General features: G+C 36.5%; 2 protein-coding genes across 5 annotated transcripts in view; both read left to right on the top strand.

The window, feature by feature from the left end:
* The first annotated feature begins 8437 nt into the window (after positions 1-8437).
* Positions 8438-41122, top strand: LOC141558749 (cytochrome P450 2C23-like). Of its 3 annotated transcripts, none has more exons than XM_074296424.1 (9): positions 8438-8650; positions 20526-20688; positions 21001-21150; positions 21495-21655; positions 23824-24000; positions 27612-27753; positions 29231-29418; positions 30226-30367; positions 30852-31478. In XM_074296424.1, exons 1-9 carry the CDS (start codon positions 8471-8473, stop codon positions 31031-31033), a joined length of 1485 nt encoding a protein of 494 aa, XP_074152525.1. In that variant the 5' UTR covers positions 8438-8470; the 3' UTR covers positions 31034-31478. The 3 variants fall into 3 exon arrangements, with proteins under 3 accessions (XP_074152525.1, XP_074152527.1, XP_074152528.1); XM_074296426.1 differs by lacking the exon at positions 30852-31478 and adding an exon at positions 40909-41122 and having other exon boundaries at positions 8449-8650; XM_074296427.1 differs by lacking the exon at positions 23824-24000 and having other exon boundaries at positions 8449-8650.
* Positions 41123-53333: 12211 nt separating this feature from the next.
* Positions 53334-65662, top strand: part of LOC141558748 (cytochrome P450 2C23-like) — a 24114-nt gene continuing 11785 nt past the window's right edge. For both annotated transcript variants that reach the window (XM_074296423.1, XM_074296422.1), the window contains exons 1-2: positions 53334-53572; positions 65363-65525. In XM_074296423.1, the coding sequence (XP_074152524.1) occupies positions 53393-53572; positions 65363-65525 (343 nt within the window). In that variant the 5' untranslated portion in view covers positions 53334-53392. The remainder of the gene's footprint in view (positions 53573-65362; positions 65526-65662) is intronic.

Genomic DNA, 65662 nt, shown 5'->3' with positions numbered 1-65662 from the left:
TACATAGTTGCAATTTATCCCCACAACTGCTTCATAATATGCCCTATGCATGTTTACATGTGTATACCTATGTATTGATAAGAGAATATGTAGGAAATGAATTCTAAATATAAAAAGCATAAGCTGTTGGACAACAAAGTACTAGTTTCATTCCTTTTAGGTTTCTCTTTGGGAATCCCTATTATTTTAAAACACAGTATTTTTCTCAAGGAGATCATGCCTCATACCTACCTATCTTGTGTAAAAAGATCTAGCTCAGTTGTATCTCCTCCTTGTAACTTGTTTGGAATCCAATAATTACAAGTGCTTTCTCTATCCTTTAGTTACTTTCCACTTGAGTGCCTATGATTGTAACCTATGGTAGAACATAAGCTCCTGTAGGACAGGAAATATTAACTCTCAAGGAAAAATTGTTTTAATCCCCATAGGTTTCTTTCGTGCCTGGAATAATACCTGGAACATAGTAGGTACTAAAGAAGGTTTCATTAATTGAATGATATATTTTTGTTTTTATATCCCCAGAGCTGAGTATGATGCATTACACATAGCTCATATTTGGTCATATTGTTGAATTTCTTCTGCTGCTACCAGTTTTGACAAAACAATCAATGTATTCCTGACATCATTGCTAAAGGAGATGTCACTGATACTGCCCTTAAATCTCATCCATGACTTAGTGCTCCAAATCACTTTGAGTTGTGATTGAGTTTGAAACCCTTGTGTGTCTCCTTACAACCCCACAGCTAGGATCCAAATGCCAAGTACAGCCCTTTTACTTGTGAGCAGGATGCAGTCATGTTCTTCAAATCCAATTGCAAAATGTTGCCAAGAAAGGGAATAGCAACAGGACCTGGTGGGAGCTTCTTGCTTTTGAATGAATACTTGGTTCCACAAAGACAAGAATATCAGGAAAAGCAGTTCACTACCATCTTCTTATCCCCTAATCTACATGGTTTAATTAATTTCTTAAACTATCCTTGTTCTGTTTCCACCTTGAAGAGCATTCTTGAGATAGAATGGGGCAATAAAATAGACACTGACATGCCCTGTGTTCTTTCTGTCTTGTTAAGTAGAAGTCTACTCCTTTTAGGTGCCCTACTCACTATCTATCCTTTTGTAATTCTTCTGGTTCAGACCTTTGGTGTTCCCATCATTTTTATATTCGTGAATATTTTTTGAGCATCTTCCTAACCCTGAACTTTCGTATTAGTGCCTTTTGTAGGCTAGTATCAATATTTGATTATACTCAATTTCTGACCATCCTTGATGCCCTCATGACACTGCAAGCAGAGCAGGAATAATCCAACTCTCTTATAGAGCTCCATGGATTACCTGCCCCATTCTAGCTTACAGAATAATCAGAGACCTTAGATCAAGGCTGTGACCATAGCTATTGTTGTTCCTTCTGGTCTTCATACTTGCACTGATATGGAACCCATTTTTTGTTTATACTTGCTTTCATGTCAGGTGCATCTCATTAGAATTTAGGCCTTGCCCTATCTTTGTCGTGCCTATAGATCTCTAAGATTCCAAATTAACACAATGTGTCCTCAATGGTCAGTGCACAGAAATCAATTTAAGAATGATTCTATGCAACTAATTAGAATTCATTTATCACTATTTATTCTTTTTACAAAAAGTGTGTCTAAAGGTGCTATTCTACAATAATTGCTTGCTCTGTTGGGTCAAAAGAGATTTTGAGAACTTTAGAAAGAAAATAAAGAAATGAGATTCCTGCCCAAAAGTATGCTAGAGCCAACTCAATCCATCTCAAGAGGCACGGTCCTTACATTCTAAATGTGACCGTTTATACCCTGGACTTCTGACAAATACCACAACTCATAGTTTGATTTGTTTTAAATGTGATGAAGAAAATATGCAGGTTCCACTTATAAATGTGAGTGATATATGTTTTATGGGAAATTGTCTCTTAAACATTTACCAGTTCACCCCTGATTTCTGCCCGAACTATGGACTCATATCAAACAATGAACTTTTTTTTTTCTTTTTTTTTTTTCTGTGTTTATAGGAGGCATGGATCTGGTGAAATCTCTTGGATTCTGTTGAACTTGACATGGACTTTTGAGCAGATTCAAATTTAAAAAAAATTTCTCTATGTATTAATTCAGCACTGTTATTTAATTCTTGGTAACTAGTTTCTCACACACATGGATGAAAGATGGAAGGTGCTTGGTGTATGGACAAGAAAGTCACATGAATTCTGGAGAGAGAGAACTCACTTTCAATGAACCTTTTGATCATTATTATCAGGGAGACACATGCTCATGAACAGCCAGAAGAATGCCATTTCATTGATGAGGTATTCCAGGGGTTAACCTAGTTTAGGGATAAGATAGTACTGGATGCATTACACTATCAACCTTTACAGAGTGTATTGTAGAAGATAAAATTCCACTTCAATTTCTATGCTGAGGGCCAGTTTGGAGAAAATAATGAGAAGAGCTACATCAGTATGAGATCTTTATATGGATTTTCAACTCATATAAGTTATAATTATCATACTTCATAGTGTAAAATGTGATTTGGATTCTGCATCTCCTTTGACCATTACAAGGCTCCAATGAAAGCAATAGTGAACATAATAAGGAGGGTTGGCATCCTGGGAAGGTACTTAGATTTGGAATCAGGGGGTCTGGTTTCAAATCCCACCTTTGCTAATTATTGCTTAGATAACCTTGGTCAAGTCACTTGCCCCAACTAGGGCTTCATATGCTCATAGTTCAAATGAAGCCAGTAGACTCAATGACTTTCATGCTTCCATCCAGCTCTAGATCTATGATCCTCTGACTGTCTTTAACAATTTATGGTTTATGAAGCTCTTTACAGACTGCATTTTCCTTTTCCTTTTGAACATAAATTAGGTGAGCTACATAAGTGCTACTCATCTTGTTTAAATGCAAAAACCCAGATAATGAGTGCTTCAGTGACTTAAACAAATATATACATATATACATATATGTATATATGTATACACACATATATATACATATATATGTACATATATACATATATGTATATATATATTTATTTATATCTATCTTTTTAAACTCCATATAAAGCTTCTCTACCACCATGATTGGCCTATGACCCACATGAAGATCCAGAAAAGGAAACTTCAGAGGGGTCAGACAGATAAGAGTAGCACCTCAGGAAGCAGCACAATATAGTGAAGTCAGAAAAAAAAACTTAGTTTCAAGTTTTATGCATTCTTTTAATGCATATTTTCTATGTGACCCTGACAAATCAATTAGTCTTTTTATGTCCCAAGAAACTTGAGAGAAAACTATAAGATGCAGGCCAGATATCAAAATTTAAATATTTTTGAATGCTATTTTATTTTTTCCAATTATTTTTAATTATATTTATTTCAAATTAATTTAAAAACTGAATTGCAGCTTCCCTTCCAACCCAACCCAGTGATACAAAACAATTTGATAAATGTTATACATATGCAATTATATAAAGCACATTTTCATATTAGCCTTGTGATGACTGAAAAAAACCCAAACAAGAAAAATAAAGAAAATTTTAAAAATATGCTTTGCTCTGCATTTATAGTCAATCACTTCTTTCTCTGGAAGTGGATAATATTTTTCATCATGAGTTTTTTAAAATTGTGTTGGATCATTATATTGCTGAGAAAAGTTAAGTCAATTACAATTAATCATTGTATAAACTGGGAAAACATTTTTATAGTCAAAGGTTCTGATAAAGGCCTTATTTCCAAAATATGTAGAGAATTGACTCAAATTTATAAGAAATCAAGCCATTCTCTGACTGATAAATGGTCAAAGTTTATGAACAGACAATTCTCAGATGAAGAAATTGAAACTATTTCTAGCCATATGAAAAGATGCTCCAAGTCATTATTAATCAGAGAAATGCAAATTAAGTCAACTCTGAGATACCACTACACACTTGTCAGATTGGCTAGAATGACAGCGAAAGGTAATAGAGAATGTTGGAGGGGATGTGGAAAAACAGGGATACTGATACATTGTTGATGGAATTGTGAATGCATCCAGACTTTCTGGAGAATGATTTGGAACTATGCTCAAAACATTATCAAACTGTGCATACCCTTTGATCTAGCAGTGCTACTACTGGGCTTATATCCCAAAGAGATGTTAAAGAAGGGAAAGTGACCTGTATGTGGAGGAATGTTTGTGGCAGCCCTCTCTGTAGTGGCTAGAAACTAGAAACAGAGTGGATGCCCATCAATTGGAGAATGAATGAATAAATTGTGGTATATGAATATTATGGAATATTATTGTTCTGTAAGAAACAATCAGCAGGATGATTTCAGAGAGGCCTGGAGAGACTTACATGAACTGATGCTGAATGAAATGAGCAGGACCAGGAGATCATTATATACTTCAACAACAATACTATATGATGATCGATTCTGATGGACATGGCCCTTTTCAATGATGAGATGAACCAAATCAGTTCCCAAAGAACAGTATTGAACTGAACCAGTTATGCCCAGCAAAAGAACTCTGGGAGATGACTATGAACCATTACATAGAATTCCCAATCCCTCTATTTTGTCCTCCTGCATTTCTGATTTCCTTCACAGGCTACTTGTACACTATTTCAAAATCCAATTCTTTTTATACAGAGAAATAACTGTTTGGGCATGTATACATATATTGTATTTAATTTATACTTTAACAAATTTAACATATATTGGTCAACCTGCCATCTGGAGCAGGGGGTGGGAGGAAGTAGGGGAAAAATTGGAACAAAAGGCTTGGCAATTATCAATGCTGAAAAATTACCTATGCACATATCTTGTAAATAAAAAAGCTATTTAAAAAAAGAGAAAAACAATTGATCATTGTAGAATATTGCCATTAGTGTGTCATATATTTCACTTGTTCTTGTCATTTCATTTCAAATCAGTTCATGTAAATTATTCTAGTGAGACATTGAGGGATGAAAAAAATAAAATTTATAATAATAGTTGTATAATGCTTTGATGTGCTATACAAATATCATCTCACCTCCACAACAACAGATGCTATTGTTAGCATTTTATAAATGTGGAAACTGACACAGGCAAAGGGAAGAATTCTGAGATGGCAGTGCTACAAAATATTTATTAATATGTGTCCCTCCGACAACAAAGATGACGTCAGAAGGTTTATTCAAAGCTCCCTCCAGAATCCACGTTATGCTTTTTCTGTCCTTGAATCATGCATCTTCCATCTGTGTGAGACCAATTAGCAGAAATGAAATAATAACACTGTTGGGTTAGATACACAGATAAGTTGGAAAGAAATTCAAACTTGTGGAGAAATTCATGCCAACTTCAAAAGAGATGTCACCAGGGTCTGTGTGTTCTATAAACAAAGAAAGAAGTTCATTTCAGTCTGAGTGAGTCCATAGTTCAGGCAGGATCTCAGCTCTGCCTGCTATTCATTGGGGTGTGACCTTATATAAATATCTTCAGATCTCTGCTCAAATGTCCAAATCTTTGAAATGGGTGGAGATGATTTATTAAGGGGTGGAGGAAATCACAGGACACAGGGTTCACTATTTGAGAACAAGATTTTTTAGTTCAACACTTTCAGTAATCAGGGAAGGAAAATGAGATCTAGGAATAATGGAACCTCACCAAGATCACAAATGTAACAGTGGGGGAACCAGGATGACATTTCTGCTTTTATTCTCAAATTATTTAACCACCATTTGGTTCAGTTTCTATAATTGCTGAATTGAGCTAATAATAGTTCTTACTTAAGTGGGTGGTAGTGAGCATTAATGAGACAAAGTTCTTGAAGTTTTTTTTTTTTTTTTTTTTTTTTAAGCAAAAAACCTGGACATAGAAAGTGTCAAACTTTATTATTATTAATATTAGTATTGCACACACAACAGTTCTGTGATTATATCAGTGAAGGAACTGACTCTAACAATGGGAAAGGCAAGCCAGTCACACTTTTGAAGGATAGACAGCTTTTGTTTAAGTATTCATCCACAGAGGCAGCATGCAGGACAGCAATTGGTTAATAGCCAGCTGCTTAGGGAAAAAAATCTTTTACACTGTTAAGTTGAATCTGCACTTGTAAGATTTTCTTGGTCATCTTTTAAGATGTGGCAATGAAAGAAAAATCAGACCATGATTTGTGATACTTGTCAGATGGCCAAAATGTGCATTGTCACATCTAGAATTTAATAGCAAGTTCCCTGTAGTGGGGCTTTGTTAGCTTTAGCAAACTTTTGTGTAAGTATCTTATTTCTTTATGTTTTTATTTTCTTTCTGAACATGTCAATCTCCTTTGTTCCAAAAAAGCAAAAAGCTTTTATAAAATAGCACATTTACACACACTTTCCAGGCAATAGTTTTTCTGTGAATAGAAGACAGGGGCCAATAACTTAATAGTGATTAGCTGAGATCCTGCCTCTCTGTATATTGACCATTGATGACACACTAAGCTATCTTTGAAAAGTTAAAGATATGCGAGTAATTCAAACATAGGGCAAGACATACATTCTGATGTGATGCTCAGAGTCCTGCACATGAGATGAAAGCAGAGGTCATTATGAATAGAGAAATAGGCTCCATTTCATTTCAAGTGAGAGGACTAGAAAGAATAAAAGTATCTACAGTCATAACAAGCTGAAGTCTGTGTTTTTCTCCAAGCTAGGATAGGGAGGTCTGAAAGAGATGGGCTCATGCTCTGCATGAAGTATCATTAGTAGATGAGAGCATATATCACGGATGGACAAAGGGAGAGTCTCATCAAGGACTGATACCAGAAAAGACATTAATCTGAAACATCAGAGTCAGGAAGACTAAAAGCTCAGACGGCATTGAGGGATGAAAAAATGTTGGGGACACCAAAGGTTTGATCAAGAAGAATAAGAAAGGAATAAATATTGACCAGGACCACTAAGGCTACGGGGTCACAGCTTAAACAGATAGAAAGGAGATAGGGCATGTGAATACTTATTTGGTTGCCCCTTTCTTTCTCAAGAAGAATGTATTTCAAGGTGGAGAAAAAACAAGCATGTCAATTAAGCCCAGTGCAGTTTAGAAGATAAGAAGATATCACCTGACCTCTACTATGGAATCACATTTGCAGAATTTAGAATCTGGATTCTTGACCCACCTCCTCTAAGACTGAATTTGGATATTTGCTCTTTTCTTAGCTCAACAAAGCCCCATAGACTGACAGAAAGTTCATTGTTGATAGTTGATAAACCTCCAAAAGATGAGAAGAAATCCTTCCTTACCCCAACTGTCCCTTTATGATTTAGGATCAGGTTTGGATTAGGAACTGATTCCAAAGGAACAATTATTTAGATATATCCTTAATCTTCTGGTTCTGCTCATTTCACTCAGCATCAGCTGATGTAAGTCTCTCCAAGCCTCTCTGTATTCCTCCTGCTGGTCATTTCTTACAGAACAATAATATTCCATAACATTCATATACCATAATTTATCCAACCATTCTCCAATTGATGGACATCCATTCATCTTCCAGCTTCTAGCCACTATGAAAAGGGCTGCGGCAAACATTTTGGCACATACAGGTCCCTTTCCCTTCTCTAGTATTTCCTTGGGATATAAGCCCAGTAGTAGTATGGCTGGGTCAATGGGTATGCACATTTTGATATCAAGGATTGATACCAGAAAAGACATTAATCTGAAACATCAGAGTCAGGAAGACTATGATACTGTACGAGGATGTATGCTGATGGAAGTGGATATCTTCAACATAGAGAAGAGCTAATCCAATTCCAATTATTGATCAATGATGGACAGAATCAGCTACATACTGGAAAATGAGTGTAAACTGTTAATTTTACCTTCTGAATCCAATTTTTCTTGTGCAACAAGAGAACTGTACGGATCTGCACACATATATTGTATCTAAGAAATACTTTAACATGTTTAACATGTATATGACTACCTGCCATCTAGGGGAAGGGGTGGAGGGAGGGATGGGAAAAGTTGTAACAGAAGTGAGTGCAAGGAACAATGGTGTAAAAATAACCCATGATTTTGTTCTGTCAATAAAAAGCTATAATTACAATAAAAAAAAAGAAAAAAGAGAAAAAGTTTAAGAATGCTTTTAATAATTGTATAATAGTAGAATGATCTACTTGGTTCATGGGACCTCCATCTTATATTTGAAGAAAAACATTTTGAATGGGTAAAATAATATAAAAATTGTTATTCTTTATATTCTCTGTCATCACTGTAATAGTGGGATTAATCCACACAAGAATTAAAGGTCAATTTGTTAAAAAAAAAAAAAAAAAAAAAAAAGATATATCCTTAATCACTGTTGGTTGCTTGGTTAATGGAAAGCTAATTTAATGCCTACAAACCTACCCAATTATTGGCTGGGCATTGCCACACCTTGTTTCTGTCAATGATTATAAAAACCTAATACTTGAGCTGATACCTCTTAGAGCTGTCGGACCATCTCTCAGGGCAATGGACCCTTGGGGACTCACCACTTCTGTCCTCCTGGCTTGTGTTCTTTTGCTGATCTTCTTATCTCAATGGAGTCAGGGACTCAAAAGGGGAAAGCTCCCACCAGGTCCTACTCCTCTTCCATTTTTTGGCAACCTCCTGCAATTGGATTTGAAGAACATGATTGCAACATTCTCACAGGTAAACGGGTTGGATTTGGGGTTTGAATACCAGCTGATTGGGTTGTGTAGGGAGACACAAAAATTCAGATGTATCTTTAAATCAGGACTCATGGAGATTTAGAGTCCTAGCTCATGAATGGTGAATTAAGGGCTCTGAGTGATCTCTCCATCCACAATGATGGTAATCATTAGTTGATTGTTTTGTCAAAACTTTGGTAGCAGCAGCAGAAATTCAATATTTACTTTGTGTTTCACATCACACTATAGGTGTATATACATTTATAAATATATATATATATATATATATATATATATATATATATATATATATATATATATACACATAAAGATAAAAATCACTCAATTAATGAGAACTTCTTTGGCACCTACTATATGCCAGGCACTATGACAGAAGAGAAACTTACGGAGAATAAAAAAATCTCTCCATAAAAGAAAATAATTCCTGTCTTTCAGAAGCTTATGTTCTCCATAAGGGATACAACAAATTCATAGACAAGCAAGTGAAAGGAAATTAGAGGACAGAGAAATCACTCATAATCTGGGACCCCAAAAAGTTTCAGGTAGGAGAGAATACGTGAACTGGACCTTGAAGGAAGTAACAAATTCTTATTGGAAGAGAGGGTGGGAATGAATACCAGGTATGGTAGACAGCCTGCATAAAGACAAGGAGTTGGGAGATAATATAGCTAGCAGGGTAGGTTAGTAAAATTAGAGATGAGGAATAATATAAAATAAATCTGCACACTTAAGTTGGAGCCAGCTGTGGAGGCATTTAAGTGCCAAGTTAGTGCAAACTTTTTGAGTTGAAGTAGTCAGAACTGAACCATGGCAATATTGAGTTGTTAGTTGTCTGGATTATTCATTGCAGATGTGAAATACTTGAAGGAAGAGATTGATCTTGGAGGTTAATGAAAGAAAGGATAAAATATCATTTATCAAGTGCTTATTATGTGCTCAGTATTGTGAAAATAACAAGGTAAGAGATTTCAGATGGAAAGACCTTGTGCTCTTTAGGGAACATTAACAAAACTCATGGTAATTCAGAGCACTTAATGACAATTCTACTTATAATGTATCTTTTCTGATATTGAATCATTCCACAGTGAGCCTCTTTTTCTTTTCTAGGATTCAATTACTGAGGTTTCAGCACTTACAGAAGAAGTTGTCAGTGTTGTCCTTGTAGGAATAATGTGTGAAAGGCTGTGATCAAAATAGAAAAAGTTATCTGAAGTGTAGGGCTGCCACTATCAGGGAATTTTGCTTCCTGCTAGAGTCAGCTGTTTAGTAACTGGTAGTGGTGGTGGTGAGAAAGGTGGGTCCCTTCTCCCTAATCTTAGCTCCTCATTTTAAGGAAGGCTGTTTGGCCTGTGCTGAAAACAAAGTCAGTGGTCTTGGGGCAGGAGTCATTGACATGAAGATGGATTCCAAAGGCTCTTGAGTAAGAGTTGTGGACTATATTCATTTCCAAGGGAAGTTGATGGTGCTTTTACTTTCCTGTCATATTACATCTTCTCTTTCTCTTGGAGTGACTTATTTGTTTAACGTGTTTAGTTGCCTGTCTCACCAATCTGTTACAGCAGTTTAAGCAAGGTGGGGGTCAGCAAACATGTCATGAAGCAAGATGGAATAGATGTGGGGACCTGAAGATAGAATCTATCAGATTTGACCATTGATTATTGTAAGTATATTTAGATATAAATAAGAATTAAGTCAAATATAAATCCATTATGGCAATTCAGGGTTAATGGAATTATCTTCAAGGATAGTCTACCTCTTGGGTGTTCTCAAGGGAAATGGGTAATTTTGGGGAAAGAAGTAGTTTTATGAGAAAGATATTTAGTTGAATTATGTATATATTATTTGCAATGCCAATAGGACATCCATTTTGAGTACTTCTAAGCCACTGGTTATGTGGAGTATAAAAATGATAAATTCTAGTTCTATAAATTTGGGAGTCTTCAGTTTGGAAATAATCACTGAGGCCATAGGTGCTGAGATAATCTAGTTAGAAAGTGTTTGGCAGTTCATGAGATCTTCAAGGGAGTAGAGAGAAAAGAGAGCCCATAAAATGAATCTTTGTAGTCAGGAGAAGTATAATGATGCAGCAATGAGAATTGACAATAAGCAGCCAGACATGTAGCAGAAGAAACAGAAGAGACAAGTGTCATAGAAACCATGAAGAAAAAGGACTCCTACTATTTCTTGATTATCCAAGCTCCTACTTCATCCTCCCTCCATTGTTTTGGGGAGATTTTGCCTTTTTTCATTACTTCTTGATGTCTTATAGAGCCATTAGTTTCAAGTCATTCCAAACTAAATGTTAAAAAAGGGGAAAAATACTTTGTAAAATAAAGGGAAAAGAAATTTACATCAAAAGATGTTTGTCAAACATTAAGGAAGGGACACAGTGATGACAGTGAGTCATCCTATCTTCATCAAGCATAGAAAATTCCAGGTTAACCTCATGTCCTTTGACAAAGTTAGAAAAGTGACACCTCTTCCATTGCCACAATTACATAGAATATGCAATAATGGGATATCTTTTACATAGGAAAAAGAGGAGACTCAGTTACTTGCTGGGACCATAGTTTGAGCTTCAAATATATCTCCATTGCAAATGTATATGGGAATGTAGATCTCCTCCCCCTCTTCATCCTCCTCCTGGTCCTCTTCCTCCTCATCCTTGTCTTCCTCATTCTTGTCCTCCTCTGTCCTACTTCTACGCCTCCTACTTCTCTCTCTTGTTCTTGTTCTTCTTTTTCTTCTTGTTCTACTTCTTATCCTTGTTCTTCTTTTTTCCTCCTTCTCTCCTCCTCTTTCTTCTTCTTCTTCTTCTTCTTCTTCTTCTTCTTCTTCTTCTTCTTCTTCTTCTTCTTCTTCTTCTTCTTCTTCTTCTAATTCTTCTTTTTCTAATTCTTCTTCTAATTCTTCTAATTCTTCTTCTTCTTCTAATTCTTCTTCTACTTCTTCTAATTCTTCTTCTTCTTCTACTTCTACTTCTTCTTCTTCTAATTCTTCTTCTTCTTCTTCTTTTTCTTCTTCTTCTAATTCTTCTAATTCTTTACTTCTAGAATACTTATAGAAAGTTCCAATATTTTTCATTTTTTTAGAAGTTCAAGAGGTCATCTTCAAACCCAGGAAGTTAGGGAAGGAAGATATAAACAAGGCTTACCAAAGACCCTCCTAACTCCAAGGAAATATTTCACAAGGGCTTGGTTGAAAGTTAAATTGATGTTAAAATTAAACAAATGTTCAAATCAGATCATCAAGTTCTTAATTGGGTTCAGATTTTGCGGAAAACTTATGGGGTTTTATAGTAAATGATCAAAAGAAGTGGAAGCATTGCATGTTCATAGTTTTTTTTTTTTTTGTCTAACATATGTAAAAACTGAGGAAGATTATATGCTATAGTGGATGGAACACTAAGTCTAGTGTCAGAATTCCTCTGTACTTTGCTACTTTTGGAACTTTGGCCCCATCCTTTTATATCAATGGGCTCTAGCTCATTCTTCTGTGAAATAAGAGGATTTCCAAGACTTCTCTCTTTAGATCTATTCCTATAGTTCAAGTTATCCATGCCTCTCACCATTTCCTCCCATATTTTTGGGTAATAGTTGCCTCTACTCTAATTTCCCTATATAAAAGGAATATAATTTTGACTCTTCAATTCTGCTTTCAGTAATTTGTCCAACTGTTAGTGCCTTCACATAGGAAAAGGCAACACTGATACATCTATGATTTCACTGTTTTTGCCTTGGTGAGTCACTATTACATAACCATCACCTTACGTTATCTGGTCTCCTGGGTCTTTCCTGCAAGGTCCACAAGTCACATTTTTAGGACTAGGTGTTAGGTTAGGCTTTTTTTTTTAGATAAAGGTATTTGTTTTCTAAATGGTATAGCTTACTTAGCCCTTTTCACTCTATTTCCCTTATACTTAATTTCAGTTTAGTATCAGATAGTCATATGGAAGATTCCTTCTTTCTATTATCTTTCTCTGAAATCATCCAAATTTATGACAACATGGGATTCTACACTTGTGGGAAAAAGTTTTGATCATGGATTTTAGGAAAGCTTTTAGTGATATTTAGACCTGTGAACAAACAAATTTATTCACCTTGTTGTCCCCCCAATTTATCCCCTGGTGTTAGAGAGGATCAAATGTGCACCCAACCTGAAGTGGAGGAGTAGTCTGGCTTAGCAATGGGATAATGTGAAAGTATAATGATCGAGGGAAACTTCCTAAGAGCAACTCAACTTATCAATAGATGCATCTTCTAACTTGTGATTTGTGAACCTTTGTGAGGGTAAATTCCAAATGCTTCCAAAGTTATAAGTTGCCCTAACTACATATTTCCCTGCATATATATCTCACTGCAATGGTACAGTAATTTTGTATTCAATCCCTTCTTATAGAACGTAGAGAGAGATTTGGCACACACCCCTTAGAGGACCCAAACTTCTATTTTGGATACAGAATGGGGAAGTGAGACAATAGGTCAATGAAACAATTTGGAAATTAAGCTTATAAGAATGTGTTGAAAATAAATGTAAGGTAATTTCTGTGGAGGGGAAGGCACTAGCAATTAGGGGAAAGCCTATGAAAAACGTGCAAAGAAAGTGTCATTTGAGCTAAGCTTTGTGAAGAGTAGGAATTCTAAGAGCTAAGGAAGAAATGGATCCTAGGCATAGGAACTACATAAGCCTTGTAGCATAGAGTGATGTGTGAGAAACATCAAGAGTATCAGCTAGCCTGAACCATAAAACAGATGAAGAAGGATAAGGATACTTGACAGGTCAGTTCTGGCTGGTTTGTAAAGGACTTTAAATGTTTAAAAAAAAAGTTATATTTGATCACACGGGTAAAAGGGAACCATTGAAGTTTGCTAATTATGAAGTTAAATCTATTCTTATATATTGATATCTTAGCCATAGATAAGGAAATTTGGAAGATTTTGGTGTAAGGATAAAAAATTTTATTTTATACTTTTTTGGTTTTTTTATTATTATTATAATATCTTTTTATTTACAAGATATGTGCATGGGTAATTTTTCAGCATTAACAATTGCAAAATCTTTTGTTCCAATTGTTCCCCTCCTTCCCTCTACCCACTCCCCAAGATGGCAGGTAGACCAATACATGTTAAATATGTTAAAGTATATGTTAAATACAAAATATGTATACATATCCATACAATTATTTTATTGGCTATGGTGTTAAGTGTGGGTCAATGCCTAGTTTCTGCCACACTGATTTCCAATTTTCCCAGCAATTTTTGTCGAACAGTGAATTTTTATCCCAAAAGCTGAGGTCTTTGTGTTTGTCAGAAACTAGATTATTAAAGCTATTGACTATTTTGTCCTTTGAACCTAACCTATTCCACTGATCAACTAGTCTATTTCTTAGCCAATACCAAATGGTTTTGGTAACCGCTGTTTTATAACATAGTTTTAGATTGGATACAGCTAGGCTACCTTCATGTGATTTTTTTTTTACCCATTGGTTCCCTTGAAAGTCTTGAAATTTTGTTCTTTCAGATGAATTTTGTTGTGATTTTTTTCTAGGTGATTAAAATACTTTTTTTGGGAGTCTGATTGGTATAGCACTAAATAAATGGATTAGATTAGGTAGTATTGTCATCTTTGTTATATATGCTCGACCTATCCAAAAGCACTTAATATTTTCCCAGTTGGTTAGATCTGACTTTATTTATATGGAAAGTGTTTTGTCATTGTGCTCATATAGTTCCTGATTTTCCCTTGGCAGATAGATTCCCAAATATTTTATACTTTCTGAGGTTACTTTAAATTGTACCTCTAACTGTTGGATTTTGTTAGTGATATATAAGAATGCTGACGACTTATGTGGGTTTATTTTATATTTACAATTTTGCTAAAGGTGTGGATTATTTTTAATAGCTTTTTAGTAGAACCTCTGGGGTTCTCTAAGTATATCATCATGTCATCTGCAAAAAGTGATCATTTGGTTTCCTCATTACTTACTCTAATTCCTTTAATTTTTTTCTTAACTCTTATTGCCAAAGCTAGCATTTCTAAAAAAATATTGGTGATAGTGGGCCACCTTGTTTCACCCCTGATCTCACTGGGAATGGTTCCAATTTATCCCCATTACATATGATGCCTACTGATGATTTTAAGTAGATTCTACTGATTATTTTAAGGAAAAGTCCATTTATTCCTATATTCTCAAGTGTTTTTAATAGGAATGGATGTTGGATTTTATCAAATGCTTTTTCTGCATCTATTGAGATGGTCATATGGTTTTTGTCAATTTGGTTATTGATAGAGTCAATTATGCTAATAGTTTTTCCTAATATTGAAGCAGCCCTGAATTGCTGGTATAAATCATATTTGGTCATGGTGTACTGTTCTGGGCATGATTTTCTATAGACTTTTTGCTAATATTTTATTTAGGATTTTAGCATCAATATTCATTAGGGAGAATGGTCTATAATTTTCTTTCTCTCTTTTCAACCTGCCTGGTTTAGGTATCAGTACCATATCTGTGTCATAAAGGAATTTGGTAGGAATCCTTCATTCCTTATTTTTTCAAATAGTTTATATAACATTGGAGTTATTTGTTCTTTAAATGTTTGGTAGAATTCATATATAAATGCATCTGGTCCTGGGAATTTTTCTTAGGGAGTTTGATTAATAGCTTGTTCTACTTCTTTTTCAAAAATGGGACTAATTAGGCATTTACTTCCTCCTCTGTTAAGCTCAGAAGTGTATATTTATGAAGGTTGTGATCCATTTCACTTAGGTTATCAAATTTATTTGTATAAAGTTGAGCAAAGTACTTTTTAATTGTTACTCTAATTTCCTCTTCATTAGTGGAAATTTCTCCCTTTTCATTTTTAAGACTAACAATTTGATTTCTTCTAGTCAGATTTACCCAAATGTTTATCTATTTTATTCCTTGTTCATAAAACCAACTCTTAGTTTTATTTATTAATTTAATAGGTTTTTTTTACTTTCAATTTTATTAATTTCTCTTATTAATTTTAGAATTTCAAGTTTAGTATTTGATTGGGGTTTTTTAAATTTGTTCTTTTTCTAGTTTTTAAGTTGTAAGCCCAATTAATTCATTGATCTTTTCTTTCTAAATTTTATTTAAGTAAGCCTTTAAAGATATAGAATTTCCCCTTATTACTGCTTTGGTTGCATCACACAAATTTTGTTATGTTGTCTCATTGTTGTCACTCTCGTGGGTGAAATTATTAATTGTGTCATTGATCTGCTGTTTCACCCATTCATTCTTTAGAATGATATTATTTATGGTCCACTTACTTTTTGGTCTATTTACCCCTAGCTTTTTGTTGAATGTTATTTTGATTGCATTGTGACCTGAAAAGAATGCATTTACTATTTCTGTCTTTCTGCATTTAATTTTGAGGCCTCTATGTCCTAATATATGATCAATTTTTGTATAGGTTCCATGAACTGCTGAGAAGAAAGTGTATTCCTTTCTGTCTCTATTCAGTTTTCATCAAAAATCTATCATATTTAACTTTTCTAACATTCTATTTACCTCTTAATTTCTTTCTTATTTGTTTTGTGGCTTGATTTATCTAATTCTGAGAGTGTAAGCTTGAGATCTCCCACTATTATAGTTTTGCTGTCTATTTCTTCTTGCAACTCTCTTAACTTCTCCTTTAGGAAGTTAGATGCTATACCACTTGGTGCATATACGTTTAGTATTGATATTGCTTCATTGTCTATACTACCCTTTAGCAAGATATAGTTTCCTTCCTTATCTCTTTTAAATAGGTCAATTTTTGCTTTTGCTTGATCTGAGATAAGGATGCTTTTTTGACTTCACCTCAAGCATAATAGATTCTGGTCTTACCTTTTACCTTTACTCCATATGTATGTCCCTGCTTTAAATGTGTTTCCTGTGTACAATATATTGTAGGGTTCTGGCTTTTGATCCAGTTTGCTATCTGCCTCCACTTTATGGGAGAATTGATCCCCTTCACAGTTATGGTTAAAATTACTAATTCTGTATTTCCTCTCATCTTATTATTCCCAGATTATGCTTTTCTTTTTCTTTCCTCTCATAGCCCCCTCCCAGTATTAAACTTATAGGTACCACTTGCCTCACTTAGCTTTTCCTATTTAGAATCCCTCCTATTCCCTTTCAATCCTTTCCTCTTGTTATACCTTTCCCTTATTACTCTTTTCCTTTTGCCTTTCCCTCTCCCACTTTTTAATGAGGTGAGAGAATTTTTCTGTAAACCAAATATGTCTTTTATGTTCTCTTTGAACCAAATCTGATGAGAGTAAAATTCACACAATGTCCCTCCCCCTGCCTAAATTCCCTCAGATATGATAGGCTTCTTTTGCCTCTTCATGGGATATAATTTCCCTCTTTTTTATCTCCCCTTTTCCCTTTTTCTGTTACTATTCCCTTTCCATTCCTACTTCCCTTTTTATATTATATTAGTAAAATCCAATTATACATGCATTCTTTATGTATGTCCATAACATAAATACAGTTTTCAAGTGTTCTTTTTACCTTTTTCTGCTTCTCTTGAGTCCTATAGTTGGAGGTCAAATTTTTGTTTAACTCTGTTTTTTTCTTTCCTTTTTTTCTTTTTTTAATAATTATAACATTTTTATTGACAATACATATGCAAGGATACTTTTTTTTACAACATTATCCCTTGCACTCACTTCTGTACTGATTTTTCCCTTCTCTCCCTCTACCCCCTCCCCTAGATTGCAGGCAGTTTTATACATGTTAAATATGTTATAGTATATCCTAGATACAATATATGTGTGCAGAACTGAACAGTTCTCTTGTTGCACAGGAAGAAGTGGATTCAGAAAGTAAAAGTAACCTGGGAAGAAAAACAAAAATGCAGTTTATAATCATTTCCCAGTTCCTTCTCTGAGTGTAGCTGAATCTGTCCATCATTGATGAATTGGAATTGAATTAGATCTTCTCTTTGTTGAAGATATTCACTTCTATCTGAATACATCTTCATACAGTATTGTTGTTGAACTGTTTAATGATCTTCTGGTTCTGCTCATTTCACTCAGCATCAGTTCATGTAAGCCTCTCCAAGACTCTTTGCATTCATCTTGTTGGTCATTTCTTACAGAACAATAATATTCCATAACATTCATATATCACAATTTACCCAGCCATTCTCCAATTGATGGTCATCCATTCATTTTTCAGTTTCTAACACTACAAAAAGGGCTGCCACAAACATTTTGGCACATACAGATCCATTTCCCTTCTTTTGTATTTATTTGGAATATAAACCCAGTTGTTAGCTCTGATTTTTTCATTAGAAACAAATGAAATTCACCTGTTGCACTTTTAAATGTCCATCTTCTTCCCTGGAAGAAAATACTCAGCTTAGCAGGGTAGTTTATTCTTGGTTGCATTCCAAGTTCTTTTGCCTTTTGGAATAACAGATTCCAGGCCCTTTGATCCTTTTATGTGGAAACAGATAGATCCTGAGTGATCCTTATGTTGCTCCTCGGTATTTGAATTGTTTTTTTCTTGCTGCTTGTAATATTTTTTCCTTAGTCTGATAGTTCTGAAATTTAGCCACAATATTCCTTGGAGATTTTATGTTAGGGTCTTTTTCAGAAGGTGTTCAATGAATTTTTTTCAATGCCTATTTTACCTTCTGATTCTATTATATTTGGGCAGTTTTCTTTGATGATTTCCTATAAAAATAGTAATATTTTTATATTTATATAAATATTTTTATAAAAATATAAAAATGTGTTCATCATAATTTTCCAATTGGAAAAAGAAAATAACTCAGTAAAAATACTTTCCTGGGAGTACTTTATCTTTTCCAATTCACAAATTCTGTTTCCCTGGGAATTCTTTCCCTTTTCCAATTCACCTTTTAGAAAGTTATTTTCTTTTTCCACTTTATCAAATTTTTCTTTATGTGAATTATATGTCTTTTCTGTACTCTCTTGCAGAGCTTCTCTTTTCTTTCCCCATTTTTCTTCTAGCTCTCTTTTAAGATTTTTTTGTAATTTCTTCTAAGAGAGCCTTGTGTGATGGGGATGAGGTTACATCCCCCTTTGGGATTTTTGTCTGGAGATTCTCTGCTATTAGTCTCCTTGGGGTTGAAAACCTGCTCTCTTTCTGTATAGAATCTATCAATGGTTAGAGTTTGCATGGCTTTTTTACTCATTTTTTAAAAGGCCTTAGTTTCTGTCTTCAGGGCAAGGAAGTTACCAGCTTCCTCTGCAGAATAGGTATAGATAGATATACAGAAGCTGTCCTGCAAATGGGCTGCAAAGAGAGGCTGAGCTGCAGAAGTGCTCTGGAAAGAGCCCTGCAATAGAAGTATCTCTGCCCTGGGAAGCAAGGCTGCACTGAGGAAGTTCCACTGTGTCTGATAGAGTGGCCTCCACCCTGCAGATTTGTTGCTGCCCCAGGGATAGCCCCTCTGCTGAACAGATTAGTGGCTGCCACAAGCAAAAGCCCAGAGCTGCAGAATACAGCTGTAGAGCTGTGCTGTAGTCCATGCTGAGTCACTTCAGGTGCTGGTTGGATGTAGCCAGATCCGGTTAGATTCTGGCAATTTTTGAGTACATTCTATTTTTGGTTGTCTAGTAATTTCTCTGCTGATCTACTGCTTTGCAACCAAAGCAGAGCAGCCAATTGTGATGGAGTCTTCTCTGTAAAATTTCCACCTAATCCCTTTCATTCAGTGTGCTAGACTCTGTGTTCTACCTCCCTGCCTGCACTGGCCTGCTCTTGCCAATCAGGACAAACCTATTCTGTCAATCTTCCAGATTATTTTCAGCTGGTAATTTGTTGTACTCCCAGTATTCGTGGATTTTGCCAGTCAAGCACTATTTCTGAGGCTGAATTTGGTAATTAGTAGTGAGGGTAGAAGGGGACCTTAAAATGATACTTATGTCTTCTCCACCATCTTGGCTCAGCCCTATCTTGTACGTTTTTTAGTGTAGAATTCCTATGTATACTCAAGGATGATATTAGTCCAAGATGTACAGATCTGTGAGCTATGGACATAACAATTATGAGATGACCAAGCATAAGAGTAAAGAAAGAGAAGAGAAGATGGCCCAGGACAATACTATGGGGAAAACTAACAGATGTTTGGTTAAATATAGACTATAATCCAGCAAAGGAGATTGATGAGTGGAAATGAGAAAGGGAAAGGGAATAGGAAAAGATACAGACAGAGACAGAGAAAGAGGAAAAGGGAGGTAAAGAGAGAAGGATTATAGAAACCCAGATAGAAAAGACTAAAGAGAAAAGAAGGTAGTCAAAAGAGTAAAATGTTGTAAAGAGGTGTAGAAGAATGTGAATTAAGGTAAGGCCATAAATTTGGGTAAACTTAAACTATTAGTAATTGGTGAGAGTAGTTGGAAGTAAGTGTTGATGACTGCAAAATTACTACAAATATTTCAAAAGGAGAGGAGAGGCAACAATAATAGCATTTTAGATAGCTTTTTTAGATAGCTTTTGTTAGGAGGTGGCAATGCCCTCTCCATTTTGGATGGCATTTTGCCATGTCTTACTATAAATCTTCCATAGGTAAACTACCCAAAATCAAATGCAGGCCTTTTTACAAAATTTTTACTCAAGATAGGTACCAATGGAGCAAAATCTACCCAAAAAAATCTGTGCCATGTAATAAAAAGGATTTCTAAAAAGTAAACTAAAAAGAATGTTATCCCACAGCTTATGTCCTTTTATATTTGGGATTCATTTACAACATATTGTCCCATGCATGTATAGGTATGCATATGGAACATCATAAGGTAATTGTGGGGGATATTTTCAAATCTCTAAAGATTTACACTGAATGTTTCTTCTTTCTTGGCATTCTTTTTCATAGCTGGCTGAAAAATATGGCTCTATCTATACTGTTTATTTTGGAAGTCAGCGAATTGTGGTGCTATATGGATATAAAATTATGAAAGAAGCTCTAATTGATCAAGGAGATGGTTTTTTAGACAGAGGAAGTAATCCAATATTTGATGATGTATACAAAAAAACAGGTAAGTTAAGTTTATTCAGAAGAGTGATTGAAAAGCAAAAGGGTATATCAGAATGTTTCGAGTAGAATGGAATACTTTACTCCAGAGCATAGTTATCAGTTTGATTTTTAATGTCTATTTTCAGCACTTAAGAGAAATCATTAATGTGGTAGTAGTTGTGCTAAATGCAGTAGCATCACATTTTGGTTTAAATTGAATAAAATAAAATTTGCTCAAAGAATTATTCCAAAATCCTACATCCACCATGTATACTGTGCTTTCTACCACCTTCAGTTTTAGAATGACCAATGTTCTGTTCTTCCTTTTGTCTAGGAGTTGCTTTCAGTGATGGAGAGACTTGGAAACAAATGCGTAGATTTTCCCTTATGACCCTAAGGAACTTTGGGATGGGGAAAAGAAGCATTGAAGAAAGAGTTCAAGAAGAAGCCCAATATCTGGTGGAGGAACTCAGGAAAACCAAGGGTTGGTTTTCTTTTCTTTCCCTCTGGGGATGTGGGGTCCAATTAAGCATCCCTAGGTCTAAATACTATTTGCTTTGGCAATCATTCTAATGTTTGCCTCTGTCCACTGAAAAGGAAATCACTGTGCTGGGCCAGAAAACTTCCTTCTCTCTTCTCATACTCTAATATCTCAAGTAAATTTAGTTTTTCTATAAGGGTAAAGGAAATTGTTCAGTAGAACAACATCTTCTAACCTTAGAGGAAATAAATATGGCATGGGCAGAAGAAATGTCCAGGTTCTACATAATTTGGACATTTTTGTTAAACTTGTTTTTTTTTCCTTTTGTTCACTTTTCTCTACATTAGGTCAGCCCACTGATCCCACCTTCATCCTTGGCTGGGCCCCATGCAATGTGATCTGTTCTATCCTCTTCCATGATCGATTCAAGTACAATGATGAGAAATTTCAATACCTGGTGAAGTTGATAAATGAATTCTTTCAGCTGCTTAATTCACGATGGGTACAGGTAAAACTAACAATGTCTTCATATTACATGGCTGTTTGCTCAGTTTCAGCAATAGGACCAATACACCATGGACTCTCAACTCTTAGCAAGGTTTTCACCACACAGGAACACACACACTTCATAAATTATGCACTCAAGGACAATAACATCATGTAATATCTTTGGTTCTAAAATGAGATATTCTTTTCCCAGTATTCTGTGAACTACTTCTAGGCAATACAAATATTTAAGAAATAGAGAGAACTGTCTGATTAGATTTTAGGATATTCCAAGTATGATAATGCTCATAGATTTGGGCAAGTAAAGTAGTTATTAACAAGGAGCCAAAGCTTAGGCAAGCAACCTACAGATTCTGGAAGTGTTATGGGTTAGTCTCTACAATGGATGGGCATGTAGGATAAAAACTGTCATTCGCTAAAACCAGAACTAATGATCTTCATTCCTTCTCCTGCCTCACTAAGGGTGCCTTTTGCTCTCACTTCAAGTACTGACCTTTCCCAACATTTTTTGGACTCTAATTAATTGCCCTTCTCACCAGTCTTCATCACCAGTTCTACTCGAATTTAACTACATTATCCTTTGCTAATTATATCTGGAGACCAAAGAACCATTGTATCTTATGCAGGTTTCTGTCGCTGCTTCATGCTTCTTTCAGTCAGAGAAATGAGATTGCTACCACCTGAAATTGAATGGCTTCTAATTTCCCTAGTTCTATTGAATATTATCCTGAAATTTGTTCTGTTCAATTAGGATATGATGTTTTGTTCGCTGATGGCTGGTATAAATTCTCCCTTTTTTCAAATCTATACCAAGTCCTTTCTGAATGGATGCCTTAAACACACACACACACACACACACACACACACACACACACACACACACACACACACACACACACAAAGACAAACACATAGACACACACTGCTATTTTACTGTAAAGATTGTGTGAAAAATTGGTCTCAAATAGCATTCTCAAAAAAGTAGGGAAGACCTAATTTTTCCTCACAAGTATTTCAAAATATATGTAAATAAAGGTAAATGTCAAAAAAAATTTGTGGGAAAACTAGCATATTGACAAACTGTTGATTTAGCTTTGAATTGTTCAGATAACCTGGAAAGGAATTTAGAAATGTCACTCCCAAATTAGTAAATCATATCTGTCTTATGAACTAGCAATACCATTATTTGGCCAGTATACCAAAAAAAATTTTAAGAAAGTGTGTAAAACTGAAAGTTATATGGAAGGGGCAGCTAGGTGGTACAGTAGATAGAGCACCAGCCTTGAATTCAGGAGGACCCGAATTCAAATCTGATCTCTGACACTTAACACTTCCTAGCTGTGTGACCCTGGGCAAATCACTTAACCTCAGCCTCAGAAAAAAAACAAGAAAGAAAGAAAGAAAGAAAGAAAGAAAGAAAGAAAGAAAGAAAGAAAGAAAGAAAGAAAGAAAGAAAGAAAGAAAGAAAGAAAGAAAGAAAGAAAGAAAGAAAGAAAGAAAGAAAGAAAGAAAGAAAGAAAGAAAGAAAGAAAGAAAGAAAGAAAGAAAGAAAGAAAGAAAGAAAGAAAGAAAGAAAGTTATATGGAAAAAAATTAACAGAAGTTTTTAGGGGGGTTCAAAGTACTGGAAAAAAGGGGCTTTTCAGTAATTGGGAATAACTGAATAATTTCTGGAAAATGAATATAACAGAATTTTATGTTTTGAGAAATGATAAAAGGTACAGCTGTGCACATGGGAAGACTTTATGAATGGCTGCCAAAAAAGTGAGTAGAATCAATTTGTACAAAGACAAAAACAACAGGAAGATATATATCATGCAAGGCTAATGTACTTTAATTGATTAAAAAAAAAAAAACCACCATGATTCCAGAGGAACCAAAAGGAAACACGGTGTTCTCCTTCTGACAGAGAGAAGATGGACTTGAAATATAAAATGTGACTCATGTTTCTGGCTATTGCCAAGGAGGGGATTTGTTTTGCTTGACTATGTATATATGTTTCAAAGAGTTTATATTTCTTTTTTGTTCAATGTGTGGAGAAGACGAGAGACAACACTCTTTGTCAATAAAAATAAATAGAATAGAATAGTTTATAATTAGAAACATAGAGGTGACTCTTTATAACAGTAAACTCACATGTTTTTCCTTGTGTTTTTTTTGGGGGGTGTAGTTCTACAACTTATTACCAGGATTCAGAGTTTATCTCCCTGGAAAACATAAAGTACATTTTAAAATTGTGAAAGAACTGAAACATTTCATTTTGGAAAGAGTAAAGGAGCATCAAAAAGTACTAGATCCCATCAACCCTCAAGACTTCATTGACTGCTACCTCTCCAAAATGCAGCAGGTAGGATGCATGGGGAAGCACCTTGCTCTTTGAACAAAGCTGATATTTCAAGATTCTTATAGGTCACCCTCTTCAAAATATATGGGACACTATTGATCATAAACAGAGACCCTCTGAAAAAGAAAAAGCCTTGGTTTATTACATTCTCATGGGAAAGGGCATCTGTACCTGACAAGGTATTTGTTAGCAAAAAGGAGTGCAAAGCATAAATTGCAAAACACCAGATTAAATAGCCTGAATGCAGAAATCCCCAAAGCCCTGACACCTCTAACCCCTCCCTCCCCAGCATGGTTTTTTTTGTCATTGCTTGGAGGAGTCTGGGGTTACATTTAAAGTGTGGAAATCTAACCCAGAACCAAAAGAATAAATTCCCTTTGAAAGAGATACTTAAATGCTAATTAATAAGAGGTGGTGGGAAACAGGTGGGGACAAAGGCCCTGCAACTTTGCAGGTACAACTATTTATTGTTATAAAGTGTCAAGTCACAATGGAAGTATACTTTAAAGCTAATATATATTCCCATAAGAATATCTTCACTCATAAAATTCCACAGAAAACCATTGGAAAGAACATTAGAAAATGTCAAGGCATCCATTTTCCCTAAGGTGTCCACTGGCTTTCTATTGGTCTCTTTGGTATATGTCTGCCTCTTAGATGAACACTGTAAGGGAAATTATAAAAATTCTGAATTTCTAAAAGATGAACTCATGACCTAGGCTTTCCTATTTAGAAGAAGATATTATATTGGAGAATAATAATAGGAATCAATTAATAAATATTTAGCAAGACCCTACTATGTGCCAGATAGTGCTGAAGACACAAAAAAGACAAAAGATAGTCCCTGAGCACAAGGAGTTTACAATTAAATGGGAGAGATAATATGCAAAAAATATATAACAAAGCAAACTCTAAATAGGAAAAAATGACATCATGAGATCAAAGTCAACTTCAGATACTAGCTGTATAGTCCTGGGCAAGTTTTACCACTACTGACTGCTTCAGTTACCTCATCTTTATAATAACATTTATTTCCCAGGGTGATTGTGACGATAAAATGATATGTTTGTAAAGCATATTGTTAACTTTAAAATACAGGTAGCAGATGGTTCAGTGAATTGAACACTGGGCCTGGATGAAGAAAGACCCAAATGCAAATCCATTCTCAGACTTTCATGTGTAAGTCATTTAACCTCTGATTGCCTGAAAATGGATCCACTGGAGAAGGAAAGGCCAACCACCCCAATGTCTTTGCCAGGAAAAGATTAAATGGATTTAGGAAGGATCAGACATGACTGAAATAACTGAACAGCAACAGACCACAAACCTGTAAGCATATACATGCTAGCTACTATTATAAATGCTGGCTATAACTAGCTGCCACAAAAGCACTCATAAGTAATTATTTTCAGGAATAGGATGAGCTTTAGCATGCTCCACAGAAAAATGAAAAAGATACAAAAGCCTCCAAAAATGTACAAATAAATTCAGAAAACAAATGAAGCACTTACAGTATCCTATTCTTTCCCCTGATAATAAAATTTTACTCAGATTGTTCCAAGATATCAGTCCAACATTGCATTTAATCCTCAAACTATATTCCCATTGTACATAGTTCCACTCAGACTGATAGAGGGAGCTGGGGATGCGTGGATAGAGTATTGAGCCTGAAATCAGAAATATTTTTGTTCAAATATGGAATAAGACACTTTATAGCAGCGTAATCCTAAGTCACTTCATATCTGTCTGCCTTAATTCCTTAAACTCTATAATGAAAATAATAATACCCTGTAGTTCCCAGTGCCATTGTAAAGATCAAATCATATATTTGTACAGGATATGGCACATAGCATATGCCTGATAAATGCTTATTTCCTTCATTCCTTCCTAGTCTCACTCAATAGACTAAACTTCCTTAGAAGGAACGATCATTGGGGGAGTGTTGAGCAAGCAATGCTTTTCCCCCCTGGATCTGAGCTGTCCAATAACTCATGTCATTGGGGAAGGGGAGTGTAGTAGAGAGGAGTAGAAAGTAAATGTCTTCTGCCCTTCTCTCCCCAACATCCCAGTCATGGCAGCAATCATTAACTGTATTCTGCCCTCGGTTCATAGCACAGCCATCTTATTTCAGCTCAGCATCATCTCTCACACAGAAAATAACTCCCTCTTAACAGTTCTCCAAGCATCAAGACTCTCAGTCCATTTTTCACAAATCTTCGAATTTAACCTGCACAAAGCATGGAAATCATTGAATCCTTCCCATGAGCAAGAAGCTTTAGGGCTTTCAGATACAATGCACATACATCTGTTTGGCTTTTAACACCTTTCACTCTGTAACTGCAGCCTTTCTTTCTAGACTGGTGATGCATTTCCCCCTTTAGAGCCTCTATGTTTCAGCCAAACTGGCCTGCTTGCTGGTTCCAATAAATGTATTCCATTTTTCCCTCTTTGCCTTTATGCAGTGTGGTTTCCATGCCTGGAATTCTTTCATTCTCTTTTCTCAACACTTAGTAGCCATAATATTCTTCAACACTCACCTGCTAACTCCTTCAAGGAGCCTTCCCTTATTCCTCCCACTGTTTCTGTCCCACCCAGAAATATCTGTGTATTTATTTTGTATACATGGCACACATACTTATCTCTGAATATGTTCTAGATCTCCAGCAGGATGTAAATTCTGTCTTATTTTTGTCCTTTGCCTTTATGTCACTACTACCTAACACTCTGCCTCATATATAATGGAGATATCTTACATATTTGCCGATTAAGGGATGTAATATATGGACAAACATGTTAAACAGCACAGGATTAAATATATTTTATTAAAATGTTCACTAGAAACTTTATTCCAAGCTTGATAACAAGACTCCTTTAGCTCCCTACCTAGATATAATGTTACTTTATTCTTTCTGCCTCTGTATTTTTTACCTTTCTTTCAGTGACTCAGAGCCAATGGGCTTTTTAAATAGTGAATTGACATGAAAACATAAGATTGCATTGCTTTATCTTCCTTATTAATATATTTACTTTATGCTACACAATTAGTTGAAATTCTGTATTCTCTGCCATAAACTTTTCTCTCAATTTCACACTTTGAAAATCTGAAAATTTTCTGTTGCTTCTTGTTTTATTTAGATGTTGTCCTGTTTGGAAGTGAAAATATCAGCATCAGGGGTCACTTACCAGGTCATTACAATTTTGCATGAATTACTTGATTAGGCTGTTTCCACACCTTATACATCATTGATATTAGAGAACTGAAAAGGATTCAGCTCTTTCTTGTTACATATAAGTAATTAAGTGACTTCCCATGGCTATATACTTGCACCTTAACTGAGGCTAAATTTAGATCCAGTTCATCCTGATTTAAAGGCTCTTGCTCTATCCATATGCCATATTATTTGAGGGGAAAAAGGTTTCCTGGGAAGGACAGATCTATGGTTGGGCAGTGGAAGCGTAGGGGCATTAAGAAGGTTATAGTCTCTTGCAGTTGGCAATGAAGGCGGGTGAGGGCTCCTAGGACATGTACTTATGTACTCACATATTTCTTATGTTTGCTAATGACTTTTCCTGCAATTTCTCATTCATTTCATCAATTTGTTCCTCCATTCTAGGAAAAAGATAATCCCCACTCCGAATTTGACTTAGAGAATCTACTAATGACTGGAATAAATTTATTTATTGCTGGAACAGAGACAACCAGCAGCACTCTAAGATATGGCCTGCTGCTGATTCTGAAGCATCCTGAGGCCCAAGGTAAGTACAAGAATTGCCAGGCTTATAGACCAGGCTGACTTTCCCAGCCCTGTACCTTGCTCAGGGGCTAGCCCCGTTTTCTTATTTTTTGTGTTTCTATGACTTCCACACAGAGCACCAACAGGTCAAACAGTAGCATAGAACACTTATGCAAGACTTAGTTATTTAAATATATGAAGTTGTGTCATAGGGAATTCAATTCACAATTATAAAGTTCCTAGTGTGCACTTTGGCTTTATGCTTAAGACAAAAAGAATAAAATAAAAGACCTCCTTTCCTCAAATGACTTATATTCTACCAGCGCTGGATCTGTGGGAGCAGAACTGGGTACCAGGGAGAGAAGTTACAAACTGACAAATAGAAACTTCATTTAGGGAAAGGCTTGCTAACTATGAAAGTTTTCCCAAAGCCCATGTAGTTGGTTTAGCTGCCCTGGAGGTAATGAATTCTCCTTTACAGGAGGTTCTCAGGCAAAACTTCAATGATCCTTTGTTCTTTCCATTAGAAACAGGATTACTGGGGAATTAGATGGTACAATTAACAGGACACTGGCTCTGGAGTCAGGAGGACCTGAGTTCAAATCCAGACTCTGACACTTAACACTTACTTACTAGCTGTATGGCCCTAGGTATGTCACTTAATCCCAATTCCTTTAAAAAATAATGCAGTTATCAGTATCTATAGATAGATAACAGTATAATAGACTGCTATATAATCCCTGTAATAGATAGATAACAGCATAATAGGCATGATTGGCCATAGGGAAAATGAGCCACTTCAAATGCTGAAATTCTGTGTTTCAAAAACTTACATGTTGAGTCAGGAATGGAAAAAAATTACATATATATTTGTATATGTATATATATATATATGTATATATATATATATATATATATATATATATATATATATATATATATACATATATATATATATATATATATATATATAGTGAGTGGGTTAAATTGAGATGTAAATGTCATCTCCAAAACGATCAAATTCAAATGTAGCCATTTACTTTCATTGAACATACTAAATGGCATTAATATAAAGGATGTAAGGTTTGTAAATCACTTGACATATTATTTCATCTGATGTCCTCTAAGGGAGATGCAGCTATTATCTCCATTGCACAAATCATAACATGATAGAATTTGAGGTAAAAGGAACCTTGGAAGACACATAATTTATAACCCCCATTATTCAGCTGAGGAAAATCATGATTAGAAAAACTTAATGATGTGGCTGAATTGACACACATGATGTATAAAGAGAAATACAAACATAATTCCTCTTGATTCCTATTCACTGAGCCACAGAAAATTATCCTATTGCTGCTGCTAAAGCCTGAGGAGAAACAGGACCCTCTGAGAATCATTGTAGATCATATGAACAGGCAGATACTCCACACAGGCTCTGTTGGAAATTCCAAGAAGACGTGGGAGTCCAGTGATTATTCCTGTTTTTATTCCTGCAGTAAAAATTCATGAGGAAATTGATCGTGTGATTGGACATAATCGAGCTCCTTCCATAAAGGACAGACAAGATATGCCCTATTTGGATGCTGTAATACACGAAGTGCAAAGATTTGCTAACATTGCACCTATCAACCTGGCCCATGCAGTGACTCGGGACATCCACTTACAACAATATTTTCTCCCCAAGGTAATTAATCATGGAGGAATGGGATATAGTGTTGGAAGACATCTCAAATAAAATCTGATTCAGTGATATCATTTTAGAGATGAGAAAAATCAAGTCCCATTGTCATGATCACATAGGAAGTCTTCTGTCTAAGGACCTTGGCTTCTCTTGGAGAAAGCACAATTTAGCACAGAAAGTTCCAGTCAAAGGATCGATTCTCTTCTTCAGATCCAAGTTGTGACTTGATTCACAGAGTGACTTTCTGTTGAAGAAACCCCTCAGTAGAAAGTCTCCTCTGTTCCTACTTTCTTTAATCATTGCCAGGAACACTGGCATTTCTCTTATTTTGCCCAGAGTTGCACAGATATTAGGTGAACACACAGTGCATAGATCATGGTAATGAGGGGAGAGGGAGCACAAAGAATTTTAGTCTTAGTCAAAGCTTCCTTGGTGATACCAAAGTCAATCTGTGAGGAAAACTAGGGACTCTCAAAGGATGAAGTGAGCAAGGTGTGCCTTCTAGCAATGGGTTATAACTATTATAAAGGCATGAAGGGCAGAGAGGGAGCATTGTGGGTGGGAAATAGCAGTTGGACCAGTTTAAACTAGAACCAGAAAGAAGGTGTGATGGGGACAATAATGCAGATACCAATGGGAAAAGCTAGAATAGAACCTGTGCAAATTCTCAATAGCTAGATATCCCAATGGTCACCATATGAAAGGAGTGTGCATTTTGTACTAGAGACAGAAGGGAGCCACTGAAGGTTCTTGGGATTGACATAGCAAAGGTATTCATGATTATAATTGACTCAAATTTCTTCCCTTTAGGGCACAACAATCTTCCCACTTCTCTTCCCAGTCTTGTTTGACAGCAAAGAGTTTCCCAATCCTGAACGGTTTGACCCCCAACACTTCCTGGATAAGAATGGGAAATTCAAAAAAAGTGACTACTTCATGCCTTTTTCCATTGGTAAAAAGAAACTCTTTTCATCTGCACCTCTCACTCTAATGGGAGAATCCTGTTCCCTCTCTAATCCTCCTCTGATTGTGCTTCCTCCCAAGGTCCTTCTGAGGACAGCCCACAATGGCATGGGACACACTTTGTTTTCTAGTCTTCCTAAGCCCTGGCTTCTTCTGCCAGTTCTCACCAGATGAGCTGAATCTCTTGGCTGCTCTTCTATCTCCTTCTTTATGGAATTATTACTCCATTGCATGATCTTCTCCACAAGGGCTCACCCTGGGAAGAATGGTGTGAAGAGGGAATTCCTTTCTGCCCCTAGTGAAAGTTAATGATTGAAATATATGTCGCAATAATAGATTTCACCATTTCTGCATATCTGCATTCTTCATCTTCCCCCCCCAAAAAAATGTCTAGGTCCAATGAGTCTGTTTCACTTTGGCTGACACTATGATATTGTGTGAAGATTTCTATGTGTAATTTTGTTTCTTTTCAGGAAAAAGGTCTTGTCTTGGAGAAGGCCTGGCAAGAATGGAGTTGTTTTTGTTCTTTACCACAATTCTACAGAAATTCACCCTCAAATTAGTTGGAGATCCAAATGAAATTAGCATCAATACCAAGCTGATCGGAATCATCCACCGTTCACCATTTTATGAAGTATGTTTTCTTCCTCGCTAAAAAAAAAAAAAAAAAAAAAAAAAAAAAATGGAATATAATATTGATTTGGAAAATTAGCCAGTTGGCATTATCCTATGGATTCAAAATTCTCATATTTTTTGCTAAAATCTCCTTGAAGCAAAGAAACATTCCTATCTATTTTTTAAAAAATGTATCTTAATTTCCAAAAACAAGAGAAGCTAGTAGAATACCTTGTATGTCATTACATATTAGATGTTGCTTTATAGACATTCATGTGCAACCTTCTCATTAATGCCTCCAACCATGCTCTAATTCATATCATTAATTTCAATGTTAGGTTTCTGAGGAAGGTCTAGAAAATATCCTTCCAAAACCTGTATTAGTTTGTTCTTTTCAAATAATCCCAAGGATAATATAATTCTGTATCTTATAACTTTTCTTTGTGAATTTGGTATACAATAAAAAATAGTTTTGTTGCTAATAACTCTGTGATATGAAAATGTGTGCCTGCACTTGCACATACTGAGGATCATGACTTCAGAAGCAGCATGGTAACATGAAGAGAAACCTAACCTTTGGGGCAGAGGACCTGGATCATTTCCTACGTGTAATGTTATCAACTTGGGTGACTTTGGACAAGTCACTTCACTTGGGCTCAGTGTTCCCTACTGACTCCCCATCCATGCCCTGTGGACATAATCAGTGCAACTATCTGTATTAGTGAATAATTTTTAAGGGTGATATTCAAAGGAGAACACAATGGTGATAGATTTCTATGACTAAGATGGTCACTAGGTGACTATGTCATTGTGCATTGATGGATCCATAGATTTCTAGTTTTGCAGAATCTTCTATAGTTTAGGGCCCAACAACCAAGATCACCTTCATTCTACAACTCAACATAATACATCAATCTGCCAAGGAATTATGATTGTATTGATGAAGTCGCAGAACTGATCAGAATCTAGCTAACCATAATTCAAGTGCAAAATCTGAGATACTTACCTAATCTTCTTGGGCATCATGTGATTTGCCTGTGGCCACACAGCTTTACAGCATGCTAAGCAGAATCCAGACCTATATTTCTGAGGCTCCGAGTTCAGTATTCTATTCACTATATCACATTGCCTCCTTTTCTTAGGGCTCATGCCTTCTGTATCCATACTTTTCTCTTGATTTCATACCTCCATGTTTTCCCAGATTCTCACTCCATCTCTTTCATCATTTTTTTTCTTTCAGCTTCTTGATCCAATAGAGTTTCTCCATCTTAAATTGACCTCCCTGTAAACATTCCTTGTTCCCTTGCCCTATGAAGACATGTATTATTCCTGCCACTTGCCTTCTCTGTTTCTACATTCTTACTACTGTGAACAGAATCCTTCTTTTACTCTCAGCCTCCCTCTCTTCAGCATCTATTCTAAGGTGTCTTTTTTCTACTAATACCTCTCACATCATCCCCAGTCTTCTTACCAAAAAACTGAACTCAATATTTCTCTGAAAAAATTGAGATTATTTAATTTTCTTTCCTCAAAAATAACTGGTCTTACTGACATTAAAGTGTGTTTTAGTAAAAAATTCCGTGTCTTTAATGCCTTGATCTTTTGACTTCTATGAAATATGTGATATTATTGGCCATACTCTCCTTCTGAGTCAGTAGTTCTCTTGAATTTCTCTCTTCTAGAACTCTTCCTCCCCATCCCTGACTTCCCATTGTGGTGAAGATCACTTGAAACAGAAATCTATGTTCTAGGAACAAGTTTAGAATTTTATGACCAGTAAGGGTGGGAGATGAGTGGGGGCAGTAGCCTATGACAAATACTCTTTTAGCTGTTTTAGTTATGTCACAGAAATACTCAGAACTATCATTTACAATTCTGATATAAGAGACAGAAGTGCCAAGTGTCTTCAAAAACACTTTGAACTGACCAGAAAATTGCATTTTTAATGAAAAGACAGAGTACTTGGGAAACTGCAGAAGACACCACTGGAGTAGGTAATAGATAGACATCAAACCTAAAAGGAGCACCAATGTGCTAGAGTCATTTTGTCAAGAGACAGATGGCAGCTCCTAGCTGCCTGTTAGTCAATTGATCTTGTGAACTAATCTCTAAGATCTCTAAGAATACCAATATTCTCACTCTCTCTAAAGTGGAGTCTTGAAATAAAGCCCTCTCTGGATCACATTAGCTATAACATTAGTACTCTATTCATGAATCTCATCAAAAAACTATAATGGGGGGTGGGGGTGGGCAGAGCCAAATTGCTGGAGAAGGCACACATGACTTTCTGAACCTCTCTCATACCCTCACTAGCAATTATTAAATTCAGCCTCAAAAATAGCACTGACTGGTGAAATTCAGGAAGATTGGAAGTGCAACAACTCACCAAGCAAAGGTAATCTGGAAGATCACCAGAAAGGATTTGTCTTAAGCAGTGGGAACGGACCAGTGCAGGCAGAGATAGAGCCAGAGGCTGGCATTTGCAGTGGACGGGGAGTGAGGCAAACTCTGTGGTTGGAAGGTTTACAGAGAATGCTCTACCATAGGCTGACTGCTTTGCTTTGGTTGCCGAGTAGTGGACCAGCAGAGAAATTAGAGCCTAGGGTAGAGGGTATTCTGCAGGACGCCACAGCCTAACAGGATCTGGCTGTGCCCACCCAGGACCAGAAGGGACTCAGTGCAGGCCATAACACAGCTCTGCAATAGCATTCTTCAGCTAGAGGCTTTCTCAGGGTGCAGTCACAAACCTGCATGGCAGGGGCACAGCCCAGGGCAGCCTTTAATCTGCACAGTGGGGGGCTCAGCTTGGGGCATTGGAATTTCCCCAGCTCCACTATGCTCCTCAGGCAGAGGCAGTTCTGGGGGCCCTGCAGTTTGCTGGGCAACTGCTAATACCCAATGTAGGCTTTTGCTAGGGGCAGTGATAATTTTGCTGCTCAGCCTCCTGCCCCAAGGCAGTTGTTGATCCTCACAGTGGGGCTCCTCCCAGGGCACTTCCACAGCTAGCTGGGCCTAGTCACTTCCTGTGTGGAGCTCTTCCCAGAGCACTCCCACAGCTCTCCACTCTTTGCAGTCTATTGAGAGGATAGCTACTGTCCATATATCCATTTTTGCTCTGCAGAAGAAACTGGTAACCTCCTTGCCCTGAAGGCAGACCCTAAAGGCTTTTTAAAAAATGAGTAACAAAATCAAAATAACAATGGATAGCTTATCTACAGAAAAAGAGCAGGTTTTCAACTCCAAGGAAACTAATAGCAAACAGTCTCCAGACAATACTCACTGACAAATAAATTTCCTAAATTACAAGTTTGATCATGTGTATAAAGAACCCCAATTCAAATGTAAAATGTTCTGTTTGACTTTTAAGATCCATTACTTCCTCACCTTTTTCTATATTTCCAATCTTCTCATTTTTCATTCCCCCATTGTTTCCAATGTACAAGATCATGATTCCAGTGGAAAAGCCTCTGATCCAGATCTCAGTGGAAAAGTCTCTCTGATCCAGAAGTGTGAGTAACAAGGAAACTTTGTTAAAGAGCTAAAGTAGAATTTCAGTGAAATGAGGCAAACACCTTCTGTTCAAGGAAATTGTTTAGAGAGCATTATTAAAGTTATGAAAAGCCAATCATTGATTATAATTTTGGAGGAGATTACTGAACTTTTAAAAACTGTGCAGGTCATATGTCCTTGTTTTTCTCTAGAAAAAGAATTGGATCTAGATGAATGGAAATTAGTAGGAAAGCAATTAGATGAACACTGCAATTCCAAACCAAACTTAATTTCCAAAGATACACTTCATACCTACAATTTAATCCAAATGGTTTTAAAAATTGGTATTCTAAAGGAAAAGAAGAAGGAGCAAAATGGGGAGGTGTCAACTAACTAGGTGAAAAGCATGAATCAGATAACAATGAAGTTAAATACAATTCTGAGCAACAGGAGCATTTCCCATCTCCTCCCTCAATTAACCCTTCAGGGGTGGAGCAAGAAGGAGGAGGGGAAGAATCAGAAGTACAAACATAATCACCTGTTATGCAGCCTATGACAAGAAGAAAAATCATTGGTTAAAGCTAAGGGAGAAGGACAGGATATAAGTGAGTTTATACACACATATCCTGTGGTTGAAGATATTGACTCTATAGGTCAAAAAAGGAGAAGATATTCACCTTTAGATTTGAATAAAATTAAAGATTTGAAAAAAGGTTGTACCCTTTATGGGGCTACATCAGCTTATGTTAAAATGTTACTAGATCATTTGTCTTATGAAGGCCTAACCCCGAATGACTGGAAATCCATAGCAAGGACATGTTTAGAAAGTGAACAAAATCTGTTGTGGCTTGTGGAGTTTCATGAATTATGTAAAATCCAAGTCAGATGCAATTTGAAAATAGGAGTTAACACACAATTCACTTTTGAGCACTTAGCTGGTGAAGGTCTGTATGGAGAGAATTCAGAACAGATTAATTATACCATGACAGTGTATGAGCAAATTGCTAAGGTTGCAATAAAAGCTTGGGGTTCCCTCCCCAGACAGAAAGATTGGGGAGAGGCTTTCACTAAAATAGAGCAAGATCCGAGTGAACCTTTTGTGCATTTTGTGGGATGTCTGCAAACTGCTGTCAGAAGAACTATTGGAGAAAATGCAGCTACAGAAATAATGACCAGACATCTGGCTCAGGAAAATGCCAATAAGATTTGCAAGAGAATTATATGGGTATTAGACAAAGATGCTCCTTTAGAGAAGACCATAAGACAATGTGCTACAGTGGGAACAAATGCTTTTTACACCCGGACTATGATGAACAAGGAAAGACAGGGTCCCTCTTGGCAAAGGACTTTTAGAGAAATTCGTCAATGTTTCCAATGTGGAAAAATTGGACATCTAAGAACTCAGTGTAGATATGGATATAGAGTGAGAAGACAGGATGAGAGAAGACCTAAAACCCCATGTCCAAAATGCCACAAGGACCTCCACTGGGCCTTTGAATGTAGATTGACCCAGGAAAATGAGAGGCGGGGCCCAGCTTCAGCCCCCCAAGTGGGGCATGATGGCAGCCAAGGTTACATCCAGAGAAATTTAAGACATGATCAATCAACCAAAAGGCAATCAGATGGAAGAAAGGGATTGAAATTAGGAAAAATAGAATTTTGTGCAGTAGAGACTACTGAGATACTCCCTGGAGAGGTGAAATCTGTTCCTGTTCAGCCTATGGACCCTTTGCCTCCAGGCACAGTAGGCTTGACCATTTCACCTTCTGAGAGTGCTTACAAAACAATTTTCATCCATACACTGATGTGGGAAACTGGAGAACGTGAAGCTAATGTCCCAGTCACTAACACAGGTAGACAACGTGTGATTTATCAACCAGGAGAAGTAGTAGCATCAGGCTTATTGTTATGTACCCCTAATAAGCAACCTGGTGATAGTTGCCTAGATTCTGACTCCAATGAACAAAATCCAGGAATATATTGGACAGCAGCTGTGACAGCTGACCAACCTATGCTTACTATTTATATAAATGGAATACCATTTGAAGAATTGGTAGACACAGGTGCAGATTGTACAGTTATTAGAGGTGCCAATTGGCCCAGTCACTGGCCAAAGATTGAGGCAGACACCTATATGTCTGGGGTAGAAGCATCAATAGCAGCAGAAGTTAGTGCTATTCCCTTAAGATGGATATTTGAAGGTGAAACAGGAGCTTTTACTCCTTTTGTGGTTGAAAAAATCCCCATCAATCTGTGGGGAAGAGACATTTTACAGCAGATAGGATTACAAATAAGCACTTTGGCTTTTTAGGCAGGCCTGCTGTTTAAGGCCTACCTGCACTTTCACTGGTTCCTATTCAGTGGAAGACTGATTCACCAGTGTGGGTAGAACAGTGGCCCTTAAGAAGTGATAAAATTCAGGCCTTATTAAACATAGTGCAAGAACAACTTGACCGAGGACACTTGGGGCATTCTCTAAGTCCTTGGAATTCCCCAGTATTTGTGGTGAAAAAGAAATCTGGAAAATGGAGGATGTTCACTTATCTAAGAAGAGTAATGAACAGATGGAAACTATGGGAACTCTTCAACTTAGACTTCCATCTCCTATTCAATTGCCAAGACAATGGCCTCTTTGGGTTATAGACATTAAGGATTGTTTCTATGCTATCCCTCTAGATAAGGAGGATATGAAAAGATTTGCTTTTTCAGTGCCTACTGTTAATTTGGCTGAGCCTTATAAAAGATATGAATGGACAGTTTTGCCACAGGGAATGAAAAACAGACCTACTATGTGCCAAATGTATATTGCTGCTGCTCTTGCTCCAGTAAGAAAAGCATTTTCAAAAGTAATATTGCTACATTATATGGATGATATTTTGAGATGTGCACGTGAGGAACAAATGTTAGAAGCATGTCTACAAAAGACCATGGAAACATTAAAGTACTACAAACTGCATATAGCTACAGAAAATATTCAAAGACATGCTCCTTTTCAATATTTAGGATATGAAGTCTATCCTAAGACACTCACAGTACAAAAGCTTTCTTTAAGAACAGAGAAGTTGGACACCTTAAATGATTTCCAAAAATTAATAGGAGATATCCAATGGATGCGTCCAGTGTTAGGCTTGACTACCAATCAACTGCAACCTCTATATGACATTTTAAGGGTAAACAGTGCTTTAAATTCACCACACCAGCTTACAAAAAAAGCACAAGAGGCTGTGAGAGAAGTTGAACTGGCTTTATCCAATGTGGTTGAAAGAGTCACTCAAAAACCCTTGGAAATATCAGTTTTTGCTACAAAAGAGGCACCCACAGCAGTCCTTCATCAAGGAGACAGTGTGATTGAGTGGGTGAACCTCCCAGCACAACCAGAACAAAGCCTTACTCCTTAGCCAGTGCTTGTGGCTAGGATTTTATTAAAGGCTATTAAGAGAGTAACACAATTATCTGGAATAAGTCCTGAAAAAATATACACATTCTATACTAACGCACAAATTAATGTAAGCTGTGAGACCATCCCAGAATGGCAAATTTTATTGGCCACCGCTCCAAATTTTGCACATGGATCTCCATTAAAGATTACCCGGCTACTACATAATTGGCGATGGATTTTTGAAGAAAAGGTTTCTAAGGTTCCCCTTAAAGGCCCAACAATCTTTACAGATGCCTCCAAAGAAAATATTTGTGCCATATACTCTCATGATTTAACCATAAAGAGAGTAATCAGGACTCCTTTTCAATCCACTCAACAGAATGAATTATTTGCTATCATGCTAGCTCTTACTTATTACCCAGGAGACGTAAATATAATTACTGATTCAGCCTATTCAGTAGGTGTAGTACAAAGAATTGCCACAGCCCAAATAAAATTTGCAGCCTCCAATATTTATCAGCTCTTTAAGGAACTTCAAGAGCAAGTGAGAAAACATCCAGGCAAGATTTATATCTTGCATGTCCACTCACATAGTGGACTTCCAGGTCCCATTTTTGATGGAAATTCAAAGGCAGATAGCCTTCTAACCATGTTAGCCAGTAGTCCTTTATTTCAGGAAGCACAAGAATCTCATTCTAAATATCATCAGGCTGCTCGAGCTTTACGTTTACAATTTGGAATCACAAGAGAGGAAGCTAGGAGCATAGTAAAAAGCTGTACAGCTTGTCTTCCTTTCCACGCTCCTACACTCCCTCCAGGGAAGAATCCTCGTGGTTTGAGACCCAATGAAATCTGGCAAATGGATGTGACCCATTATAAATCTTTTGGTCGTCTATCTTTTATTCATGTCGTGGTAGACACCTTTTCAGGATTCACATTTCCAATGGCAGCAGCAAAAGAGACAGCCCGAGTGGTCACTGAATTCCTTATACAAGCTTTTGCAATTATGGGTGTGCCACAAGCAATAAAAACAGACAATGGACCTGCATATACGTCCAAACATTTTACACACTTTTGTGCACAGTATAAGATTTTACATACCACGGGCATAACCTTTAATCCTCAAGGGCAGGCAATAGTAGAGAGAAGAAACAGAGATATTAAGACACTCCAAAAACAAAAGAAAGGGGGAGCCACAGGTAGCCCTAGGGAACTTCTAAATTTAGTTCTCTATACCATTAATTTTCTAATTTTTGACAAAGATGCACTGGCTCCGGCAGACAGGTTTTATAACCCACCAGAAGGGCAGTGTCCAGTGCGAGCAGCTCCACTGTCCTTAGATAATCGCCAGGTGATGTGGAGAGATCCAGAAAGTGGTGAATGGAAGGGACCAGATAGGTTAACTGCCTGGGGGAGAGGGTTTGCTTGTATTTCTTCAGCAGGAGAAGGAATCAGATGGGTGCCAACGAGTCATATTCGCCTTGTCCATCAGAAAGAGACAGAAAAAGAGAAAGACCTCAAAATAAAGGAGAAGATCTAAGAAACATCTGACACTGAAAGAGCATGGATAATAAGAAGACTGTTAAAGAACTTTAAAACCAGCAGGAATCATTGGACTTCCTCACACAAGATGAGACTAATGGACAATGGACTTATGGACATTTATAAATTTTCAATTTATGATTATGTTATATACTTCTAGCATGTGTTATGTTACTATGTTACTATGTGCTTATGTAATTTATGTAATTATCTGTAATACTTCCCATATTGATGGATTTATATTTCAAGGTCATGACTGTCCTATGTTCTAAATCAAAAGAAAGGGGGAGATGTTAGGATTACTAAGTGAGAACTCAGGTTGTCTGGACAGTGACAAGGTGAGAATTCAGGTTTTCTGGACAATTACAAGGTGAGAACTCAGGTTGACTTGATAGAGGGGGCAAGCTCATTGGCTGGGGTGGTTCTTCCCAGAAGCCCTTGCATTATCCCACGCCCATTCTCTGGGAGGATAAAAGACACAATATTGGGCCTGGAGAGCAGATCGGCCTGGAGAAGGATAAGAGCTGGAGGAGATTCAGAGCCAGGATTCAAGAGGAGAGACTCTGAATTGCATCAGGCTTGACGGGGCTCTCTGCAGGAAGGGAAGTCACTTCTCTGGACAAGAGTTAACAGAGACTGCCTGGAGACAACGGTTCACTACAGGAAGAAGAATCTGTCTGAAAGATTTGAGTAGACACAGCATATCTCTTCCCAGAGAGCGATCCAGCAGCTTCTAGAGACGACAGCTCGTTACACTGTGCAAATTCCCAATAGCTAGATATCCCAATGGCCACCATACAAAAGAAGTGTGCATTTTGTACTAGAGACATAGCAAGAGTATTCATGATTATAATTGACTCAAATTTCTTCCCTTTAGGGCACAACAATCTTCCCACTTCTCTTCCCAATCTTGTTTGACAGCAAAGAGTTTCCCAATCCTGAACGGTTTGACCCCCAACACTTCCTGGATAAGAATGGGAAATTCAAAAAAAGTGACTACTTCATGGCTTTTTCCATTGGTAAAAAGAAACCCTTTTCATCTGCACCTCTCACTCTAATAAGAGAATCCTGTTCCCTCTCTAATCCTCTTCTGATTGTGCTTCCTCCCTGTGCTCTTTCTGAGGACAGCCCTCTATGGATGGGACACACTTTCTTTTCTAGTCTTCCCATGCCCTGGCTTCTTCTGCCAGTTCTCACCAGATGAGCTGAACCTCTTGGCTGCTCTTCTATCTCCTTCTTTATGGAATTATTATTCCATTGCATGATCTTCTCCACAAGGGCTCACCGTGGGAAGAATGGTGTGAAGAGGGAATTCCTTTCTGCCCCTAGTGACAGTTAATGATTGAAATATATGTCACAATCATAGATTTCACCATTTCTGCATATCTGCATCCTTCTCTTTTACTTTCCATTCCCAAATGTCTAGGTCCAATGAGTCTGTTTCACTTTGGCTGACACTATGATATCTTGTGAAGGTTTCTATGTATAATTTTATTTCTTTTCAGGAAAAAGGTCTTGTCTTGGAGAGGGCCTGGCAAGAATGGAATTGTTTTTGTTCTTTGCGACAATTCTACAGAAATTCACTCTCAAATTAGTTGGAGATCCAAATGAAATCAGCATCAATACCAAGCTGATTGGAATCACCTACCGCCCACCATTTTATGAACTACGTTTTCTTCCTCGCTAAAAAAAAAAAAAAAAAAAAAGGAATATAAAATTGATTTGGAAAATTAGCCAGTTGGCATTACCCTTATAGATTCAAAATTCTCATATTTTTTTTTGCTGTAATCTCCTTGAAGAAAAAAAACATTCCCATCTATTGTTTAAAATGGATATTAATTTCCAATAACAAGAGAAGCTAGTAGAATACCTTGTATGTCATTACATATTAGGAGTTGGTTTACAGAAATTTATGTGTAACCTTCTCAGTAATTTCAATGTTAGGTGTCTGAGGAAGATGTATAAAATATGCTTCCAAAACCCATATTAGTTTGTTCTTTTCAAATAATCTCAAGGATAATATTATTCTGTATCATACAGCTTTTCTTTGTCAATTTGGGGTACAATAAAAATGGTTGTGTTGCTAATAACTCTGTGATATGAAATTGTGTGCCTGCACTTGCACATACTGAGGATCATGACTTCAGAAGCAGCATGGTAACATGCAGAGAGACTTAACCTTTGGGGCAGAGGAACTGGATCATTTCCTACGTGTAATGTTATCAACTTGGGTGACTTTGGACAAGTCACTTCACATGGGCTCAGCGTTCCCTACTGACTCCCCATCCATGACCTGTGGACATAATCAGTGCAACTATCTGTGCCTAGTGGACCATTTTTAAGGGTCAAAGGAGAACACAATGGTGATAGATTTCTATGACTAAGATGGTCACTAGGTGACTATGTCATTGTGCATTGATGGATCCATAGATTTCTAGTTTTGCAGAATCTTCTACAGTTTAGGGCCCAACAACCAAGATCAACTTCATTCTACAACTCAACATAATACATCAATCTGCCAAGGAATTATGATTGTATTGATGAAGTCCCAGAGCTGATCAGAATCTAGCTAACCATAATTCAATTGCAAAATCTGAGATACTTGACTAATCTTCTTGGGCATCATGTGACTTGCCTGTGGCCACACAGCTTTACAGCATGCTAAGCAGAATCCAGACCTATATTTCTGAGGCTCCGAATTCAGTATTCTATTCACTATATCACCTTGCCTTCTTTTCCTAGGGCTCATGCCTTCTGTATCCATACTTTTCTCTTTTTATACCTCCATGTTTTCCCAGATCCTCACTCCATCTCTTTCATCATTTTCTTCCTTTCAGCCTCTTGATCCAATAGAGTTTCTCCATCTTAAATTGACCTCCCTGTGAACCTTCCTTGTTCCCTTGCCCTATGAAGACATGTATTATTCCTTCCACTTGCCTTCTCTGTTTCTACATTCTTACTACTGAGAACAGAATCCTTCTTTTACTCTCAGCCTCCCTCTCTTCAGCATCTATTCTAAGGTATCTTTTTCTACTAATACCTCTCACATCATCTCCAGTCTTCTTACCAAAAAACTGAATTCAATATTTCTCTGAAAAAAATTGAGATTATTTAATTTTCTTTCCTCAAAAATAACTGGTCTTACTGACATTAAAGTGTGTTTTAGTAAAAAATTCCGTGTCTTTAATGTCTTTATCTTTTGACTTCTATGAAATATGTGATATTATTGGCCATACTCTCCTTCTGAGTCAGTAGTTCTCTTGAATTTCTCTCTTCTAGAACTCTTCCTCCCCATCCTTGACTTCCCATTTGTGGTGAAGATCACTTGAAACAGAAGTCTATGTTCTAGGAACAAGTTTAGAATTTTATGGCCAGTAAGGGTGGGAGATGAGTGGGGGCAGTAGCCTATGACAAATACTCTTTTAGCTGTTTTAGTTATGTCACAGAAATACTCAGAACTATCATTCACAATTCTGATATAAGAGACAGAAGTGCCAAGTGTCTTCAAAAACACTTTGAACTGACCAGAAAATTGCATTTTTAATGAAAAGACAGGGTAATTGGGAAACTGCAGAAGACACCACTGGAGTAGGTAATAGATAGACATCAAACCTAAAAGGAGCGCCAATGTGCTAGAGTCATTTTGTCAAGAGACAGATGGCAGCTCCTAGCTGCCTGTTAGTCAATTGATCTTGTGAACTAATCTCTAAGATCTCTAAGAATACCAATATTCTCACTCTCTCTAAGGTGGAGACTTGAAATAAAGCCCTCTCTGGCTCACATTAGCTATAACATTTGTACTCGATTCATGTCTATCTCATCAAGAAGCTATAACCGGGGGTTGGGGGGTGGGGGTGGAGGGGACAGAGCCAAGATGCTGGAGAAGGCACACACGACTTTCTGAACCTCTCTCATACCCTCACTAGCAATTATTAAATTCATCCTCAAAAATAGCACTGACTGGTGAAATTCAGGAAGATTGGAAGTGTAACAACTCACCAGCTGAAGGTAATCTGGAAGATCACCAGAAAAGATTTGTCTTAAGCAGTGGGAACGGACCAGTGCAGGCAGAGATAGAGTCAGAGGCTGCCATTTGCAGTGGACGGGGAGTGAGGCAGCCTCTGTGTTTGGAGGGTTTACAGAGAATGCTCTAACATAGGCTGACTGCTTTGCTTTGGTTGCCGAGTAGCCAACCAACAAAAATATTGGAGCCTAGGGTAGAGGGTATTCTGCAGGATGCCACAGCCTAACAGGATCTGGCTGTGCCCACCCAGGACCAGAAGTGACTCAGTGCAGGCCATAACACAGCTCTGCAATAGCATTTTTCAGCTAGAGGCTTTCACAGGGGTCAGTCACAAACCTGCATGGCAGGGGCACAGCCAGGGGCAGCCTTTAATCTGCACATTGGAGGGCTCGGCCTGGGGCAGTGGAATTTCCCCAGTTCCACTATGCTCCTCAGGCAGAGACAGTTCTGGGGGCCCTGCAGTTTGCTGGGCAACTGCTAATACCCAATATGGGCTTTTGCAAGGGGCAGTGATAATTTTGCTGCTCAGCCTCTAGCCCCAAGGCAGTTGCTAATTCTTACTGTGGGGCTCCTCCCAGGCCACTTCCACACCTCCCTGGGCCTAGTCACTTCCTGTGTGGAGCTCTTCCCAGAGCACTCCCATAGCTCTCCACTCTTTGAAGCCCATTGAGAGGATAGCTACTGTCCATATACCCATCCTTGCTCTGCAGAGGAAGCTGGTAACCTCCTTGCCCTGAAGGAAGACCCTAAAGGCTTTTTAAAAAATGAGTAACAAAATCAAAAGAACGATGGATAGCTTGTATACAGAAAGAAAGCAGGTTTTCAACCCCAAGGAAACTAATAGCAAACATTCTCCAGACAATATCCACCGACAAATAGATTTCCTAAATTACAAGTTTGATCATGTGTATAAAGAACCGCAATTCAAATATAAAATGTTCTGTTTGACTTTTAAGATCCATCACTTCCTCACCTTTTCCTATATTTCCAATCTTCTCACTTTTCATTCCCCTGTCTGTAATCAGTCATTCAGTCAATAAATAGTTCTTAAGCATCTAGTGTGTGCCATGTACTGTGCTAAGTTCTGAAGATACAAAAGTAAATAAAAGACAATTCCTTTCTACCCTGAAAGAACTTACAAACACACACAAACACACACACACACACACACACACACACACACACACCCCCATACACACACACACACACACACACACACACATAGCCTATCTTTAGTATAAATAGGAAAAATTGTCATAAGGAAGCTCTACAGATAAGAGAAATTTGGAAAAGCTTTCTGCAGGAGATAAGCTTTTAGCTAGGACCTCAATGAAGAAAAAAGACAATATTTGGAGATGAGAAAGGAGAGCATTGTGCAATAGCCAAAAAAGCTTCCTGGAGCTGAAATAGTGTCAGTTTTATTGAATATTCAGAAAACCAGTGTCACTGGATCAAAGAATATGTGTGTAGGGAGTATGGTATAAGAAGGCTGGAAAGTCAAGAAAAGCTAGATTTTGATAGACTTTGAATGGCAAAGAAATTAAATGAGGGGTTCTCAAACTCTGGCCCACGGGCCATAGGTGACCTGCTGAGGATGTTCATATGGTCCGCCGGTTATGGCAAAGGGACTGAGGGACAGAGACAGAGTGTGAGTTTTTGTTTTCTATAGTCCAGCTCTCCCACAGTCTGAGGGACAGTGAACTGGCCCCCTATTTAAAAAGTTTGAGAACCACTGGATCAGATAGTATTTAATCATAGAGGCCATAGGAAGCCACTGAAATTCATTTAGTAGTATGAGTATGTGTGTGTTTGAGAGAGAGAGAGTGAGAGAGAGAGACAGAGACAGAGACAGAGACAGAGACAGAGAGACAGAGACAGAGACAGAGAGAGAGAGACAGAGAGAGAGACAGAGAGAGAGAGAGAGAGAGAGAGAGAGAGAGAGAGAGAGAGAGAGAGAGAGAGAGAGAGAGAGAAAGAGAGAGAGACAGTGAGAAAGATAGAGAGAGTGAGTGTATTACCTGATCAGACCAACATTTTAGGAAAATTACTTTAGGAAAATTTCTCCCATTGAGTGGAGGATGAATTGAAGAGGGGAGAGAGTTGAGGCAGGCAGACCCAACAGCAATCTACATGCAATTTTCCAGGTATGAAGTGCTGAAGGCCTGCCTCTGGATGATGGGAATGTCAGAGGAGAGAAAGGGATGTGTATCAGAGAGCTTACAAAAGTGAGGTGGAGTAGAGGCAGCATTCCCCAAGGAACACTTCAACGTGCCCCTCCAAACCACTTAAAATAAAATTGAATTCTGGAATGGCAAAACTGAGAAAAACTTGAACTGATGTAGAATAAACAGATGAAGAAAACTGTATGAACAGTGAATATGACTTATCTACTAAATGGAGAAGATTCATGGTGGATGAAAGACTTCAGAGAAATTATCAGTCGGAAAAGTATTGAAGTGTCATGTCCTGATGGGGATGCTAAGGCATTCCAGGTACCAGAAGACAGTCCAAATTTGCCCCAAACCACTAAATCTTTAACTATTGTTCCATCTCTTCTCCGTATGAAAACGTCTCCTTGATTACCTAGAGCTTCCTTGATGATATAATACCCCTAGAGCACCACAACCTGCTGAGTTCCCATTTAAAGAGTATAGATGGGACCATAATTTGTAGCCAGCTGTGAAAAGAATATCAATAAATGGGATGAAATTCAATGTGAAACATTACATAGTTGGAATTTATCCCCACAACTGCTTCATAATATGCCATATGCATGTTTACATGTGTATACCTATGTGTTGATAAGAGAATATGTAGGAAATGAATTCTAAGTATAAAAAGCATAAGTTGTTGGACAGCAAAGTACTAGTTTCATTCCTTTTAGGTTTCTCTTTGGGAATTCCTATCATTAAAAAGCACAGTATTTTTTTCTCAAGTAGATTGTGTTAATTGGTACCTATGTAGTGGAAAGATATCTAGCTCATATGCCTCTCCTCCTTGTAACTTGTCCAAAAATTACAAGTGCTTTCTCTATCCTTTAGTTACTTTCTACTTGAGTCCTTATGATTGTATCCCTCTGGTAGAACATAAGCTCCTGTAGGACAGGAAATATTACCTCTCAAGGAAAAATTGTTTTAATCCCCATAGGTTTCTTTCATGCCTAGAGCAACGCCTGGCACATAGTAGGTTCTAAAGTAGGTTTCATTAATTAAATGATTTATTTTTGTTTTTATACTCCTAGAGCTCAGTATGATGCATTACACATACCTCATATTTGGTCATATTGTTGAATTTCTTCTGCTGCTACCAGTTTTGACAAAACAATCAATGTATTCCTGACATCATTGCGAATGGAAATATCACTTATACAGCCTTTAAATACCATTCATGACTTAGTGCTCTAAATCACTTTGAGTTCTGATTGAGTTTGAAACCCTTGTGTGTCTCCTTACAACCCCACAGCTAGGATCCAAATGCCAAGTACAGCCCCTTTATTTGTGAGCAGGATGCAGTCATGTTCTTCAAATCCAATCGCAAAATGTTGCCAAGAAAGGCAATAGCAGTTGGACCTGGTGGCAGCTTCTTGCTTTTGAAAACTTGGTTCCACAAAGACAAGAATATCAGGAAAAGCAATTCACTACCATCTTCTTATCTCCTAATCTACAAGGTTTAATTAATTTCTTAAGCTATCCTTGTTCTGTTTCCACCTTGAAAAGCATTCTTGAGATAGAATGGGGCAATAAAATAGACACTGACATGCCCTGTTCTTTCTGTCTTATTAAGTAGTAGTCTACTCGATTTAGATGCCCTGCCTAATATCTATTCTTTTCTAAATCTTCTGGTTCAGACTTTTGGTGTTCCCATCATTTTTTACTTCTCTGAATGTTTTTTGAGCTTTAGTCTTCCTAACTCTGAACTTTCTTATTAGTGCCTTTTCTAGACTAATAGAAATTGACCATGCTTGATGCCCTCATATACTAATGACACTTCAAGCAGAGCAGGAATAATTCATCTCTCTCACAGACCTCCATGGATTACCTGCCCCCATTCTAGTTTACAGAATAATAAGAGATTAAGGCTGTGACCATAGCTGCTGTTATTCTTTCTGGTCTTCATACTTGCAGTGATATGGCACCCATTTCTTTGTTTATACTTGCTTTCATGTCAAGTGAATCTCATTAGAATTTATGCATTGCCTATCTTTGCTTTGCCCATAGATATCTAAGATTCCAGATTAACACAATGTGTCCACAATGGTCAGTCCACAGAAATGAATTTAAGAATGACTCTATGCAACTAATTAGAAGTCACTTATCACTATTTTCTCTTTTTACAAAAAGTGTGTCTAAAGGTGCTATTCTACTATAATCTCTTGCTTTGTTGGAACAAAAGAGATTTTGAGAACCTAAGAAAGATAATAAAGAAATGAGATTCCTGCCCAAAAATATGCTAGAGCCAACTCAATCCATCTCAAGAGACACGTTACATTCTAAATGTGACTGTTTATACCTTGGACTTCTGACAAATGTCATAAATCATAATTTGATTTCTTTTAAATGTGATGAAGAAAATGTTAATAGTGCAGGTTCCACTTATAAATGAGAGATATATGGGTTTTGTTGGAAGTTGGCTCTTAAACATTTACCAGATCACCCCTGAATTCTGCACCTGTAAAAGATTTCTGCTGGAACGATGGACTCACATCAAACAATGAACTTTTTTTTTTCTGTGTTTATAGGAGACATGGATCTGGTGAAATCTCTTGGATTCTGTTGAACTTGATATGGACTTTGGAGCAGATTCAAATTTTTTAAAAATTTCTCTATGTACCTAATTCAGCACTGTTATTATTTAATTCTTGGTAACTAGTTTCTCACACACGGATGAAAGATGGAAGATGCTTGGTGCATGGACAAGAAAGTCACATGAATTCTGGAGAGAGAGAACTCACTTTCAATGAACCTTTTGATCATTATTATCAGGGAGACACAGGCTCATGAACAGCCAGAAGGATGCCATTTCATTGATGACGTATTCCAGGGGTTAACCTGGTTTGGGAATAAAATGGCACTGGATGCATTAAACTATCAAACTTTACAGAGTGTATTGAAGAAGATAGAATTCCACTTCAATTTCTATGCTGAGGGCCAGTTTGGAGGCAATAATGAGAAGAGCTACATCAATATGAGATCTTTATATGGATTTTCAACTCATATAAGTTATAATTATCATACTTCATAGTGTAAAATGTGATTTGGATTCTGCATCTCCTTTGACCATTACAAGGCTCCAACGAAAGCAGCAGTGAACATAATAAGGAGGGTTGGCATCCTGGGAAGGTACTTAGATTTGGAATCAGGGGATCTGGTTTCTAACCCCACCTTTGCTAATTAATACTTAGATAACCTTGGTCAAGTCACTTGCCCCAACTAGGGCTTCATATGCTCATAGTTCAAATGAAGCCAGTAGACTCAATGACTTTCATGCTTCCATCCAGCTCTAGATCTATGATCCTCTGACTATCTTTAACAATTTATGGTTTATGAAGCTCTTTACAGACTGCATTTTCCTTATCCTTTTGAACATAAATTAGGTGAGCGACCTAAGTGTTTCTCATCTTGTTTAAATGCAAAAATTCAGATATTGAGTGCTTCGGTGACTTAAATATATATATATATATATATATATATATATATATATATATATATATATATATATAAATTCTCTCTCTCTCTCTCTCTCTCTGTATATATATATATATATATATATATATATATATATATACACACATATATATATTTGTTTAAGTCAAAATTTATTTAATGTCAAAATTTTTGAATGATATTTTATTTTTTCAAATTATTTTAAATTATATTTGTTTCAAATCAGTTTTTAAACTGAATTGCAGCTTCCCTTCCAACCCAACGTAGTGATACAAAACAATTTGATAAATGTTATACATATGCAATTATATAAAGCACATTTTCATATTAGCCTTGTGATGACTGAAAAAAACCCAAACAAGAAAAATAAAGAAAGTTTTAAAAATATGCTTTGCTCTGCATTTATAATCCGTCATTTCTTTCTCTGCAAGTGGATAATATTTTTCATCATGAGTTTTTTAGAATTGTGTTGGATCATTGTATTGCTGAGTAAAGTTAAGTCAATTACAACTGATTATTGTATAAACTGGGAAAATATTTTTACAGTCAAAGGTTCTGATAGAGGCCTCACTTCCAGAATATATAGAGAATTGACTCAAATTTATAAGAAATCAAGCTATTCTCCAATTGATAAATGGTCAAAGGTTATAACAGACAATTCTCAGATGAAGATATGGAAACTATTTCTAGCCATATGAAAAGATGTTCCAAGTCATTATTAATCAGAGAAATGCAAATTAAGACAACTCTGAGATACCACTACACACCTGTCAGATTGGCTAGAATGACAGGGAAAGATAATGCTGAATGTTGGAGGGGGTCTGGGAAAACAGGGACATTGATACATTATTGGTGGAATTATGAATACATCCAGCCATTCTGGAGAATGATTTGGAACTATGCTCAAAAGATTATCAAACTGTGCATACCCTTTGATCCAGCAGTGTTACTACTGGGCTTATATCCCAAAGCCATGTTAAAGAAGGGAAAGGAACCTGTATGTGCAAGAATGTTTGTGGCAGCCCTCTTTGAAGTGGCTAGAAACTGGAAACAGAGTGGATGCCCATCAATTGGAGAATGGCTGAATAAATTGTGGAATATGAATATTATGGAATATTATATTTCTATAAAAAATTATCAGCAGGATGATTTCACAAAGGCCTGGAGAGACTTATATGATCTGATGCTGAGTAAAATGAGCAGGACCAGGAGATCATTGTATACTTCAACAACAATACTATATGATGATCAACTCTGATGGGCGTGGCCCTCTTCAACAATGAGATGAACCAAATCAGTTCCCATAGAGCAGTAATGAACTGATCCAGTTATGCCCAGAGAAAGAACTCTGGGAGATGACTATGAACCATTACATAGAATTCCCAATACCTCTATTTTTGTCTGCCTGCAATTTTGTTTTCCTTCACAGGCTAATTGTACACTATTTCAAAATGTGAATCTTTTTATACAGCAAAATAATTGTTGGGATATGTATACATATATTGTATTTAATTTATACTTTAACATATTTAACATGTATTGGTCAACCTGCCATCTCGGGGGGGAGGAAGGAATGGGAAAATTGGAACAAAAGACTTGGCTATTGTCAATGCTGAAAAATGACCTATGCATTATCTTGTAAATAAAAAGCTATTAAAAAAAACAAAAACAATTTATCATTGTAGAATATTGCCATTATTGTGTGATATATTTCACTTGTTCTTGGTATTTCATTTCAAATCAGTTCATGAAAATCATTCTAGTGACACATTGAGGGATGAAAAAAATAAAATTTATAATAATAGTTGTATAATGCTTTGATGTCCTTTAAAATATCATCTCATCTCCACAACAACAGATGCTATTGTTAGCATTTTATAAACGTGGAGACTGACACAGGCAAAGAGAAGAATTCTGAGATGGCAGTGCTACAAACTATGTATCAATTTGTTTTCCTCTAACAACAGTGATAATGATGATCAGAAGGTTCATTCAAAGCTCTCTCCAGACTCCACGTTATGCTTTTTCTGTCCTTGAATCATGCATCTTCCATCTGTGTGAGACCAATTAGCAGAAATGAAATAATAACAGTGTTGGGTTAGATATACAGATAAGTTGGAAAAAAATTCAAACTTACTGAGAAATTCATGCCAACTTCAAAGAAATGTCACCAGGGTCTGTGTGTTCTATAAACAAAGAAAGAAGTTCATTTCAGTCTGAGTGAGTCCATAGTGCAGGCAGGATCTCAGCTCTGCCTGCTATTCATTGGGGTGTGACCTTATATAAATATCTTCAGATCTCTGCTCAAATGTCCAAATCTTTGAAATGGGTGGAGATGATTTATTAAGGGGTGGAGGAAATCACAGGACACAGGGTTCACTATTTGAGAACGAGATTTTTAAGTTCAACACTTTCAGTAATCAGGGAAGGAAAATGAGATCTAGGAATAATGGAACCTCATCAAGATCACAAATGTAACAGGGGGAGAACCAGGATGACATTTCTGCTTTTATTCTCAAATTATTTAATCACCATTTGGTTCAGTTTCTATAACTGCTGAATTGAACTAATAATAGAACTTACTTAGATGGGTGGTAGTGAGCATTAATGAGATAAAGCTCTTAAAGTTTTTTTTTAGCAAAAAACCTGGACATAGAAAGTGTCAAACTTTATTATTATTAATACATTATTGCATACATCAAGAGTTCTGTGATTATATCAGTGAAGGAACTGACTCTAACAATGGAAAAGGCAAGCCAGTCACACTTTTGAAGGATAGACAGCTCTTGTTTAAGTATTCATCCACAGAGGCAGCATGCAGGACAGCAATTGGTTAATAGCCAGCTGCTTAGGAAAAAAATCTTTTACACTGTTAAGTTGAATCCGCACTCGTAACATTTTCTTGGTCACCTTTTAAGGTCTGGCAATGAAAGAAAAATCAGACCATGATTTGTGGTACTTGTCAGATGTTCAAAATGTGCATTGTCGCATTTAGAATTTAATAGCAATTTCCCTTGAGCGGGGCTTTGTTAGCTTTAGTAAACTTTTCTGTAAGAATCTTATTTCTTTATGTTTTTATTTTCTTTCTGAACCTGTCAATCTTCTTTATTCCAAAAGAGCAAAAAGCTTTTATAAAATAGCACATTTACACACACTTTCCAGGCAATAGTTTTTCTGTGACTAGAAGACAGGGGCCAATAAGTGAGTAGTGATTAGCTGAGATCCTGCCTCTCTGTACATTGACCATTGATGACACACTAAGCTATCTTTGAAAAGTTAAAGATATGTGAGCAATTCAAACATAGGGGAAGACATACATTCTGATGTGATGCTCAGAGTCCTGCACATGAGATGAAAGCAGAGATCATTAATAGAGAAATAGGTTCCATACCAATTGAAATGAGAAGACTAGAAGAAAATAAAAGTATCTATAGTTGCAATCAACCTGAGGTCTGTGTTTTTCTCCAAGCTAGGATAGGGAGGTCTGAAAAAGATGGGTTCATGCTTTGCATGAAGTATCATTAGTAGATGAGAACATATATCACGGATGGACAGAAGTAGAGTCTTATAAAAGATTGATACCAGAAAAGACATTAATCTGAAAGATCAGGGTCAGGAACACTAAAAGCTCAGAAGACATTGAGGGATGAAAAAATGTTGGAGACATCAAATGTTTGTTCAAGAAAATAAAAAAGGAATAAATATTGACCAGACCCACTAAGGCTACGGGATCACTGCTTAAACAGGTAGAAAGGAGATAGGGCATGTGAATACTTATTTGGTTGCCCCTTTCTTTCTCAAGCAGAATGTATTTCAAGGTGGAGAAAAAACAAGCATGTCAATTAAGCCCAGTGTAGTTTAGAAGATAAGAAGATATCACCTGACTCTACTGTGAGATCATGTTTGCAGAATTTAGAATCTGGATTCTTGACCCACCTCCTCTAAGACTGAATTTGGATATTTGCTCTTTTCTTAGCTCAACAAAGCCCCATAGACTGACAGAAAGTTCATTGTTGATAGTTGATAAACCTCCAGAAGATGAGAACAAATCCTGCCCTATCCCAACTATCCATGTATGATTTAGGATCAGGTTCGATTTAGGAACTGATTCCAAAGGAACAATTATTTAGATATATCCTTAATCACCTGTTGGTTGCTTGGTTAATGGAAAACTAACTGTAATGCCTGCAAACCTATCCTGTTATTGGCTGGGCATTGCCACCCCTTGTTTCTGTCAATGATTATAAAAATCTAATATTTGAGCTGATACCTCTTAGAGCTGTAGGACCATCTCTCAGGGCAATGGACCCTTGGGGACTCACCACTTCTGTCCTCCTGGCTTGTGTTCTTTTGTTGATCTTCTTATCTCAATGGAGTCAGGGACTCAAAAAGGGAAAGCTCCCACCAGGTCCTACTCCTCTTCCATTTCTTGGCAACCTCCTGCAATTGGATTTGAAGAACATGATTGCATCATTCTCACAGGTAAATGGGCTGGATTTGGGGTTTGAATTCCAGCTGATTGGGTTGTGGAAGGTGACACAAAGGCTTCAAATGTGTCTTTAAAACAAGGCTCATGGAGATTTGGAGTCCTAGCTCATGAATGGTGAATTAAGGGCTCTGAGTGATCTCTCCATTCACAATTATAGTAGTCATTAATTGATTGTTTTCTCAAAACTTTGGTAGCAGCAGAAGAAATTCAATATTTACTATGTATATCACATTACTCTACACATATAGAAAGATAAAAGTCACTCAATTAATGCAAACTTACTTGGCATCTACTATATGCCAGGCACTGTGGCAGCAGAGAAACTTTGGAAAATAAAACTGCATAACAGAAAATAATTCCTGTCTTTCAGAAGCTTATGTTCTCCATAAGGGATACAACAAATTCATAGACAAGCAAGTGAAAGGAAATTAGAGGACAGAGAAATCACTCATAACCTGGGACCCCAAAAAGTTTCAGGTAGGAGAGAATACGTGAACTGGACCTTGAAGGAAGTAACAAATCCTTATTGGAAGAGAGGGTGGGAATGAATACCAGGTATGGTAGACAGCCTGCATAAAGACAAGGAGTTGGGAGATAATATAGCTAGCAGGGTAGGTTAGTAAAATTAGAGATGAGGAATAATATAAAATAAATCTGCACACTTAAGTTGGAGCCAGCTGTGGAGGCATTTAAGTGCCAAGTTAGTGCAAACTTTTTGAGTTGAAGTAGTCAGAACTGAACCATGGCAATATTGAGTTGTTAGTTGTCTGGATTATTCATTGCAGATGTGAAATACTTGAAGGAAGAGATTGATCTTGGAGGTTAATGAAAGAAAGGATAAAATATCATTTATCAAGTGCTTATTATATGCTCAGTATTGTGAAAATAACAAGGTAAGAGATTTCAGATGGAAAGACCTTGTGCTCTTTAGGGAACATTAACAAAACTCATGGTAATTCAGAGCACTTAATGACAATTCTACTGATAATGTATCTTTTCTGATATTGAATCATTCCACAGTGAGCCTCTTTTTCTTTTCTAGGATTCAATTACTGAGGTTTCAGCACTTACAGAATAAGTTGTCAGTGTTGTCCTTGTAGGAATAATGTGTGAAAGGCTGTGATCAAAATAGAAAAAGTTATCTGAAGTGTAGGGCTGCCACTCTCAGGGAATTTTGCTTCCTGCTAGAGTCAGCTGTTTAGTAACTGGTAGTGGTGGTGGTGAGAAAGGTGGGTCCCTTCTCCCTAATCTTAGCTCCTCATTTTAAGGAAGGCTGTTTGGCCTGTGCTGAAAACAAAGTCAGTGGTCTTGGGGCAGGAGTCATTGACATGAAGATGGATTCCAAAGGCTCTTGAGTAAGAGTTGTGGACTATATTCATTTCCAAGGGAACTTGATGGTGCTTTTACTTTCCTGTCATATTACATCTTCTCTTTCTCTTGGAGTGACTTATTTGTTTAACGTGTTTAGTTGCCTGTCTCACCAATCTGTTACAGCAGTTTAAGCAAGGTGGGGGTCAGCAAACATGTCATGAAGCAAGATGGAATAGATGTGGGGACCTGAAGATAGAATCTATCCAACTTGACCATAGATTATTGTAAGTATATTTAGATATAAATAAGAATTAAGTCAAATATAAATCCATGACGGCAATACAGGGTTAATGGAATTATCTTCAAGGATAGTCTACCTCTTGGGTGTTCTCAAGGGAAATGGGTAATTTTGGGGAAAGAAGTAGTTTTATGAGAAAGATATTTAGTTGAATTATGTATATATTATTTGCAATGCCAATAGGACATCCATTTTGAGTACTTCTAAGCCACTGGTTATGTGGAGTATAAAAATGATAAATTCTAGTTCTATAAATTTGGGAGTCTTCAGTTTGGAAATAATCACTGAGGCCATAGGTGCTGAGATAATCTAGTTAGAAAGTGTTTGGCAGTTCATGAGATCTTCAAGGGAGTAGAGAGAAAAGAGAGCCCACAAAATGAATCTTTGTAGTCAGGAGAAGTATAATGATGCAGCAATGAGAATTGACAATAAGCAGCCAGACATGTAGCAGAAGAAACAGAAGAGACAAGTGTCATAGAAACCATGAAGAAAAAGGACTCTCCTATTTCTTGATTATCCAAGCTCCTACTTCATCCTCCCTCCATTGTTTTGGGGAGATTTTGCCTTTTTTCATTACTTCTTGATGTCTTATAGAGCCATTAGTTTCAAGTCATTCCAAACTAAATATTAAAAAAGGGGAAAAATACTTTGTAAAATAAAGGGAAAAGAAATTTACATCAAAAGATGTTTGTCAAACATTAAGGAAGGGACACAGTGATGACAGTGAGTCATCCTATCTTCATCAAGCATAGAAAATTCCAGGTTAACCTCATGTCCTTTGAGAAAGTTAGAAAAGTGACACCTCTTCCATTGCCACAATTACATAGAATATGCAATAATGGGATATCTTTTACATAGGAAAAAGAGGAGACTCAGTTACTTGCTGGGACCATAGTTTGAGCTTCAAATATATCTCCATTGCAAATGTATATGGCAATGTAGATCTCCTCCCCCTCTTCATCCTCCTCCTGGTCCTCTTCCTCCTCATCCTTGTCTTCCTCATTCTTGTCCTCCTCTGTCCTACTTCTACGCCTCCTACTTTTCTCTTGTTCTTGTTCTTCTTTTTCTTCTTGTTCTACTTCTTATCCTTGTTCTTCTTTTTTCCTCCTTCTTACCTCCTCTTTCTTCTTCTTCTTCTTCTTCTTCTTCTTCTTCTTCTTCTTCTTCTTCTTCTTCTTCTTCTTCTTCTTCTTCTTCTAATTCTTCTTTTTCTAATTCTTCTTCTAATTCTTCTAATTCTTCTTCTTCTTCTAATTCTTCTTCTACTTCTTCTAATTCTTCTTCTTCTTCTACTTCTACTTCTTCTTCTTCTAATTCTTCTTCTTCTTCTTCTTTTTCTTCTTCTTCTAATTCTTCTAATTCTTTACTTCTAGAATACTTATAGAAAGTTCCAATATTTTTCATTTTTTTAGAAGTTCAAGAGGTCATCTTCAAATCCAGGAAGTTAGGGAAGGAAGATATAAACAAGGCTTACCAAAGACCCTCCTAAGTCCAAGGAAATATTTCACAAGGGCTTGGTTGAAAGTTAAATTGATGTTAAAATTAAACAAATGTTCAAATCAGATCATCAAGTTCTTAATTGGGTTCAGATTTTGCAGAAAACTTATGGGGTTTTATAGTAAAATGATCAAAAGAAGTGGAAGCATTGCATGTTCATAGTTTTTTTTGTCTAACATATGTAAAAACTGAGGAAGATTATATGCTATAGTGGATGGAACACTAAGTCTAGTGTCAGAATTCCTCTGTACTTTGCTACTTTTGGAACTTTGGCCCCATCCTTTTATATCAATGGGCTCTAGCTCATTCTTCTGTGAAATAAGAGGATTTCCAAGACTTCTCTCTTTAGATCTATTCCTATAGTTCAAGTTATCCATGCCTCTCACCATTTCCTCCCATATTTTTGGGTAATAGTTGCCTCTACTCTAATTTCCCTATATAAAAGGAATATAATTTTGACTCTTCAATTCTGCTTTCAGTAATTTGTCCAACTTTTAGTGCCTTTGCATAGGAAAAGGCAACACTGATACATCTATGATTTCACTGTTTTTGCCTTGGTGAGTCACCATTCCATAACCATCACCTTATCTTATCTGTTCTCCTGGGTCTTTTCTGCAAGGTCCACAAGTCACATTTTTAGGACTAGGTGTCAGGTTAGGCTTTTTTTTTTTTTTTTTAGATAAAGGTATTTGTTTTCTAAATTGTATAGCTTACTTTGCCCTTTTCACTCTATTTCCCTTATATTTAATTTCAGTTTAGTATCAGATAGTCATATGGAAGATTCCTTCTTTCTATTATCTTTCTATGAAATCATCCAAATTTATGACAACATGGGATTCTACACTTGTGGGAAAAAGTTTTGATCATGGATTTTAGGAAAGCTTTTAGTGATATTTAGACCTGTGAACAAACAAATTTATTCACCTTGTTGTCCCCCCAATTTATCCCCTGGTGTTAGAGAGGATCAAATGTGCACCCAACCTGAAGTGGAGGAGTAGTCTGGCTTAGCAATGGGATAATGTGAAAGTATAATGATCGAGGGAAACTTCCTAAGAGCAACTCAACTTATCAATAGATGCGTCTTCTAACTTGTGATTTGTGAACCTTTGTGAGGGTAAATTCCAAATGCTTCCAAAGTTATAAGTTGCCCTAACTACATATTTCACTGCATATATATCTCACTGCAATGGTACAGTAATTTTGTATTCAATCCCTTCTTATAGAACTTAGAGAGAGATTTGGCACACACCCCTTAGAGGACCCAAACTTCTATTTTGGATACAGAATGGGGAAGTGAGACAATAGGTCAATGAAAAATTTGGAAAGTAAGCTTATAAGAATGTGTTGAAAATAAATGTAAGGTAATTTCTGTGGAAGGGAAGGCACAAGCAATTAGGGGAAAGCCTAAGAAAAACGTGCAAAGAAAGTGTCATTTGAGCTAAGCTTTGTGAAGAGTAGGAATTCTAAGAGCTAAGGAAGAAATGGATCCTAGGCATAGAAACTACATAAGCCTTGTAGCATAGAGTGATGTGTGAGAAACATCAAGAGTATCAGCTAGCCTGAACCATAAAACAGATGAAGAAGGATAAGGATACTTGACAGACCAGTATCAGCTGGTTTGTAAAGGACTTTAAATGTTTAAAAAAAAAGTTACATTTGATCACATGGGTAAAAGGGAACCATTGAAGTTTGCTAATTATGAAGTTAAATCTATTCTTATATATTGGTATCTTAGCCATAGATAAGGAAATTTGGAAGATTTTAGTGTAAGGATAAAAAATTTTATTTTATACTTTTTTGGTTTTTTTATTATTATTATAATATCTTTTTATTTACAAGATATGTGCATGGGTAATTTTTCAGCATTAACAATTGCAAAATCTTTTGTTCCAATTGTTCCCCTCCTTCCCTCTACCCACTCCCCAAGATGGCAGGTAGACCAATACATGTTAAATATGTTAAAGTATATGTTAAATACAAAATATGTATACATATCCATACAATTATTTTATTGGCTATGGTGTTAAGTATGGGTCAATGCCTAGTTTCTGCCACACTGATTTCCAATTTTCCCAGCAATTTTTGTCGAACAGTGAATTTTTATCCCAAAAGCTGAGGTCTTTGTGTTTGTCAGAAACTAGATTATTAAAGCTATTGACTATTTTGTCCTTTGAACCTAACCTATTCCACTGATCAACTAGTCTATTTCTTAGCCAATACCAAATGGTTTTGGTAACCGCTGTTTTATAACATAGTTTTAGATTGGATACAGCTAGGCTACCTTCATGTGATTTTTTTTACCCATTGGTTCCCTTGAAAGTCTTGACATTTTGTTCTTCCAGATGAATTTTGTTGTGATTTTTTTCTAGGTGATTAAAATACTTTTTGGGGGAGTCTGATTGGTATAGCACTAAATAAATGGATTAGATTAGGTAGTATTGTCATCTTTGTTATATATGCTCGACCTATCCAAAAGCACTTAATATTTTCCCAGTTGGTTAGATCTGACTTTATTTATGTGGAAAGTGTTTTGTCATTGTGCTCATATAGTTCCTGACTTTCCCTTGGCAGATAGATTCCCAAATATTTTATACTTTCTGAGGTTACTTTAAATTGTACCTCTAACTGTTGGATTTTGTTAGTGATATATAAGAATGCTGACGACTTATGTGGATTTATTTTATATTTACAATTTTGCTAAAGGTGTGGATTATTTTTAATAGCTTTTTAGTAGAACCTCTGGGGTTCTCTAAGTATATCATCATGTCATCTGCAAAAAGTGATCATTTGGTTTCCTCATTACTTACTCTAATTCCTTTAATTTTTTTCTTAACTCTTATTGCCAAAGCTAGCATTTCTAAAAAAATATTGGTGATAGTGGGCCACCTTGTTTCACCCCTGATCTCACTGGGAATGGTTCCAATTTATCTCCATTACATATGATGCCTACTGATGATTTTAAGTAGATTCTACTGATTATTTTAAGGAAAAGTCCATTTATTCCTATATTCTCAAGTGTTTTTAATAGGAATGGATGTTGGATTTTATCAAATGCTTTTTCTGCATCTATTGAGATGGTCATATGGTTTTTGTCAATTTGGTTATTGATAGAGTCAATTATGCTAATAGTTTTTCCTAATATTGAAGCAGCCCTGTATTCCTGGTATAAATCATATTTGGTCATGGTGTACTGTTCTGGGGATGATTTTCTATAGACTTTTTGCTAATATTTTATTTAGGATTTTAGCATCAATATTCATTAGGGAGAATGGTCTATAATTTTCTTTCTCTCTTTTCAACCTGCCTGGTTTAGGTATCAGTACCATATCTGTGTCATAAAGGAATTTGGTAGGAATCCTTCATTCCTTATTTTTTCAAATAGTTTATATAACATTGGAGTTATTTGTTCTTTAAATGTTTGGTAGAATTCATATATAAATGCATCTGGTCCTGGGAATTTTTCTTAGGGAGTTTGATTAATAGCTTGTTCTACTTCTTTTTCAAAAATGGGACTAATTAGGCATTTACTTCCTCCTCTGTTAAGCTCAGAAGTGTATATTTATGAAGGTTGTGATCCATTTCACTTAGGTTATCAAATTTATTTGTATAAAGTTGAGCAAAGTACTTTTTAATTGTTACTCTAATTTCCTCTTCATTACTGGAAATTTCTCCCTTTTCATTTTTAAGACTAACAATTTGATTTCTTCTAGTCAGATTTACCCAAATGTTTATCTATTTTATTCCTTGTTCATAAAACCAACTCTTAGTTTTATTTATTAATTTAATAGTTTTTTTTACTTTCAATTTTATTAATTTCTCTTATTAATTTTAGAATTTCAAGTTTAGTATTTGATTGGGGTTTTTTAAATTTGTTCTTTTTCTAGTTTTTAAGTTGTAAGCCCAATTAATTCATTGATCTTTTCTTTCTAAATTTTATTTAAGTAAGCCTTTAAAGATATAGAATTTCCCCTTATTACCGCTTTGGTTGCATCACACAAATTTTGTTATGTTGTCTCATTGTTGTCACTCTCTTGGGTGAAATTATTAATTGTGTCATTGATCTGCTGTTTCACCCATTCATTCTTTAGAATGATATTATTTATGTTCCAATTACTTTTTGGTCTATTTACCCCTAGCTTTTTGTTGAATATTATTTTGATTGCATTGTGACCTGAAAAGAATGCATTTACTATTTCTGTCTTTCTGCATTTAATTTTGAGGCCTCTATGTCCTAATATATGATCAATTTTTGTATAGGTTCCATGAACTGCTGAGAAGAAAGTGTATTCCTTTCTGTCTCTATTCAGTTTTCATCAAAAATCTATCATATTTAACTTTTCTAACATTCTATTTACCTCTTAATTTCTTTCTTATTTGTTTTGTGGCTTGATTTATCTAATTCTGAGAGTGTAAGCTTGAGATCTCCCACTATTATAGTTTTGCTGTCTATTTCTTCTTGCAACTCTCTTAACTTCTCCTTTAGGAAGTTAGATGCTATACCACTTGGTGCATATATGTTTAGTATTGATATTGCTTCATTGTCTATACTACCCTTTAGCAAGATATAGTTTCCTTCCTTATCTCTTTTAAATAGGTCAATTTTTGCTTTTGCTTGATCTGAGATAAGGATGCTTTTTTGACTTCACCTCAAGCATAATAGATTCTGGTCTTACCTTTTACCTTTACTCCATATGTATGTCCCTGCTTTAAATGTGTTTCCTGTGTACAACATATTGTAGGGTTCTGGCTTTTGATCCAGTTTGCTATCTGCCTCCACTTTATGGGAGAATTGATCCCCTTCACAGTTACGGTTAAAATTACTAATTCTGTATTTCCTGCCATCTTATTATTCGCAGATTATGCTTTTCTTTTTCTTTCCTCTCATAGCCCCCTCCCAGTATTAAACTTATAGGTACCACTTGCCTCACTTAGCTTTTCCTATTTAGAATCCCTCCTATTCCCTTTCAATCCTTTCCCCTTGTTATACCTTTCCCTTATTACTCTTTTCCTTTTGCCTTTCCCTCTCCCACTTTTTAATGAGGTGAGAGAATTTTTCTGTAAACCAAATATGTCTTTTATGTTCTCTTTGAACCAAATCTGATGAGAGTAAAATTCACACAATGTCCCTCCCCCTGCCTAAATTCACTCAGATATGATAGGCTTCTTTTGCCTCTTCATGGGATATAATTTCCCTCTTTTTTATCTCCCCTTTTTCCTTTTTCTGTTACTATTCCCTTTCCATTCCTACTTCCCTTTTTATATTATATTAGTAAAATCCAATTATACATGCATTCTTTATGTATGTCCATAACATAAATACAGTTTTCAAGTGTTCTTTTTACCTTTTTCTGCTTCTCTTGAGTCCTATAGTTGGAGGTCAAATTTTTGTTTAACTCTGGTTTTTTCTTTCCTTTTTTTCTTTTTTTAATAATTATAACTTTTTATTGACAATACATATGCAAGGATACTTTTTTTTAAACAACATTATCCCTTGCACTCACTTCTGTACTGATTTTTCCCTTCTCTCCCTCTACCCCCTCCCCTAGATTGCAGGCAGTTTTATACATTTTAAATATGTTATAGTATATCCTAGATACAATATATGTGTGCAGAACTGAACAGTTCTTTTGTTGCACAGGAAGAAGTGGATTCAGAAAGTAAAAGTAACCTGGGAAGAAAAACAAAAATGCAGTTTATAATCATTTCCCAGTTCCTTCTCTGAGTGTAGCTGAATCTGTCCATCATTGATGAATTGGAATTGAATTAGATCTTCTCTTTGTTGAAGATATTCACTTCTATCTGAATACATCTTCATACAGTATTGTTGTTGAACTGTTTAATGATCTTCTGGTTCTGCTCATTTCACTCAGCATCAGTTCATGTAAGCCTCTCCAAGACTCTTTGCATTCATCTTGTTGGTCATTTCTTACAGAACAATAATATTCCATAACATTCATATATCACAATTTACCCAGCCATTCTCCAATTGATGGTCATCCATTCATTTTTCAGTTTCTAGCACTACAAAAAGGGCTGCCACAAACATTTTGGCACATACAGATCCATTTCCCTTCTTTTGTATTTCTTTGGAATATAAACCCAGTAGTTAGCTCTGATTTTTTCATTAGAAACAAATGAAATTCACCTGTTGCACTTTTAAATGTCCATCTTCTTCCCTGGAAGAAAATACTCAGCTTAGCAGGGTAGTTTATTCTTGGTTGCATTCCAAGTTCTTTTGCCTTTTGGAATAACAGATTCCAGGCCCTTTGATCCTTTTATGTGGAAACAGATAGATCCTGAGTGATCCTTATGTTGCTCCTCGGTATTTGAATTGTTTTTTTCTTGCTGCTTGTAATATTTTTTCCTTAGTCTGATAGTTCTGAAATTTAGCCACAATATTCCTTGGAGATTTTATGTTAGGGTCTTTTTCAGAAGGTGTTCAATGAATTTTTTTCAATGCCTATTTTACCTTCTGATTCTATTATATTTGGGCAGTTTTCTTTGATGATTTCCTATAAAAATAGTAATATTTTTATATTTATATAAATATTTTTATAAAAATATAAAAATGTGTTCATCATAATTTTCCAATTGGAAAAAGAAAATAACTCAGTAAAAATACTTTCCTGGGAGTACTTTATCTTTTCCAATTCACAAATTCTGTTTCCCTGGGAATTCTTTCCCTTTTCCAATTCACCTTTTAGAAAGTTGTTTTCTTTTTCCACTTTATCAAATTTTTCTTTAAGTGAATTATATGTCTTTTCTGTACTCTCTTGCAGAGCTTCTCTTTTCTTTCCCCATTTTTCTTCTAGCTCTCTTTTAAGATTTTTTTGTAATTTCTTCTAAGAGAGCCTTGTATGATGGGGATGAGGTTACATCCCCCTTTGGGATTTTTGTCTGGAGATTGTCTGCTATTAGTCTCCTTGGGGTTGAAAACCTGCTCTCTTTCTGTATAGAATCTATCAATGGTTAGAGTTTGCATGGCTTTTTTACTCATTTTTTAAAAGGCCTTAGTTTCTGTCTTCAGGGCAAGGAAGTTACCAGCTTCCTCTGCAGAATAGGTATAGATAGATATACAGAAGCTGTCCTGCAAATGGGCTGCAAAGAGAGGCTGAGCTGCAGAAGTGCTCTGGAAAGAGCCCTGCAATAGAAGTATCTCTGCCCTGGGAAGCAAGGCTGCACTGAGGAAGTTCCACTGTGTCTGATAGAGTGGCCTCCACCCTGCAGATTTGTTGCTGCCCCAGGGATAGCCCCTCTGCTGAACAGATTAGTGGCTGCCACAAGCAAAAGCCCAGAGCTGCAGAATACAGCTGTAGAGCTGTGCTGTAGTCCATGCTGAGTCACTTCAGGTGCTGGTTGGATGTAGCCAGATCCGGTTAGATTCCGGCAATTTTTGAGTACATTCTATTTTTGGTTGTCTAGTAATTTCTCTGCTGATCTACTGCTTTGCAACCAAAGCAGAGCAGCCAATTGTGATGGAGTCTTCTCTGTAAAATTTCCACCTAATCCCTTTCATTCAGTGTGCTAGACTCTGTGTTCTACCTCCCTGCCTGCACTGGCCTGCTCTTGCCAATCAGGACAAACCTATTCTGTCAATCTTCCAGATTATTTTCAGCTGGTAATTTGTTGTACTCCCAGTATTCGTGGATTTTGCCAGTCAAGCACTATTTCTGAGGCTGAATTTGGTAATTAGTAGTGAGGGTAGAAGGGGACTTTAAAATGATGCTTATGTCTTCTCCACCATCTTGGCTCAGCCCTATCTTGTACGTTTTTTAGTGTAGAATTCCTATGTATACTCAAGGATGATATTAGTCCAAGATGTACAGATCTGTGAGCTATGGACATAACAATTATGAGATGACCAAGCATAAGAGTAAAGAAAGAGAAGAGAAGATGGCCCAGGACAATACTATGGGGAAAACTAACAGATGTTTGGTTAAATATAGACTATAATCCAGCAAAGGAGATTGATGAGTGGAAATGAGAAAGGGAAAGGGAATAGGAAAAGATACAGACAGAGACAGAGAAAGAGGAAAAGGGAGGTAAAGAGAGAAGGATTATAGAAACCCAGATAGAAAAGACTAAAGAGAAAAGAAGGTAGTCAAAAGAGTAAAATGTTGTAAAGAGGTGTAGAAGAATGTGAATTAAGGTAAGGCCATAAATTTGGGTAAACTAAGACTATTAGTAATTGGTGAGAGTAGTTGGAAGTAAGTGTTGATGACTGCAAAATTACTACAAATATTTCAAAAGGAGAGGAGAGGCAACAATAATAGCATTTTAGATAGCTTTTTTAGATAGCTTTTGTTAGGAGGTGGCAATGCCCTCTCCATTTTGGATGGCATTTTGCCATGTCTTACTATAAATCTTCCATAGGTAAACTACCCAAAATCAAATGCAGGCCTTTTTACAAAATTTTTACTCAAGATAGGTACCAATGGAGCAAAATCTACCCAAAAAAATCTGTGCCATGTAATAAAAAGGATTTCTAAAAAGTAAACTAAAAAGAATGTTATCCCACAGCTTATGTCCTTTTATATTTGGGATTCATTTACAACATATTGTCCCATGCATGTATAGGTATGCATATGGAACATCATAAGGTAATTGTCGGGGATATTTTCAAATCTCTAAAGATTTACACTGAATGTTTCTTCTTTCTTGGCATTCTTTTTCATAGCTGGCTGAAAAATATGGCTCTATCTATACTGTTTATTTTGGAAGTCAGCGAATTGTGGTGCTATATGGATATAAAATTATGAAAGAAGCTCTAATTGATCAAGGAGATGGTTTTTTAGACAGAGGAAGTAATCCAATATTTGATGATGTATACAAAAAAACAGGTAAGTTAAGTTTATTCAGAAGAGTGATTGAAAAGCAAAAGGGTATATCAGAATGTTTCGAGTAGAATGGAATACTTTACTCCAGAGCATAGTTATCAGTTTGATTTTTAATGTCTATTTTCAGCACTTAAGAGAAA

Source organism: Sminthopsis crassicaudata, chromosome 2 (genome assembly GCF_048593235.1).
Source record: "Sminthopsis crassicaudata isolate SCR6 chromosome 2, ASM4859323v1, whole genome shotgun sequence".
In the NCBI taxonomy this organism is placed as follows: Eukaryota; Metazoa; Chordata; class Mammalia; order Dasyuromorphia; family Dasyuridae; genus Sminthopsis; species Sminthopsis crassicaudata.
The sequence above is the reverse complement of the archived record's forward strand: the minus strand, read 5'-3'. Positions and strand labels throughout refer to the sequence as shown.

Coding starts and splice junctions, on each gene's coding strand:
- LOC141558749 (XM_074296426.1), top strand. CDS start 8,471: ATGGACCCTTGGGGACTCACCACTTCTGTCCTCCTGGCTTGTGTTCTT. Junction 24,001..27,611: donor ACCTCTCCAAAATGCAGCAG/GTAGGATGCATG, acceptor CCTCCATTCTAG/GAAAAAGATAATCCCCACTC. Junction 27,754..29,230: donor GAAGCATCCTGAGGCCCAAG/GTAAGTACAAGA, acceptor TTATTCCTGCAG/TAAAAATTCATGAGGAAATT.